We start from the raw sequence: 72089 nt of genomic DNA, 5'->3' as shown, positions 1-72089 counted from the left end.
AAGACAAAGTGTATTTGACTAGTTAGTCAATGTTAAGCCTCCGCAATTGGTGATGATAGATAAAGTAGTGTCTCATGTGTATGAATCTCTTTCTGTGTGTTCTCTATATTTGTATAGCACTAACCGATGCCCAAGATCCCATTGAGATGGTGAGATACATCATGCATACATCAAACATTCTTCCAAACAACCCATGCATGTGCAGCAAAGCCATGTCCCATGAGGACAAGCAAGGAACAATGATGTTACCAATGTGCACTCTTTGCTGTAATCTATGATGCTGGATATGGACATTTTCCAGAACCATCTAAGACGATTTCAAATAGATCAGCCTCAGACTCCTCGTCGAAATCCAATGTTCCATTATTATTATGGTTATTATTATTATTGTGACTTCCTTTGGTTGTGGAGCGATTGAGCCACTGAGAATCGATCCTTCCCATTGAGAATAGCTCCTTGCTGTCATCATAGCCCAAGGTAGCAGCAGGGGAATTTACAAGTGGGGCTATGAAGCATGGATTTGGTGTTCTCTGGGCATTGGCAGGTGCATATTTGAATGCACTCTGTCCAAAATTAACTAACACCATAATGTCTATATTTGCAGCCATGATTGGAAAAAGTGGTGTGCCAAACTCCTCTGTCTGGCAGTGAATTACATGCATTAGATCAGAGTCTACTGTGAAGAAAACCTTCTTCTGCCTTGGATCAAATCCACAACCAATCACTTTATCAGTTCCCACCCACTCTGCCTTCTCCGATTCGCTTACAAGTTTCATTCCTGTAACCAATATTCATACTTAGATGTCTCCCAAGATACAAAACAATAAAATTGCCATTTGTAAGTAAGAACATCTTTGATACCCTTCACAGTTTTCTTTGTTCTAATAATTCTTTTCTAAAAATCTTAAGACAATCAATTCCTCATCCAAAAGTTATTAACTTTTATTTGTTTTTAAAATAATTTTTTTTTTTCAAAACTAAAAAACAAAAACAGATCATTTTGTTCTTGCAACTCTATCGCCTGCACCCTCCATCAGTTGTGTAAACAACCTTGTTTAATTATCACATTCTGAAAACTACAAATAGTTTTTTAAGACACCCTGAGTATATATGTATTGTTTTCTGCTCTCTGTTTTAAGACCAATAGATAAAACAAAAGAACAAAACGAAAAAAGACATAGCTGTTACAAACTACAACTTTACCTAATTTGGTCAAATGGTAGCAAATAAATGAATGTGAATCAGTAATCTAATCCTCGGGAAATGATTTATGAGTTAATAATAGTTACCATCAAGATAGAGAGAACCGTTGGAGTTGAAGCCAATGCTTCCAGGATAGCTACCGGGAACTCTCAAAGGAACAGAACCCCCTGCTGTTAACCCCAACGAGAACATCAAAGATTCACCCTTCCCACCCTCTCCTTCAACATTGTTGATTTTATTACTTCCATTCCCACTGATAACATGAACCAAAGCTTCAGAATTTCCTTTACCATTGGAGTTCCCTTGAACCAAAAGCTTGGTTTTCTCGCCTTCCCCACTCTTTCCAACAGATTCACACTCGTCACCACGTGAGTACAAAATGGTAATCTCAAAATATGCTTCTTGTGGGAACGCACAATTCCCCAGAGGAGGCCCAGGCAGAGGCAAAGCCCCTCTAATGATAGAAGCAACGTCCAGAGAAGCATGATTGTTGTTGCTTTGCTGAGATTTTTTTATACCAGGATTCAACCTCACCTTCTGCATAAACTCAGCAGATCCACGTGACACTTCCCAGCTTATCTCGGCCTCTGATTCTCTCCCAAAATCACTTCCTCCCGGTGCAGCACACGCTCCCAAAAGTGACGATCTTTTCGAAGGAGACGGCGTGTAACTCTTGTACCCCGTGAAGGCAAATCGTGACCATCCATTTTCAACAGCATCAGCGGCCATGGACGGGTGATCACCCCAGTTGAAGAAGCTTTTCTTCCCCGACACCCCACCACCGCGAAAAATATAGTAATTGTAATTACCCTTGTTGCTGTTCTTGCTCCCCTGATCCAACTGAAAAGGTTGCGGATGAAGCCTGGAAACAGAAATCCCTCCCTGCACACTCTCCACCCTGGTCAAACTAGCCGGTTCAACGAAATTCGTGCCGTTTTTTTTGTGACACCAACGCCAGAGAAAGACCAAGATAAGGGTGGAGACGCATCCCACGGCGGATGCGGCCAGCGCCACGTGTATCCACTGCTTCATCTGTTTCTTCTTGCGTTGGATTTGAATAGGGTTTGTTTGGTTTGCGGGTTTGTATGCATAGATTTGGTGTGGTGAAAATAAAAATAAAAGAAAAGGTGGAGTGATTGGTAAGGGAGAAAAGAATGAGTGAAAGAGGGGAAATTGAAATTATGAAGTGGGTGGGGTGGCGTGGCGGGCGTGGACCAAGACTGGTTCAATCAAAGAAGGCATGCAGGGAAGGGAAGGGAAGGAAAGGGAAGGGGCAGAGAGAAGAGATGTAGCATTGCTACTAGAAGGGACACACACGACAAGGTAAGGGTAAGGTAGCGTTTTTGTTTGATTAAGAATTCTTTGGCAGTTCCCAATAATTTAATACTGTGGGAACCGACAAACTCTCCTCGTTAAGCAAACAACGCGTTTGACGATTTATTGTGTCTTCTGATTTCAAAGGAGAGAGAGAAGACTAGTAGGAACTGTGGTTGAGCTGCTTCTGCTTTCCATTACCATGCACTCCAGAAACTCAAATCATTATCTCACAGGCCAGTTAAAAAAACTATTCTTTTCCATTTTAATCTTATTTATTACACAATATTTGGGTCTTCTTCTTCAAAACAATTATACTTAAAACACAATAAACGTAATACAACTCTAACAATCTTCAGCTCCCACTCTATCTCTACATTGGAGATCGAATCCCATATTTTAATTAAACAACTTAAGCGTCGATTAAACTGGAATAATCCATGTGTACTCCATTTTAAACTGGAATAAAGATTTAATAAATCGTTTAATTATTCACATAATTTATTAAAATACTTTGATATTCATTCTCTATAAATAATTTTTAAGTATTCTAATATAAATATTATTAATTTGGGGGGTAAAATTGAAATTTAATATTTCATTAAAGATTTAAAAAATGTACTGATATGACTTTTAAATGATAGAAAGCTAAACAAATAAAAGTAGAAGAAGAAAAAATAATGAAAAATGGAAACAAAAAAATAAATGAATGTGAAGAAGAACTGAGTTGTTCTAAAATAAGCAGCAGGACAATAATAAATAGAGGGATAAAAGTTACTATTACCTGAAGAGGAGAGAGATATGCTGTTAATAATAATAAAACTGAGATGATTAAAGAAGAAAGGTGTAATAATGAAGAAGTAAAAAGAGTAGAAAAATAACAATGTAAGAAAATAATTATAATTATTAACAGAGATAGCGGCTTTGAACTGTAAAAAAAACGAAATTTATGAAAGAAAATGGTGATTTCCTTGTTATATATTGTCGAAGAAAAGAGAATCTGGCCTTCGGAGGAGAGAGCAAAAAGTTTGAAATGTTAATGGTTATTTTTTCTGAGTTCAGATTCGTCTGTGAAGGACATTTTGATTGGGTTATCTTGTTCTTGTGCTACCTTCTTTGATCAAATACTTCTGTTCTTTGGGTCTACTGGTCCCATACTCTTGTACTACCAAAATAATTTCGACAATAAAAGAAAAAAAAAACAGATTTTCAAAGTAAAAGTTTGTGACCCATTAGGATGCCAGAAAAGCGATGCTAATAAAAAGTGAATAAAAAAACAGAAGAACGTACATGGAAAGACAACATAACATGAAAGGAGAATGATACATGAGATTCATATATCACAAACACTATTTTTTAACCAATATAGTGTAATTTCATTTTTTTTATTAAAATAGACAGTGTTTTAAAAAAAATCATATAACAAAAAGACTTCTTCATATAAATAATTTTGTTTAAAAAACTGTCTATTCTAAATTTTTTTTATAAAATTACAGGTATTAGAATTAATAAATGACGTAATTTATAGTTTTCGTATATTTTCATTTGGAAGAATAATATATAGTTTAATCAATCTCTTCTAGAATATGATAGTTGATTTGAAAAAATCAATAATAAATATCGAATATAAGATTTATTTCTGAAATTGAATTTCTTAATGATTCCAAGAACTGAATTGAGTTCCAACATTCCATTTGAATATAGTGGGAGTTTTTTGCGAGTGAATGCACTCTGCCACTGAAGCACCAGACATCATAATCCATTGTTATATGTTTAATACTAAGTAATTAAGGTTTGAGAGAAAACAATTTCACGTGTAGAATTTGTCTCATTCCATGAATAATGGTTCTCTCTTCCAGATGGCAAACTCATTGTAAGGGACCGTCCTTAAAATATGGCCATGCATGGACACTTCTGGACCCAAATCTGAAGCAGCCAAATAAATATACCAGTATGACTTTATTAATAAAGCAAAATTACATTTTCATAACTTGATAGTGAGAGATCATTTTTTAATAATAAAATTATATAATAAAGGATTATGAGAAAAATAAACTATCAACAATATTTTTTTCAGTTAAAAAATTGTTTCTATAAAGTGATTTTTTATGTCGATAGTTCAGTGCTCTTACATTAATGTAAGCAATGGTATTTTTCACCTTTTCACGTCATTTTGGGGAATGGACAGAGAGATATGATTTGTATTATGAAGGTGGGACAGATAGGTATGGCTACTGTGGTCGGTGCAAAATGCAGAAAAAATATCTTTAAAAAATATAATTTATATTTGCTATTAAATAAAGAAAAAATAGTTAGAAATAGGTAATTAATAAAGTGAGTTTTGTATTTTTATAATTTTTCTAAATTAAATAACTAATATTTTTTTTACTTTCTTTTTCTCTTCTCCTAACAAAAAGTAGGATTAGTGAAAATTTTGGAACGTGAAAAATAGTGTGCTGCATCAATCACTAAAAAAACATTAAATAAAAATTAATTATAGAAATCTAAAATAATTAATTATTTTATTAACTAGTATTTTAAAAAATTTAAAAATTTTATTTTAAAATTAATTTATATTATTGTTAAATAATTTTTAAATTAAGTACAAACTTTTTTTACTAAATTTAGAATCTAAATAATTAATAGTTAAAACTTTGGTTATAACAATTTAAAAATTATTTAATAATTAAAAAATTAATTTAAATTTTTTTAAAGTAGTTTTTAATTTAATTAATATAAATAAATAATTATTTTTTTATTTCATGTTATTGAATGATTTTGTTGTAATAGTAGTGAGTATTTTTATATATACTTTTATGAGACTGCAAAACAGTAACAGGGGTTATCCTGTTTACTTATGATTTTGTGTTCCAATTTTAATGAAGACCTTTCAAAACAAAATCTTTTGGAGGAAATATTCAACATGGAACGCAATGTTACTGTCATATTTTAATATAAAAAAATGCGTTTAGATCTTCTGATGTTGATATCAAGCTTTACCACAGTTTATTAATGTCATAGGTTGAAGTATTCTATTTTGCTCGACATTTAAAAAAAAAAGTTGTTCTGGATAATTTTTTAACAAGTATATATAAGAGAAAAAATAAATAAATCAAAGAAATGAAAATTATTTTTATCTATTATTTGAAACTAAATCTTATACCTCACGTTCTAAAAAAGTTTTCATAATATTTTTACTTCTCATGTCCATTTGTAAACTATTATACCACAGTTTTCAGAACAATTCATAAACTACAAAGTAATCAAACTTGGCCAAAATATAGCTTCATATTGGTTTTATTAAAAAAATAAAAAATAAAGGATGAATCTGATGATAATAGATATTGCTTTTTTCAGATTAATGCAGCTGTGAAAAGTGGGCATCATTATAGGAGGCTTAAATATGTTACTCCTGAGCGTTTTCTTATTTCTTTTATTTTAATTTTTGTTAAATACTTTTATGTTTTTAATTTTTTAATTTTATATGTAATTTTTGTGTGTATTGAATGAAAAGTCAAAAGATCATTTTAAGTAATATACATAATTTAAGTACATGATAATATTTCTAAAAAATTAAAATTTATAAAATATGTGTTCTTTATCTACTCCTTAATAATAGATGTTAGAGAAAATTAATGATTTAAATTTTTAAAAGATTGAAAAAATATATTTTATAGAAATTAAAAATAAAATTAATTTATTTTATAACTTAAATTAACAAATTTTTAAAGAGATTATTAAAATTTTTAAAGACTAAAATAAATATACATTTTTAGTTTATTGAGAATAAAAACCTATTGAGTATTATTTAAATTATAAATAACAATTTTATGGTGTTATTTCTATTTCGTAAGATAGTGTGATCTATCTTAAAGGCTTGGCTAATAAGAATTACTTGCATGTTTATGTGTTTAATTTTCAATGCATACATAACTTTAAGAAAAATACTTTCTCTCTTCTTAATTTAATCATGCCACATGTGATTAAAGTTTAGAGTTTAAAATTTAATATTTAAATTTAAAATTTAAAATTTTAAAAAAATATTATATTTTATTAGAATTTTGTGAGACATACATCTGTAATCAGCCGTTCTATTTATTTATTTATTTTTTAATAAAAACTTTTTATATTAAACATTATTATATAACTTAATATCTTACTTATGAAACTAAACAAAAATCATATTAATAAAATCGATATATAAATAAATTATACTTATTTATAAAAAATTATTTTATTTTATTTTAAATTTTTCTTATAATATATTTTTTATTTTATGTTTTTTTTTCCATTTCTGCATCATAATAATATATGTGTAATTTGGATAAATATTAAATAAAAAATATAATTGATAAAATTATAAACAATACTATCTCACACTTTAAAATTTGTAAATAAAAGATAAATATAATATTGTTTTTCTTTTACATATTGGAGAAGTAGAACTAGTAAAAGGGAAAGAATTGAAAAAAACTGATATAGATGGATGGATGGGTAGAGGTAGCCATTGCAATCTTTTGAGATGCCATTAAGTCAAAAGTAGTTGTCATAAACGGTTAGACGTTGCTATTTCTCAATTAAATTTAAATTATTTGATTTTCGTTAAAAGGTAAAATCATGATTATAATATCATCTTATCTTTAAACAAGTTGTTTTTATAAGATAAAAAAATTTAAGTATGAAATAGAAAAAAAATTAAACTTTTCACCTATGATACATACAAAAATCATCATAGTTTAAATAATGTATTACTTTCTTTTAAAATTAAAATTCAAAGATTTATGACATTTAATATAATCAATATATTGTTATATTTATATTTAAAGTATACAATTTTTTTATTTATTTCAAGACTAAATGTTGGAGACAATTAATTTTTTTTAAAGGATATTTATTCAGACAATAATTTTTTAAGATAATATTATTAAATTCGATCACTATATTTAATTATTTTCATTTTTAATTTAAATTTTTAAAATCTATAAATTAAGACAATATAAAACCTACAACAATATATAATAAGATTTTCCAGTTTAGTATACCTAACTTGTTTCCTTTCCTATTATTAATAATATAAATTTTAGAATGGCATGAATTTAAAAAAGGAAAAAAACAGTAAAATATAGTGAAAAAACTAATTAATGAGGAGAACTTCGCACATATATTGAAAAGAAAATAACTGTTAATATTTGAGGTACAATTAAATTGTGAGTTTTTAATAATTGATGGTTTATAATTAATATTTTTTTATTACAACATAACTTGAATATAATATAAATAAATAAATTATTTTATTATTTTATTTTCATAAATAAAATCACATAAAATAAAAATAATACAAATAAAAGATAATATATATTAAATAATGATTTTTTTTGCAAATCTACATGATCGTGTAAGCTTCAATGAAGAATGATATGTTGAATTTCAAAATTTTAACGTGATTAAGTTTTTTGGTATTAATACTCGTAGTGATAAAAATTTTCGTCATCTTCTTGTTAGATAGATGAGAGTTTCCTTCACCAGGCTGAGTTAAAATTAACACACTATGGGGCTATTAGGATATCATGGTCTTGCTACTTATGGAGGTATTTTTCGTCGGAGTATGAGAGAATTTATTGATGTTTTCTTTGTGTTTCTTTAAGTTCAGATGACTATGATGGTTGAGTTTTATGGAGTTATTAATGTTATAGATGAAACTCAAAAGACGGGACTTACTAATGTCTAGATTGAATGTGATTTTGACTTAGTTTGTACTGCATTTACTGTTAAGATTAATGTTTTGTGGATGTTTCTTAATCGTTAAAATATTTATCTTACTGTGAGAAAATCAGATTTAGATTTATGCGTGCGCACATAAATGGACTCATTTATAATTTATTTAAATGTACTATGTTACCATGTTTATATTAAGTTAAACAATCTTTAGCAGTTAAATTCGTTCTTCTAATAATTGGGATTGAATACAGCTTTTACTATCATGGAGTGGTCAGTTTTTGTTGAGAACTTTAGGGTGTTATTATACGGAAAGAGATTCAATATAAAAAAAAAACTATTAACAAAGTATATAGGGTAAATCGTTTATCCCAAAAAAAAATAGTGTAAATCAACAAAGCATATAAATTGCAAAATAAATTCTTGAAAGGAGTAGTTAGAAACATGTATTTCAGTGTGGATATGAATCATGAATGTACACTTAAAATCTCTTCTCTCATACTTAAGCGACTTTTTGAACTTTAATTTCTTGATTTTATTTTATTTTTTCTTTTGACTTGAATCTTCAATTTGATTTATTCATATGTATGTTTAAAATATAATTTTCTAGAAATAACTAATGATGATTTTTCGAGTCTATAGTGTAGAACATAATTATTTTAGTTTAATCAGTGGTCTGAAAGTTAAATATTTATTAATTTGTATTATGTTTTTATTTGACTCAAACGGAATTGTTTCTTTGAATATATCATACATGTGATCTAAAAAAAATGCTAATATAACTATGTGATTGAGCGAGTCAAAAGTCAAAGATACTAATCTTATTCTATTACCCATTTTTTTAATGTTCTCTCTTCATCTTTATTTATATTGAAAGATACAATATCTAATTATATAAATGTAAAGACTCTTTTTACAAACTTATAGATAACTGCCAAAAGAAATCAACATCATAGGAGGGTGCAGTCTCCCAAATATTTGAAGACCGGATTCTGACTAATAAAAGTGTAAAGAAAGATGAAACGCAGTCACATGCAAGGAAGACAATGAAAAGTATGAAACAAAAGACTCTTTTTGTAATAAAGCAAAAGGGAAATTGATGATAATGATCAGCAGCATATGGAAAAAGGGCTATTCCTAGCAAAATTAAAATGTTAGAGAACATCTTTTATAGGTATAAATTATAAACTATTTGGTGAAATTATGAGTTGTGCAGTAAGAAGGTTCATAATTTAAAAAAAAAATTATGTTAACCATTATTATTATTATCCTACTTAATATATCAGTTAGGCTAACCTCTCAAATAACAACAATCATTTGTCATCTTATAAAAAAATATTATTAAAAAAATACAAAAATATGAGAGAATAAATCAAAATTCATATGTTAACAAAAACAATATATAAGTAGACTATACTTATTAATAAATAATTGTAAGAAGAGATTAGATGGAAGTCTATTATACCAATTAAATAATTATCTATGAATAAATCTTAAATTAGCCAACTTATCATCACACACATTCCCTCACGAAAAATATGAGTAACCCTAAACATGAATTTTCCACAATAATTAAGATAAGTATTTAATTGATTATGAAGCATCTAAGGAACATTTGTCTTAACAGTAAACACAACACAAACCAAAACAGAGATACATTCCAGTCAGACATTAGTAAATTCCAACTTTTAAGTTTTCTCCAAAACATATATAACTTCATAAAATTCAATAAAAAAAAAAAAAAAGCAGATGCACAAGTTCATAATTTGCAATGCAGATAATTTCTTTTCTCCATTGTCCTTTCTGGAGTCATTTGATAAAGGAAGAAAATGTAACACCATTTGAAGAGCTCATAATCTCCTTCGTGTCCCTTTCTTGCAGACCAAAAGTTTCTGCAATGGATATATAGTAAATTACAGCAGCTGAAGTTGGTTGCAGAAAAGATGGGTTTCCAATTCCAAACATTAATTAAGAAAAGAAAAGAAGATGGCATGTTAATGAATGTGATGTATGCGTGAGCAGAAGAGTTAATTAACGAGCATGAGTACCTGATGCACTCCCTGTCTGCATAAATATGTATAATGCGAGTGCAAGTTTTGAACACCTAACAGCACTATATACAGTACAAGCTAGTTGTCTATCAGCTAATTCATCAAACACACAATCTGCAATGAGTACAGAAACACTGTTATGGATTTTTGTGCTATCTAGTCTAAGATTACATAATTATCTTATCTACTCTTTCTTTCTCTTCTATATTTAAATATCATTTATACACGTGAATTTATAAATAAAGATATTTTATATATATACAAAGACATGTAAATCTATTGAATTAGACTTAAAATTTATTTATTAATAAAAAATTAATAAATTAGATTCTTTGAACTAATTAAAATTGAACATGTCTTCAAATTAAAAAACTCTTCCAAGTCCAAGTCCACCAACAAAATTCTTAGATTAGCGTTTATATAATATACCAAACTTGACCAACCTTCATTAGTCAATTAATAGATTTATTCTTATAGTTTTGTTTTTAGTTTTAACAAGTATGCAGTACAACAAATATTGAACATAAAATGCATTAGGATAGGAAAGAATTTTTTTTTGTTTAAGTTACTAAGTAATTTCCTCAAAATTTAAAACTAAATTTTAAAGGATTAAAAAGTGAATAATAATAATAATAATAATAATTTCTTTACAAAAGGACAATTTATTAAATCAATTAGTTTATGATGAGATTGATAAGCAAGAAATTTAAAGTTGTTTATGTCTTTTTTTATTAATAAATAAATAAAGATATTTAAGGAATATTCTAATTCTTATAAAAAAAACTCCCTTACATAATTATCTAAGATAAAGAACTCTTCCCAAAAATTTGTCTCTGTCCTATTATGCTTAAACATAAGTTGTTTTCTCATGTTTGCATTAGTGTAAAATTTTGTGATTATTATTATTAAGATGGAAAAAGAAAAATATACAAACTACATTAAAAATATTGTATACAATAAAGTATTTAATAAATAGTTTCAATGAATTAAAATAGGTGACATGTTTTATTTTAATGGTAAAGTTATTAAAAGGTTAACAATTAATACTATTAATCCTAATAATAAATATCAATATTATCTGCACTGAGTCATTTTGTAAATGGCAATAAACTACAAACACCTAAAAGTTTCATTTTGTAAATATTAATTATTTTCATTCAAATACACCTGTTCAATTCAATTAATTATATTTAATACTTTGCAGACTGCTGCATGTTTAAAAATTTATCGTTTTTTAAATTTGGGTAAATTATACTTTCCTACAACACTATTATTGATTTTTTATTTTCATAAATGTCACATGTGTTAGTTTGTTTACAAGTGATAACTGTCACAGCCAAAGCTGTAAGGGCATTTTTAATATTAAGTTTTTAGATGAGTTTCTTAAATATTTGTTGGGTTCTAGCTAGTAATACTTTTTATCGTTCCCATGATCTTATTATTTTTAAGAAACACAGGTTCAGTTATGTTTCAATGACAAAAAAAAATCAGAAAATTTAAAAAAATATACTCAATATATTTTAAATAAAATTTATTTATTTTATGTAAGATTTTTTATGCAAGAATTTTTTCAAGTGAAAGAAAATAAATGTATCACATAAAATTCTAATAATAAACTTCTTCATATATCAATTCCTTAGCGAAATCAATTTTAAAGACAAAAAATAATTAGTTGTTATAAGAATTAAATTATAGATCATTTTAAAGACTAAAAAAAATTTAGTTTCTAAATTAGTTTATATTATTGTTAAATGGTTTCCAAATTGGTAGCAATCAAGATTTTTGCTACCAAATTTAGAATATAAATAATTGGTAGTTAAGATATTGATAGTTAATTAGATACCAATTTAGAAACTATTTAACAATGATAGGAACTAATTTAGAAACTAAATATATTTTTTTTATTTTTTGAAATGGTATCTAATTTAGTTACTATAACAATTAATTATTTGTATATCTAAAATTAGTTTCTATTTCATGATTTTATTGTAGTATTAAAAAAAATCACTATCTAAAACATTATTTTGATACTTGTTTTTAGTGTTCAACTCCATCTTTTTCCCATCCTAAAATTCGTCAGTAATATTATATTTTATGATAAAATAGTATTTAATTAATCATTAAATTGGTTTTTAAATCTGTTTTAATTTTTTTATGCTAAGCTTTGAGAAAAAAAAAAGGATCAGCTAGGCACTGGCTTATTTTTCCAACTTCTTCCAACACAAATATATCTTCTTCCTTTGATAACTTAAAAACAGTTAATTGTAATAATATTTACCTTCCATTGATAACTGAAAAACAGTTAAATAAAATAATACTTACCTTTATTAAATTATATATTGAAATATAAAAAAAAAATCTAGACAGTGAGAAAATTAAGAAATTGTTTGACACATTTATAGAGTAGTGGAAAAGGTAAATAAAATTATTAAAAACATACATATTATATTTAAAATATGTTTTTTTTTTGTCGAAAAGAGTTTTATGAATCTAAACGCATTCTTTGAAAATAATGTATAATCGAAGATGAACTGACGATGGAAAAGTTATGAAAATAATGTCTGACATTTCTTTTATAAAAAAAAATACCGGCCCATCACACTGCTAACACGTGCTGGGAGAAAGGCCAATATAAAAAAAAAATAAGAATTTTGCTTCCTACATTCAATCAATTTCTTAAATTCCAGAATTGAATTGAAAACTATATTTCAGAAAAAGAAATTCAGAAATAAATTTATAGTGTGTTAGAAATGAAATTTTAAAATAAAATTAGAAAATCCAAAATCTCATATTTTTAAAAAGACAAATCCAAAATACAACTAATATATTCTGTAAAAGATATTACAGAAAATAAAATTTAGAAACATTAAAAAGAAAATTATCAAAAACAAGAATCCAAAAACATATTTCGGAAAAGTTATTTTGAGAAGCTGTTCTATAAAGTATAATTTGAAAAAGTGTTTTAAAAATAAAAAATTCAAAATTATATTCAAAAATATCAAATCTAAAATACATTTTGATCTACACTCTCTATTTTTATTTAAAAATTAAAGAGAATATTTTTATCATTTCACATCGATAATAAAGTGAGATTCACATTTATTGGATGCATAAAAAAAACCAAAAAATACACGGAAGCCCCACATTTTAAGCGGGCCCATTAGTAAGAGCGTCTACAAACAAATATAAAGTTTTTCTTCCTACATTTTTTAAAATATCGATTTTTTTTTAATTTTGGAATAAAACTTTTATAAATAAAAGGTGTTTATGGAATAGGAATTTCATAGGTAAAGGTTTTCAGAATAGAAAATTCAATAAAAAAAAATTCTAGAATATTCTTTTCAAAATATATTTTTTTGATTTCCATAGTAAATTCAAAATTTATAAAATGTGTTTCGAAAAGTATGTTCAGAAAGAAGAATCCAAAAGTCATTTTTAAAAGGGGTAAAAATGTCTTTTTAATAAATGATGGGGGTGTAGGCAGACATTTGTTGGGTTGCCGTAAGAAACACACACAAATCCTTCCAAATCTTATTTTTTAAATGGTTTTATGCATTTCAGAAACTAACTTCTTCAATATAAAAGGAAAAAAACTTGAATATACTTTTCATTCTACTATTTTACTCAATTCAAAATTTTAGTTTTTTTATTTTAAAACAAAAACATTTGATCTCTGATTTTAGAAAGTTCATCATTGTGTCTAATACTTAATTTTTTTATTTAATCAAAATCTTAATCTAACATATTCATTTATAGCTCTACAGTGCACGTGCTTAAATGTATTTCTTTCTATATTATTTTTTTAGGTTTAATGATACCAGATAGATTTAAGTAGACAAACAAAATCACTCTAAAATTAAAAGTGAATATTTGAATTAGTTTTTGTAAGCTCTACAATTGATTCATAATTGTACAATTGATCCCTAATTGTACAATTGATTCCTAATTGAACTGTTATTGCTAGGAATTGAAGTAACCGTGGATCGATTGAAGAGTTGGGTCTAAGCTGTTATTTAGTAACTAAGGAATTTTATGAAAAACTCTCTAATTAATCATCATTACAGAATTTTAAAAATCAAAACATTAAATATCTCTATTTTAAAATGAAAAGATAAAAAATACCATGAAAAATAATAATTTAATTCACTAAAAAATAAAAATAATGAGTGATCTGTATGCAATAATATAATTATGAGTGATCTTAGACTAGTTAATATTGCTTAGATTGGTCCACAAGTTACAAAGATTGCGTATAATTTATGTGCAAACTACGAAAAGCTCATTCTGAAAAGCTTTTTCTAAAACATATTTTATGTGTTATGAAAAATTTATAAAAAGTCCATTCTGAAAGATATTATATGTATTATAAATTTTTATTTTAGAAAGCTTATTCTAAAATGTATTTATGCAATCGAAGAATTTCATTTTTTAAATTTCATTTTAAAAAATTTATTTGAAAAATCCTAATTTTAAAAATCACATTCTAGAAATCTCTTTTCAGAAATTTTGCAAAGTGTCTTCCAAACAAAATTCAGAACGCATATTTCAGAAATCACTTTAAAGAAGGTTAAAATGATCACTGTGGGGGTGCAGTAAGAAAAAGTCGTTAGTTGAATGCAGTTTTCGGGCCAAGGACAGTATCTTATTAGCCCACTAGTTTTAAAAAATTGAATCCAAAACGAAAATTAGTTATATAAACAACAAAATACCAACATGTTTTAACTTTAATTATTAAAAAAAAAAACAGTGAAATTTTCAGCATTATTTTCAACTCTGAAGAATAGTTGCCTGAGCTGTTTTAACACAATTTCATTGTCTTACAAACTTATTATAAAAAACTGACAACTTTATTCTTTATCCTTTTGAAAAATCATTTAAATTTCTTTTTCCTCTTCTTTCCAACCCTATTTCCATTTCCTTTTTCCTCAGCCTTTTCATGCACTGTAATTTGGTCATAATTTCAATAATTATTAATAGTCAAAAACATTAATTTATATCACAAAAATTGTGATGGAAAAAAAAAACCATTTTGTATGGCATTCAAAATATTAAACATTAAATTTATTTATTTTTAATCAAGAAAACCAAAAAAAATTAAAAAAATTGAAAGTAGAAATCAATCTCAATTTTAAAGCAAAACTTATCCATATCTTTATTTTCTTAAAACCTGTTAGTTTTTGTAATTTTAAAAGATTAATAAAACAGCCGGCTTGCTGACTTTGACCTCTGTTTTTTCTATTGGCTCTTTGACCACTTTGACCACTGTTATATTTTGATTTTATTTTCCATGATAGTTTGGTTCGGTGAAAATATAGAAGTGTTACTCATTAAGGGGCCACATGTTATGAGGATATAGCTGGTGAGATTTAAAAAAATCATATATAAATATATTTAAAAGTAAATTGTTTGAAATAATATTAAATATTCAATTGTCTAATAAATTTGTTTTCGTGATAATAATCAATATAATTTATGTATTTTAGTTATGAGCTTTTTAGACCATACTATATAATCTTGATATTTCGTTTTTCAGTGTTATTTTTTTTTGAAATACTATATCGTTTAACCGATTTTAGTTGTTCAAGTTTAATTTAAATTGAGTTCTGTAACATTCCTATTTTTTTTTCTTTTGTTAATATATTATGCATACCATCTCTAATTAACATGTAAACATATATTAGATTATCATATTTGTATCTCAACAAGATATCCCTCTTCCTAGGGAATTAATATATACATCAAAAGTTTAAAAAAAAAAAACAAAAGAAACAAAGCATTCAAAGGTAAATCTATCCAATACTCCAGCTGCTCACTGAGGAGCTCTATTACCTGCAATCTCATCTGCTCCCGTGTAAAACACGATCATCACAGATAAAGAAACAAACACAAACAATAACAGGGTAAGCTAGCTATATAAAAAATTTCTATATAAATTCATGTCAAATTAATCAATTCTCATACAATTTCTCAAATCATCGAGTGTCTATTAAATTTCATAATTCATCTTTTCACATGTCAGACTTCTACTGACTCATAACACATAGACACTTGACTCTACTTCCGGAAGACTCGTGCGTTGACTTAGACTCAGTGATCTGCACCTGTCATACTACATCACTGTGAAATCCACACAGCTATGCGCATAATGAATCTCAATATCATCTCTGTCCTAGTATGACAGGGTTAATTCATATAACAGGTCAAGTTAATTATCTTTCAAACAACTTACCCATTCATATGAACCTCCTTCGACTCTCACCACCTGAATAACTTCATCTATATGATTCCATTATCTCAGGAGAGTCAGGATATCTCCTTCTAGACGAATCCCTAGTCAATGCACATCCTAAACAATCTCAACACGGTATTTTCTTTCCTGAGAATACTATGTCTCGATCAGAATTCATATTTTGAACCTCATAATATCCACCATCAAACAATCAAATCATACCAATGTTTAGAATTTCCCAAAATACACAACAGTTCATTGACTAATCATATAAATGTCTAATTAAAGAGATTTTCAATTAACTATACATGAAATATAAGTTTACATACTTTATAAGAAAAACTATATAGAAATAAATAAATCAATCTCTTAAAAGCAAATAAAAAATATAAAAAAAAGTTTAATATATATATATATATATATTTTTTTTTATCTTTTATTTTATTTTTACTTTAGCTTGAGCTAGAATTTGCTAGCTTGAGCTAAAATCCTCCATAGAGCACCCAGAATTTTAGCTGGAGCTAAAATTCGCTAGCTTGGGCTAAAATCCTCCAGAGAGCAACCAGAATTTTTAGCTTGAGCTAGAAGTCGCTAGCTTGGGCTAAAATCCTCCAGAGAGCACCCAAATTTTTTTAGCTTGAGCTAGTACTTGCTAGCTTGAGCGAAATATGCAGAAAATTCTGCAGAAAATTATGCATAACTTAATATACCTATTAGATTATAAGTCAATATCTCATTCAATTCCTAAACTATAAATCAACACATTACATTGACAGTTTATGTTCAGCATGATACAATCACTCTCAGTGAATCATTGAGTTATTATGTCCATTTATACATATATATGATTTCTAATTCCAAAACCATTTAAATCAAACAACCAATTCTCAATCACAACACTTTCAATTTCAATCAAACTACAATCCACTCAGAACAATAAATCTTGCAACAAAATCTGGAATTGTTGACCCCGTCATACTCACATTCAAATTTTCTAACCTATGGTTCTATTGAAGATTTTAAACTAGCATCCCTTACCTTTACTTGAGCATATGCTCACGAAGAGCTCTAAACCTACCAAAATCTTCAAAAGTAGCTTAACCTGCACCACATAGTCCTGATAAAAAATCTACCTATATCTCTAGGACTCTGATCTACTAAAGACTAATCCTAAAACTAAAAGAGGCACATGCATACACTTAGATTGAGATTGATCTACAAGTTCAAAACTTTGACTCAGAGAAGGGTAAAAATTGAACTTACTCTATAAGAGATTCTGATCGAGCAATCTTATAGGATTCATTGCCAGGAGTCCAATGGCAGACTCCGATCGTCAAACTGATAAGCAAGGAGATCAGAATCTTAGAGAGAATGGAGAGAAAAGAAAAAAGAGGAACAAAACTGAACTTACTCTATAAGAGATTCTGATTGGGCAGTCTTGTAGTCTTCGCTGCCAGGAGTCCAACGACAGACTCCGATGGCCAAACTGATAAGCGAGGAGATCAGAATCTTAGAGAGAAGGGAGAGGAAAGGAAAAGGAAACTTTTAGAGAGATGGTGGTTCTTTTAAAATGAAACCTGAATAACTGAATTTTCTATTTATATGTCATTTCATTTTAATAATAAAATATTCAGGTATCATTTAAAATATACCACTTCTACTCTAAGGTTATTTTTTTAGACCCTTACATTCTCCCCAACAAGAAAAATTTTCGTCCCCGAAAATTGACTTACTAGAAAAGAGATATGGATAGGTTTCTCTAATGGTTTCTTCTAATTCCCAAGTTGAATCACCAGATTTATCATCCCACACCACCTTCACCATATTGATGGTCTTGCCTCTGAGCTGTTTACTCTGATGGTCTTCAATCCTAACTGGTTTTGCTTCAAAAGACAAGTTATCCTTGATTTGCACATTATCCACTTCCAACACGTGACTAGGGTCTGGGATGTACTTCCTTAGCTGTGATACGTGAAATACATTATGCAGGTTTGCTAATTGGGGAGGTAGAGCAATCTCATAAGCCACTGGACCTATCTTCCTTAAGATTTGATATGGTCCAATAAACTTAGGAGATAACTTCCTTGATCTGATAGCTCGTCCTACACCCTTGGTTGGTGTCACTCTCATGAACACATGATCTCCAACTGCAAATTCCAAAGGCTTTCTCCTCTGATCTGCATATGATTTCTGCCTACTTTGAGAAGCTTTCATTTTGTCTTGTATCTGCTTCACCTTCTCAGTAGTTTGTTGAAGTAACTCTGGCCCAACCAATACTTTCTCACCATCCTGATACCAACATAAAGGAGTTCTGCACTTCCTCCCATACAAAGCTTCATATGGTGCCATTCCAATACTGGAATGATAACTATTGTTATAAGTGAACTCCGCCAGAGGCAACATCTCATCCCAACCTCCCAGATGATCCAATACACATGTCCTCAAAAGATCTTCTAAGGATTGGATCGTTCTCTCGGACTGCCCATCTGTTTGAAGATGATATGCAGAGCTCATTCTCAATCTAGTTCCCAATGAATCTTGTAGAGTCTGCCAAAACCTTGAAGTAAACCTGGGATCTCTATCTGAAACAATACTAGAAGGCACTCCATGTAATCTCACAATCTCTTTGATGTACAACTGTGCCAACTTGGCCATAGATATCCTCAAATTAACTGGGAGAAAGTGAGCACTCTTTGTCAGTCGATCAACTATTACCCAGACTGCATCATGACCCCTTACCGATCTTGGTAAATGAGTAACAAAATCCATAGCAACGCTATCCCATTTCCACTCAGGAATATCTAACTGCTGCAACAAACCACCAGGTCTCTGATGCTCTACCTTTGCCTTCTGACATGTTAAGCAAACAACAACATATTGAGCTATTTCTTTCTTCATGCCTGACCACCAGAAGGACTCCTTCAAATCTTGGTACATCTTATTCATACCAGGATGTAGACTAAGATGACTCTTATGACCCTCATCTAGAATCATTCTCTTCAGCTCTTCATTTGCAGGTATGCAAATTCTACCATTAAATCTCAAAATCCCATCTTCTCCCATCACAAAGTCCTTAGCTTGAGTACCTAGTAATTCCACAGTACGCTTCAGACTAGGATCCTCTAACTGCCTTTCCTTTATCAATCCAAGAAAATCATTAGTTATAGTTAACTTACTACAACTAATGTGATCAACATGAACTTTCACTCCCAAATTTAGATCTCTGAATTGCTCAATCAACTTTTGTTCTTCAATCATCATGGCTGACACTTGTACTGACTTTCTACTCAAAGCATCTGCAACAACATTAGCCTTCCCTGGATGATACATCAGTTGGAAATCATAATCCTTCAAAAACTCCATCCATCTTCTTTGTCTCATATTCAACTCTTTTTGATCAAATAAGTATTTCAGGCTTTTATGATCACTAAATACTTGAAACTGAGCTCCATACAAATAATGCCTCCAAATCTTCAAAGCAAACACCACAACTGCCAACTCTAAGTCATGAGTAGGATAGTTTCTCTCATGAACTTTAAGTTGCCTTGAAGCATATGCAACTGCTCTTTTCTCTTGCATTAAGACACATCCTAATCCCTGAAGTGAAGCATCACAATAAACCTCAAAAGGTTTTCCTGTATCAGGAATCACTAACACCGGAGCACTAGTTAACCTTTTCTTCAGCTCTATGAAACATTGCTCACATTTGTCTGTCCAAGCAAAAGGTTGATCTTTGCGAGTTAACTGTGTCAAAGGAGCTACTACTCTGGAAAAATCTTCAATGAACCTCCGATAGTAGCCAGCTAGACCCACAAAACTCCTTATTTCAGTCACTGTCTTTGGGCGTTCCCATTGAAGCACTGCCTCCACTTTGGTTGGATCCACAGAGATCCCCTGAGCTGATATTACATGCCCTAAGAAGTTGACTTCCTTTAGCCAAAACTCACACTTAGAGAATTTAGCATATAATTGCTTCTCCCTCAGAATCTCCAACACTGTCTTCAGATGTTTTTCATGTTCTTCATCGGTCCTTGAATAAATAAGTATGTCGTCTATAAAGACTACAACAAACTTATCCAAGAAAGGACGGAAAAATTCTATTCATGTAGTCCATGAACAGAGCTGGAGCATTTGTTACTCCAAATGGCATCACCACATACTCATAGTGTCCATAACGAGACCTAAAAGCTGTCTTCTGAACATCTTCAGCCTTTACCAAAATCTGATGGTATCCAGATCTCAAATCAATCTTTGAGAACACTGAGGCTCCATGTAATTGATCCATCAAATCATCAATTCTGGGCAGAGGATACTTGTTCTTGATGGTCAACTTATTCAACTGCCTGTAATCTACACACAACCGAGTCCCTCCATCTTTCTTTTTAACTAGAAGCACCGGAGCCCCCCATGGAGATACACTTGGCCTGATGAATTGTTTTTCCAACAAATCTTCAATTTGTTTCTTTAGTTCTATCAACTCAGCTGGAGCCATTCTGTAAGGTCCCATTGACACTGGTCCAGCTCCAGGTACCAAATCAATAGAGAATTCCACTTCTCTCTTAGGAGGTAATCCAGGTATTTCTTCTGGAAATACATCTATGAAATCCTTCACCACATGTATACTACTCATTTCTTCTTCATTCTTAACTTCCATCTGAGTTAAGATTACAAAACATCTTAATCCTTCTTTCAATTCCGACCACACATGTTGAGCAGACATCATATCTAACTCCTTGGAATCTGAAAACACTATTTTCTGTTGACCACAATCTATGAGAATGTGATTGGCAGATAGCCAATCCATTCCTAGGATAACATCCAGATCCTGAAGAGGTAGACAAATCAAATTCATTTTGAACCTGCGTCCCTCTACTATTACTGGACATTCAGAACAAACTATAGAGGTCAATACTTTTCCTGATGTAGGTGTAGAGACCAGCAGTTCAAACGACAATTCCTTAACTGGAAGACCCAACTCAGCTACACACAGACTTGACACAAAGGAGTGTGTCGCTCCAGAATCAAACAAAGCTTTTACACATTTACCAGCTATATAACAAACACCTTGTACCAAGTTACCTGACTGAGATGCTTCAGCTCCTGTCATAGCAAAAACTCTCCTTGCTGCCTGAGGTCTATTGCCTTCACTTCTAAACTGTTGAGAACCGCCTGATAGAGTCATCCTATTCTTGTTAGGACAATCTCTAGCAAAATGTCCCATCTTTTGGCATGTAAAACATCTTTTCTCTGGAGTCCCCTTGGGGCATGTATTGGTGGTATGTGGTCCACTACAATAGAAACATCTAGGTTTCCATGGTTGTTGTTGTTGAAACTGAGGCGGAAATGCTCTTGCCTTATGTTGTGGAGGTCTAGCATAAGGCTTGTGTTGTTGATGTTGTACCTTGGCCTTCCCACTGAAAGACCCTCCTGGGTGTGATCTAATCACCATAGAATCACCCCTTTCCAGGGTCTCCACCATCTTCACTTTCTCCACTGAGGCATGAAACTCCCTAATGCACATAGGTGCTATGGTCTTCTTCAGTTCATGCTTTAAACCTTCTTCAAACTTCCTACACCTCCAAGCCTCAGAGGTAGCTTGGGTGTAGAATCTGGCTAGGTACTCAAACCTAGCAGCATATGCATTTACTGACATCTCTCCTTGCTCCAACCTGAGAAATTCAGCTTCCTTTGCAAATCTGGCACTATCTGGAAAATATTTCTCCAGAAATCTCACTTTGAAACTCTCCCAGCCCAAAACTTCAGCTCTGGCTTCCATCATTTGTTGAGCTCCCATCCACCAGAACTCTGCTTCTCCAGACAATAAATATGTAGCAAAAACCAATTTCTTATCCTCGGGGCAGGAGGTTGCCCTAAAGATCTTCTCTAACTCTCTGATCCATTGGTCTGCTTGGTCAGGAGTGGCATTCCCACTAAACTTGGGCGGGTTGTGCCTCATGAACTCTGTCAGCCCCATCTGCTCCTGCGATTGACTGACATGGGAAGCTGCTGCAGCAAATCTAGCATTCTCCCAATGATGCATTGTTGCCTGGTGATTCTGAGCCATTGTCATATTCTGTTGTTGGATAGCATTTGCCATCATCTCAAAAGCCCTGACAATCTGGTTCATCTCAGAAGAAGGTTGTGGAGGGGTAGGAGGTCTAGGAGCCATTTCTATAAAACACAAAGTAAAGATTTAGGATAAATCTTTAGAATTTTAAATTATTTAGTTTTACTAACAAACCAAATAAACCACACACAAACAAGTCCATAACCCTTAGGTCTCCTAAGGTTCGAACAGCTCTGATACCAAAATGTAACATCCCTATTTTTTTTTTCTTTTGTTAATATATTATGCATACAATCTCTAATTAACATGTAAACATATATTAGGTTATCATATTTGTATCTCAAAAAGATGTCCCTCTTCATAGGGAATTAATATATACATTAAAAGTTTTTTTAAAAAAAACAAAAGAAACAAAGCATTCAAAGGTAAATCTATCCAATACTCCAGCTGTTCACTGAGGAGCTCTATTACCTGCAATCTCATCTGCTCCCGTGTAAAACACGATCATCACAGATAAAGAAACAAACACAAACAATAACAGGGTAAGCTAGCTATATAAAAAATTTCTATATAAATTCATGTCAAATTAATCAATTCTCATACAATTTCTCAAATCATCGAGTGTCTATTAAATTTCATAATTCATCTTTTCACATGTCAGACTTCTACTGACTCATAACACATAGACACTTGACTCTACTTCCGGAAGACTCGTGCGTTGACTTAGACTCAGAGATCTGCACCTGTCATACTACATCACTGTGAAATCCACACAGCTATGCGCATAATTAATCTCAATATCATCTCTGTCCTAGTATGACAGGGTTAATTCATATAACAGGTCAAGTTAATTATCTTTCAAACAACTTACCCATTCATATGAACCTCCTTCGACTCTCACCACCTGAATAACTTCATCTATATGATTCCATTATCTCAGGAGAGTCAGGATATCTCCTTCTAGACGAATCCCTAGTCAATGCACATCCTAAACAATCTTAACACGGTATTTTCTTTCCTGAGAATACTATGTCTCGATCAGAATTCATATTTTGAACCTCATAATATCCACCATCAAACAATCAAATCATACCAATGTTTAGAATTTCCCAAAATACACAACAGTTCATTGACTAATCATATAAATGTCTAATTAAAGAGATTTTCAATTAACTATACATGAAATATAAGTTTACATACTTTATAAGAAAAACTATATAGAAATAAATAAATCAATCTCTTAAAAGCAAATAAAAAATATAAAAAAAAGTTTAATATATATATATATATATATATTTTTTTTTATCTTTTATTTTATTTTTACTTTAGCTTGAGCTAGAATTCGCTAGCTTGAGCTAAAATCCTCCAGAGAGCACCCAGAATTTTAGCTTGAGCTAAAATTCGCTAGCTTGGGCTAAAATCCTCCAGAGAGCACCCAGAATTTTTAGCTTGAGCTAGAAGTCGCTAGTTTGGGCTAAAATCCTCCAGAGAGCACCCAAATTTTTTTAGCTTGAGCTAGTACTTGCTAGCTTGAGCGAAATATGCAGAAAATTCTGCAGAAAATTATGCATAACTTAATATACCTATTAGATTATAAGTCAATATCTCATTCAATTCCTAAACTATAAATCAACACATTACATTGACAGTTTATGTTCAGCATGATACAATCACTCTCAGTGAATCATTGAGTTATTATGTCCATTTATATATATCATATATATGATTTCTAATTCCAAAACCATTTAAATCAAACAACCAATTCTCAATCACAACACTTTCAATTTCAATCAAACTACAATCCACTCAGAACAAGAAATCTTGCAACAAAATCTGGAATTGTTGACCCCGTCATACTCACATTCAAATCTTCTAACCTATGGTTCTATTGAAGATTTTAAACTAGCATCCCTTACCTTTACTTGAGCATATGCTCACGAAGAGCCCCAAACCTACCAAAATCTTCAAAAGTAGCTTAACCTGCACCACAGAGTCCTGATAAAAAATCTAACTATATCTCTAGGACTCTGATCTACTAAAGACTAATCCTAAAACTAAAAGAGGCACATGCATACACTTAGATTCAGATTGATCTACAAGTTCAAAACTTTGACTCAGAGAAGGGTAAAAATTGAACTTACTCTATAAGAGATTCTGATCGGGCAATCTTATAGGATTCACTGCCAGGAGTCCAATGGCAGACTCCGATCGTCAAACTGATAAGCAAGAAGATCAGAATCTTAGAGAGAATGGAGAGAAAAGAAAAAAGAGGAACAAAACTGAACTTACTCTATAAGAGACTCTGATCGGGCAGTCTTGTAGTCTTCGCTGCCAGGAGTCCAACGACAGACTCCGATGGCCAAACTGATAAGCGAGGAGATCAGAATCTTAGAGAGAAGGGAGAGGAAAGGAAAAAGGAAACTTTTAGAGAGATGGTGGTTCTTTTAAAATGAAACCTGAATAACTGAATTTTCTATTTATATGTCATTTCATTTTAATAATAAAATATTCAGGTATCATTTAAAATATACCACTTCTACTCTAAGGTTATTTTTTTTAGACCCTTACAAGTTCTTTCATAATAGACACGTGAGGGATTTTTTTAAGTTGTCATAGTTAATAAACATAAAAATTTGATTTCCAATAATTATAATGTACATATTAAGAAGTGGACTTTAAGTCTAACTCAACCCATAAAACCGGCTCAACTCGTGTGTGACACTATATATTATGGGTGGTCCAATAGCGGCCTGATAACGGGTGGCACGATAGACCCAACACAAACAATCGCTAGAATAGACTCGAAATGACTCTGATACCATATTAAGAAGTGGACTTTAAGCCTAACTCAACCCCATAAAACCGACTCATAGAGTTGAGGTTTGCACCCACTTATATACAATGAAATGCTTTAATCTCAGTACATATATAATATGTTTCGTAACTAACTATAAATATGTAATTTTATGTCCTACAACAAATATAACTATCATGTTTTTTCAACAATATTTAATACATGTATTTTGAAATGGTGTGATAATACTTTATGAGTTATAAAGGGATTGGTCATAAAAAAAGACATCTGAGACTTTTTTTAATTGATTTAATTTTGAATGAATTCGTCGTAAAAAGAAAAAGATGGTGGTAACAATTTTATAATTAATTTAAGGTAAATATAATAAATTTTTATGATGGTTTTAAGATAATCGCTATCGTTTGTTCATTAAATTTTCAATCTATTTTTTTTTCAACTTTACTTAGTTATTTTTTTTTCATATGCAATTACGAAATTTTTTATAGTCACCACTCATTATTTCTAATACAACACAATTATAGTCTCTTTTCTAAAAAAGAAAAATAAATAATTGTGTCCGTAGTCTTATGGGTTGAGTCCGATCAAGCACATTAAGTGATCGTTTTTTATATTGTTAATAAAAAATATTAAGGCTCGATATTATTAGTAGAGAGAATTGATTGTTGTAGTGGCGCAAATCTAGGGATATTAAATAAATAGTCCTTATGAATGAACTTAGGTCAATAACACGATCAGATATAGGAAAGATAGGGGAAAACTCCAGTATATATAAGAGGAAGGGCAAGAAAGGAAGACGGGTCACACACTCGGCTAAGTTAATACACTTATTCTTAACTTCCGAATGTTTTAGTTTTAGAGATCGTTCATACTCTTGTCCGAACGTGTTATTGTTGTGTTACCACGGTTATCTTCAGTCTTTTACCACTAAATTAATATATATTAAAATATTATTTTTTTTATCAACAAAGCAATTAGAAATAATTCAACCGACTATTTTGGAGTATAGTTTTGTTCCAACAAATTGTATCTTTTAATTCAATATAATTATCATAATTCAGCTTATTTTCTTGAAATATTATAAATAAAATTACAGAAAAGAAGAAAAGAAAAGAAAAAAAATGAGGTGCAAAAGTCGATGGAAGAAAAATAAATGCTATTGATAACTCTTCCCGTGACTTTAAAAAGCACAGACATGGTGGGCTTTAACAAAATGTTAGACTTTAAAAAGAAAAAAACTAGCACCACTATTGATTTTTTTTCAATTTAGACAATAAAATGTTTCCTTTTTCATTTTCTAACTGTATTTTTTAGGCGTGCATGGAAAAAGATAAGAAAAAACAAATATAGAAAGAATACATGCAGTAAAGTGTAATGCATGTGCGAATTCATTGAAGTAAAATATAATACATGTGGCATTTGAGTAAAGTGTAACATCAGCTTACTATTAAATCTGATAAATTAGTTGCATACCTACATTATTTCATCGGCTATAGTGTTTGTCTCTTTTGCTTCAAGACAACAATATTGTTCTTTTACTTTAATCTCCATTAATCGAATGTCGGCATTCACTTATCTAAACTCTTTCTTTTTTTTTTTATTTCCTTCCATACACAACAACAAAGGATTAATTATTTTTTAATTGATTTTACCGACGTTAGGGAAATAACCTGGCTTAATTAATGTGTAAATAAAAGGAACACCCCTTCTGATTTTTATTATATTTTTTTTTTCAGAAATAACCTTACAAATTACATTTAAAAGGAAAGTTGGGCAGCAAATAGGCACGTGGATAGTATTAATTAGTGAATTAGACAACGAGCATGTGGAGGGCTTTAATTTTTGTATTAATTCGAAAAATAGTGTAAAAAGAAAGGATATATATATATTCTCACTGAAAAAATCCACCATATAATATTTTATGTATATTCATCAATTAATATTCATATAACGAATAAATAAAAAAACTTTAAAATATTGACTTAGTTATAGAAAATAACAAAAAAGTAAAACTCGCTTCCTCATCAAAATAATATCGAACTAAATTTTATTAATTTTCTAATTAATTAAATTAATTATTTATCTGGTTTAAATCATATTGGTCTCTTAACCGATGAAATCCAGAAAGTACAATATAAATATATATTTATTTATTTATTTATTGATGCAGTGATGTGGGGACTACCCATGTTCAAGTCCTGTCCTGAAACCAATATGGGATTTGCTGATTGTCTCGTCGCCGCAAAACATGCGTTTTCATGTATTTATGAGTGTTGGATTGTTCCGTTGTGGTTAATCCATATTCATTTTCTGAATGCTTCAACTTGGCACGCTTCTTCACACTTACTTTCTAATTCATGCATCTTTCTTCAGTGGTGCTGCAAATCCTGAATATCAAATTAGGGAGAAGCCAAGTTAGGCTTTCCTTTATTGGATTGGAGGCGTTTAGCACACTGGATAATAATGTCAAATCACTCATGATTTTCTAGGTTAAATAATTTGGGAATTCTTATTACAATAATGTCATTAATTAGTGGACAACTTGGACTGCCGACTAGTTAACTTCCTCCATGTTGGGCAGTTAGGTGGACCCCACGTTTTCTTCTTCACCTCATTTTCCACCGTTCCTTCTTACTGTTACATGATACATTGAATTCAATCTATCAATATCCTTATAGAAATACAAGGATGAAAAATACAAACTACCTGGTTAGGGCTTTATTTTATCAATTTCTGTATAAGCTCTCGGTTCTTTTGTGAGGGTCGACAAACCTAGGCTAAAATTTGTTTCTCTTTCTTCTTCTTTTCCTTCGAAAGTGTTTTTGCAAGTTCTATACGGGAGAAAAAGAAAGATCCAGAAACCAAACTAGATCATGTATTCACTTGTGTTCTAAGTGGAGTTAAAAAGGGATGTCAGATATTTGGTGATGATTATGATGAATCTTTATCTCGATGATAAGGACCCAACATCTCATACACATTACCAATTCAGCCGATTCATAATAATTTATGCTTGAACTTCATACTCACATTAAGCTTATTTATCGATTATCACTATCTCGTTCCAAACTAGCCAACATACAAATGCATACCATACAATACAACAGTATGATCAATGTACTCACAAAAGAATGGTTTCTTAAATCATGAAATATATATCGAATGAACAGATTTTGTCAATCGAGTTATTTTTATTTGATCTGTTAAGGAATTTGTTTCTACCTACTGGCTTGTACCTACCCATGTTAAGGAATTTATCCTTGATGGATGTACCTGCAGGATTTTCATATTGTTGTTAGTGTAACGTTCAATTATAAATCGATCATCTCGTCGTCCTTATCCTTTTGGATCAATTTGAGCTCATTAATCATTGCATGCCGTCGGAGGAAAAGTAACCACCGTCTTTCAGAAAAAGAAAGAAAAATCCTTCGTTAACCTTTATTGGTTTTGCTTAGTATTTGGATTGTTGCAGGTTTAATGACTGATAAATTGTTATCAGTCTCTTATTGATTATATATATATATATATATATATATTTGAGATGATTTTTTTATTGGTATTTATAGAAGAAAATCATTGAATATATGCACAATATAGTTATTTGTGACTAAGTAGTTTACATAAAAGAATTATAAAGATAATTTTTTATAAGTGTTAATTAAAGTTAAAATCAAATTTAAATCAAATAAAAATTATTATAAAATTTTAATAAATGAAAAAAATAAATTTCACAACAAAAATACCTTAAAATAATTTATTAAAATTTATATTAATTCATTTTTCATTTTTTATTTAAATTATTTATTCATTTTAATATAAAAAAATAGATTAAAAAATTGAATTTATTTAATTAATTGTTTTAATATTTTATTTCATTATTCATTTTATTATAATAATAAAATATATTTAGAAATATTTAATTATTATTATTATATATTACATACCAAGTTATAAAATATTTAATAAAAATTAATTTAAATTTTGATTGATTAAATTTATTTATTTATTTTCTTACGAGATTAATTATTAAATATTAAAATAGTTTATTTTACAGAAATGTTAAAATTGAAAATATTATATTATTTATTTTAATTTTTTATTATATTAAAATAGAAAAAATTAAATATGTTATTATTTAGTTTACTCAAACTACACAAACCTCTTCTGGTTTTTTTTGCTGAACCTATGGTGCCGTACACTGATGTTTTTGAAGTCATTTTCAAATCTGTTAATATGCATTTGGTGGCTACGTCTCCTATTGTTAATAAAGCTGCTAAGCTTTGGTGTTTGTCGGTTCCTAATTTGGTTCGAAATTTCTTGGTAAATGAACAATTTATTTCTGTAACTTGTCATTTGCATGATAAATGTTTTAGTTTTGCAGGTGTTTATGGTGCTACCACATACGTGGCTAGACGGGTTTTGTGGAGGGATCTTAGTTCCTTCATAGGGTCTTGGTGTATTATGGGTGATTTTAATGCTGTGCTCTCAGCCGATGACTGTAAAGGAGGGGTGGCTCCTAATCAAGTTTCTTGCAATGAATTCCTTGATTGGATTAATACTAATGATCTTTCTTGTATGCCTTTTACCGGTACTTGCTATACTTGGTGTAATGGAAGGAGAGGGCTCCATAGAATTCATAGAAAATTGGATAGGGCGTTATGTAACGAAGTGTGTTTGGATGAATGGGATTCTTGTACTTATCAGGTTCTTGTTATAAATTGTTCTGATCATTCCCCTATTCTTACTAGTCTTGCTAGTAATTCTTTGAAGAAGGTTAGCAATTTTCGTTTCTTTTCTATGTGGCTTCAAGACGCTTCATGTATGAAGCTTATTCATGATTCTTGGGCTAATAAGGTTGTTGGTTGTCCTATGTTTATTTTACATCATAAGTTAAAAAGGTTGAAAGTTGAGCTACGTGACTGGAATAAAAATTTCTTTTGGTAATGTTCACAATGCAGTTCTTCTTAAACAGGGTCTTCTGCTTGGTATTCAACAAAATTTAGAGACTGCTAGTATGTCTGATATTGATGGACTTCTCTGTCAAGAAAGGATCGCTAAAGAGGAGCTTGATCAGGCTCTTCACTGTCAATATTTGTTTTGGAAAGAAAGGGCTAAAATGCTTTGGTTTAAAGATGGGGATAGAAATACTGCTTTTTTCCATGCTGTGGTCAAGAGGAGGAATAATTTTAGTGGGATTCATCGTCTACGAATTGATAATGTTGTTACTGAGGATCCTACACTCATTGAGGAACATATTTTGGACTTTTATAAAACTCTTTATGCCGAGTCTATTTCTCATGATCAGGATGCAAACAATATGGAAGATTTTATTGGTACTTATATTCCTGAGCTGGTTTCCTCTGAGGAGAATATGATGTTGCTTAAATGTCCTGATTTTTTGGAGATCAAGAATGTTGTTTTTAACCTTAATGGTAATAATGCTCCAGGTCCTGATGGCTTTGGTGGTGTTTTTTATCATTCTTGTTGGGCTATTATTGGGACAAATGTTTGTAATGCAGTCCAACAGTTTTTTAAACAAAACTGGGTTCTCCCTGGAATGAACAGTAATGTGGTATCTCTTATTCCTAAGATTCAGGGTGCTGAATCTATTAAAGATTACAGGCCGATTGCTGTTGCTAATTTTAAATTTAAGATTATTTTCAAGATTTTGGCAGATCGACTTGCTCTTGTGGCTGCCAGAATTATTTCTCCTAATCAGTATGGGTTTGTGCAGGGCAGACAGATTCAAGATTGTATTAGTATTGCTTCTGAAGCTATTAACTTGCTTCCTAAAAAGGTTCACGGAGGCAATGTGGCTTACAAAGTTGATATTCACAAAGCTTTTGACACTCTAAGTTGGAAATTTTTACTATCAGTTTTGTCACGCTTTGGTTTTCACCCCTCGTTTGTCGGTTGGATTAGTACTATTCTCCGTTCAGCTATGCTTTCTATCAGAATAAATGGTAGTTTGGTGGGTTATTTTCCTTGTAGTAGAGGTGTTAGACAAGGTGATCCTTTGTCTCCTATACTTTTTTGTCTTGCAGAGGAAGTTCTTAGTAGAGGTCTCTCAAAGCTTGTGAATGATAAGAAGATTCTACATATGGCTAGTCCACAAGGTTTTCTCACTCCCTCTCATATTTTATATGTGGATGACATTTTTATTTTTTGTAGGGCGGATACTAAGTCTCTTAGAAATTTGAGAAATTTTCTAAAAACATATGGTGATTTCTCTGGTCAATATGTTAATAATTCTAAGAGTAGTTTTTTCACCATGGATAATTCTACAAGATTTGTCACCAAAATTCAGCGTATTCTTTCTTGTAGTCATGGTTGTTTGCCTTTCACTTATTTAGGAGTGCCTATCTTTGTTGGTGCTCCAAGGGGTCGTTTTCTTCAACCTTTGGCTGATAAAGTCAAATTGAAGCTAGCTTCTTGGAAAGGTAAATCTCTTAGCATGATGGGTCGAGTTCAGTTGGTCAATACGGTGATTACGGGTCTTCTAGCTTATAGTTTTAATTTGTATAAATGGCCTGTTTCTCTTCTTAAGCAAGTTGAACAGTGGTGTCGAAATTTTATCTGGACTGGTGATATTCTGAAAAAAGGTATAGCTACTGTTAAATGGGATACGATTTGTTCTCCCCTTGAGAATGGAGGTTTGAAAATTATTAACCTTCACCATGAAAATAATGCTTATCTTCTTAAGCTTGCTTGGAACTTTGCTTATAGCAACAAGCCTTGGTCTCTGCTCTTGAAAGCTAGGGTCCTTAAATCAAAATATGAGTTTCGAATGGTTTATAGATCGTCATCTCTTTGGCCTGGAATTAAGCAGTTTTATTCTACTATACTTGATTATACTTCTTGGACTGTTGGTACAGGTTCTCTTATTAATTTTTGGAATGATAAATGGTGTGCTACTTCTTCTTTAGCAAATATTGCAGGATTATCTGATGGTGCTAGTATTCCGGATACAGTCTCTCAGTTTTGGACAGGTAGTGATTGGAGTATTCCATTGTCTTTACAGCAGATGCCTCATCTTTTTAGTCATATCATGGTTAGGGCGGTACAGGATATTCCTAATTGGATTCTAGATGAGTCTGGTCGTTTCACTCTTAAATCAGCTAGGACTTTTTTTCTTGGATCCAGGGGTTTCTTGTGGTTGGGGTAAATTTATTTGGTCTTCATATATTCCGCCTTCCAAAACTCTTGTCCTTTGGAAAGTTTTTCATGGGCGGCTTCCTACAGATCAGCATATTCAAAATAAAGGTTTGCATATTTGTTCTATGTGTACGCTTTGTGAAAAGCACGAGGAATCTATTCAACATTTATTTTTTGAATGTGCTAATGCTTTGCGTATTTGGAGTTGGGTTCAACACATTTTTCCTACTTATCATTTCTCTAATAAGGATGATCTTCTTTCTTTTATTAAGAGTGATGGTAGTCCGTTGGTTAAATTAATTAAGCTAGCTGTGATAACTTTTTCTATTTGGATGATATGGCGTATGAGGAATTATGCTCGTTTTCAGGATAAGATTGAGGTTTCTGGGGCTATTTTGGTTATTAAAGACTTAACTTGTCTAGTGGGTAATTCGTCTAAAGCTTCAATGAAGAATGATATGTTTGATTTCAATGTGCTAAAGTTTTTTGGTATTAACACTCGTACTGGTAAAGTTCTACGTCCTCTTCCTGTTAGATGGGAGTTTCCTTCACCAGGCTGGGTAAAAATTAACACTGATGGGGCTGCTAGGGGATATCCTGGTCTTGCTACTTGCGGAGGTATTTTTCGTGGGAGTATGGGGGAATTTATTGGAGCTTTTTCTGCGTTTCTTGAAGTTCAGACTGCTCTGGTTGCTGAGTTTTATGGGGTTATACATGCTATGGAGGAAGCTCAAAAGATGGGGCTTACTAATGTCTGGCTGGAATGTGATTCTGCTTTGGTTTGTGCTGCGTTTACTGCTAGGACAAATGTTCCTTGGATGCTTCGTAATCGATGGAATGCTTGTCTTAATTACTGTGGGAAAATTAGGTTTACAGTTACTCATATTTTTCGTGAAGGAAATGCGTGTGCTGATAAGTTGGCTAATTTAGGATTTTTTCATAGAGAACCTTTTCTTTGGTATAATAGGCTTCCACCTTGTCTGTTCTTAGAATTCTTTATGAATAGGTATAGTCTACCTATGTATCGTTTTTGTTAACATATGGATTTTGGTCTAGTCCCCCGTATTTTTGTATTTTTTTTTCTTTTTTCTTTTGTTTAATAATATTTTTTTTTCATGTGATGGTAAATGATTGTTGTTACTTGAGGTGTCAGCGCCTAACTGAGATCTTAAGTGGCATAGTGATACCTAACATGAAAGCTTTTATTTAAAAAAATATGTTATTATATTTATCTATTCGTAATCGATTATTTTGTACAAATGATTGATTATCAAACCTTTAAAAGAAAATCGGATATAAAAAATTTAACTCGATTTTTGTGATTAGAAATCGAGTTTTTCATCATTTTTTATGTTTCTGACGTCAAACAAAAGGTTAAAGAATATCAATAAACGAGAGATATCAAAATAAAAGTTTTATAAAACTAAAATGGTAAAAAACTTATTGAAGACAAAAACAAAATCTAAAAATTACTTAGATGAAAAGAAAAAAAAATTACATGTGAGAGTCTTCTGATATCCAATACATTTTTTAGAGGCAGAATTATTTTAAATATGGTTTGTGTATGAAATTTTCTCCGTATTTTTTCAGGCAAACAATTTTTTTTAAAACAAATAACGGAAATAAACATATTCAAACTCATAAATACACTATAAATATTTTATTGTTATATTATTAATGCAAAATATTTACGGACTTCATTAGTCTTTGATTAGTGGTGATTAAATGCTGATCAACACTCTTAAGGAAGTTTCTCTACCCAATTATATCATTTTCAAAATATTCGATTTTATGATTTGTTTTAAAATACCAGCCTAATTTTACTCACTAATGTTTTGATGATTAATTATTTGCACGGCATTAAAAAGCCCCAAGTCTATGGTCGGTTAGGGTTTATCATTAAAAAATATTTTGACAAGTCATAGACTATCTAGAAATAGTTGCTAAATAAACTTAAAAGTTGTGAAAACATTTTCTTATGAAATCATTATAATAATTATGTACTTAAAAAATATAAATATCTGTCTCAATCCCACGTCTTTCAGAAAAAAAAAAGTTATTTTTATCAAACATGTTAATATTTTAAATTTTTTAATAACACAAGTCTATACAACATGTCAGTAAATAAAACTTTATTAAAACCAAATTATTTAGTATATTTAAAAACTGTAACTGGATATTGATCCACGTCGATACAAAATGGTAGTTGTGTCTTTAGTTGTCCAATTCTTCAAGTTTCTATGCCTCTTCGTGTACTTCGATCGATCGGTGGAAATACCTGCGATTGCACTTCGACGCTCAAGTCAGCGATGGTGCTCAAGTGAGAGTTCTCTGATAGTATGAAAAACGTACCTTTTTCCCCTTTCAGAAATTTCTTTTTGTATGTTGACTTGGGTCTTGACTGTGTGGGCCAAGTAACAGATTGTTAGAGACATGCCTCATGGTCCCAGGGTCGTGTTTAGTGACTTCCTGATATCAAGAAAATGCTCCAGAAAATGTTTTTGACTTATTCAATAGAAGTTATAACTATTTATTTTCCACGTGTAACCATGTTTATTATTTATTTAAGTTATCTAATGTGCACACTTCAATCATTGGGTGCCGATCCGTAAAAAACCAAAGGTATATATTATTTATATTTTTAACTAATTAAGACGAGTACTAAATGCTGTATTGGTTCATTTTAACAGAATCCTAATTGAAAAAATTGTTGATTTTTAGAAAATTGAATGATAACATTTGTGTTATAATTTCCTTCACTATTCCTCATTTAATAACAGACAACATAAAATTAATTAATAAGTATTGAAAGGATTGATAACAAAATACGAGAATATATTAGTTATCCATTTAAAATTATTGAATGCCCTAAAATATTATATATTCCAATTATTAAATGGAAATATCATCTTCCATCCTTGTGTTTTATAATAGTTTAGTTAAAAGGTATTTTCCCTGGTTTTGTTGTTCTTGCTGCAAAGTATCTGCAGTGTTTATTTTAGTCGTTTAAGGTGGCGGCTGTTCAGAGATCCGAAGGTGTAGAAGTCAACATATTTATCAGCACGTCGGTGAGAAAATTGTGGTTCACCAGCAATCCATGCTCACCAAATTTAATGGCGCTGATGTCAGCAAGCCGTTAGTCAGTTAAGAAGCTCTCTATCTTTTGAGACCAATGCTGCAAAAACATTCAAGGATTTTATATATAATTTATTTATTTTTATTTCTCCTTTAAAATTTTATAAGCATCTTATAGTTTGTCTTTTCTCTATAGCTATAAAATATATTTATAAACATAAGCTAAAAACTAATACAATAATAATATGAATAATTTGCCAGCAATATAAAAAGGAATAAATTTAAAACGTGATAAAAAAATAAAATTTGAAACGAAAACTCGACATAACAGGAAACTTTCAAAACGATTAATTAAAATAAATTTAAAGCATTTAATAAATTAAAATTTTAAGATGTTTTTATATGTGTACTTAGATGGTGTGTTTAAGGTGGATTGCTGGTGCATGTGTGATGAATTAGTAATATGCCAAGTGGAGGAACAAAATGATGAGACGAATCTCTCAAAACTCAAACTTAAGTGGCTTTGTTGTATTGGATGGGTGATGATGATACATGCATCTTTAAGGTCGATCAAAACTTTAGTGTAACTGAAATATGATTAAAAAATTTGGTATAGCAGTAAAGTAACTTAAACTCCTTGTAAAAAATGTTTACTTCGATCATCAATTTAATTCCACAACATTTAAGTTTGGAGGAATTATCATGCAAATTTAGCAAAAACTCATTATTACAAGGATTTTTAATGCAAAATAATTTTGTTTTAAAAAATTGAACACATCATGTGCTTAAGACTTAAATTGTAAATATTAATTAATCTGTATAAGAAAATAAAAATAAAAGACAAGTTGACGTTAGAAACATTAATTTCAAATATAACTTTTACATGAAGGGGTTGTTGAAGATCCGAGCTTAATGATATATTAAAGAGTTCAAAATTGATTGATTGCTGCTTTTTATATTGTTCCATCGTTATTAAGTAAGAAATCATTTACGTTATTAATATAATCATAATTAAAAATTGGTGAATATTATGATGCAACAGAAATTCAGATACTAAATATTTTTTATGCTTTGGTTGAACCTGGAGTGATAATTGCATGCGATTTCTTAGTAATTAATAAAATTGTTGAACTAAGAAAAACTCAGACTATAGCTGTCAACCAAGAAACTTGAAGAATGCAATTATGCGACAGAGTTTTTTGTATTGCGTGGACGGAAAGTCTTCCTCTATTGGCACCCATCCGACCGTCCATTACCACCGACTATTATCGTTCTTTTCATTTCATCCGTTCGATTCTCGATTAAGTTAAGCGTCAACCCATCCACCAACATCATCTTGTAATAGTTATCATTCCGACAAACAAACGCTTAACTAATCCCTTATTTAATCATTCACAAATATTCTATTATTCTAAATGCCTTACTAATAAATAATTATCCAAATAAATATGTTTTATTTCTCTATAACTAATTACTTAAATATTGTTGGAGATATAAAAATTCTAAAGTAATTAATTATCGTAAAAAATTAGCAGTTTTAACATACACATCACTTTATAATTTATAGTTTAATGAAAATTTAACTTTTATATTGTAATTTTATTTTAAATGAAATTTACATATTTAGTATTTGTTATCAACAAACTAATATATTAGTTTTCTTTAAAAGAGGGATTCTAAAACCCGTATACTTGTCCATCCTCCATCTACTTTTACCTGCAAACCAGTATTATATCTTCATCATATAATTATGATATATTTGATATTTTCAAAACATATATGTATTTAATATTTTATATTCAGGAATTTAAAAATTAATTAAAAAATGTATAAGACTATCCAAATCATAATTACAACGCTTTCAATCAAAAGTAATTTTCTCGTTTTACTCTTGATTTAATTTTAAAATTTCGTATTTGACCTAAATTTTAATGTTCAAATACTTTTTCATATATACATTTTCAAATTCTAACCAATCAAAAAAATCTTTCAGGGGGGCGATATATTCTTGAATGCTCAATTCTTTGCGTAGTTAACTGTTTAGCAAGGTAGCTACCCCTTTCCAAGAAATATGAACATTCGCAATATTTTTGTGTGAAGAAATCATAATCATTCTTTGAAAATTAAAGAAAATTTATCTTCTTAAAAAAATATCTGCAATGTTTTTAAAAACCAAGAAAGGAGATAAATATAATGGCAAGGAATGAAAAAGAAATAAGCTTAAAATATGTTTTCATTTTTTTTATAAAATTCGAATTTGGTTTTTAATATTTTTTCTGTTGTCTAGTCTTTAAAATATTAACAGATCTAAAATATTTATTATATGATAAAACATCATTTCAATAAAAATAATATAATGACAATATGATATTAAATTTTGATTTTTTTAAGGAATGAACATATTTAAATTATTAGTTGATTTATGAATACATTTATTTTCTTTAAAATATGTAAGTATTTAGATGAAAATATAATAATTAAATTATTTACATTTTGATAAAATATTAAGAAATGAAGATATGGAGTATTGAAGAAGAAAAAGTGTGTTGAAATGAAGTAAAATGTGAGAAGGGATAAGTGATGGGATAGAGTGAGAGACAGTAGTATGTATAGAGAGGCGTAACCCGTCCACGTCGGCGATGGATGACATTGGGCAGAGGAGGCTACGTGGAATGTATGAAATAGGAACAAAAAACGGAGTTTTGAAATGAAGAAGGAGAGAGAGAGAGAGAGATAGGGTGATGGATTGTGTCGGCCATCTTTGGATTTATCTTAAAGAAAGCTCAACGTGGCGGCCGTAACAGACGACAGACTAGAAGCCAAGTGGGAAACTCATTCCCTTCCCTTCTCCCTTTTCTCTCCCATTCATCCATTCAATAATATAATATAATACTATTATTCCTTTCCACACAAACTATTTCCCATTTTCCTTTTCCAACCTCAGTATAAATACAAACCAATACAACAGCAACATCGTTTCAGTTTCTTCAGGGACCTATCAGCACAATTTCCTTGCACTTCCCAACTGCACACAAAAACTATCATAGAGAAACATGGTTTTGAATAGGTAGGTGTAGTAGCTGGAGAGGGCTCCTCGATCGTAGCAGATATGGAAGGAGAAGGTTTAGGAGATTGCTGTTCGTCCAACTCCACCACCACCAGGAACAGCCAGAAACGGAAGCAACAGCAACAGGACCAAGACAAACCATACAGAGGAATAAGGATGAGGAAGTGGGGGAAGTGGGTGGCGGAGATTAGAGAGCCCAACAAGAGGTCCAGAATCTGGTTGGGTTCTTACGCAACCCCCGTCGCCGCAGCACGCGCCTACGACACCGCCGTCTTCTACCTCAGAGGCCCTTCCGCTCGCCTCAACTTCCCCGAACTGCTCTCCCAAGACGACGACGTTTCGACCCAACAGGGCAACATGTCCGCCGATTCTATACGCAAGAAAGCGACCCAAGTCGGCGCGAGAGTCGACGCGCTCCAAACCGCGCTTCAACCCTCGTCGTCCCACTCCGCTAATTCCAGCCACGTCAGCTCTGACAAACCAGACTTGAACGAGTATCCTAAACCCGAAGACTAGTTTCCACCGACCATGGGTTGTGACATGATATAGGGCTTCAACCTCCTCCTTTATGTTCCAAAATCATTATTCTCATGTCATTTATCTGGGTACATATTTCATATTTTCTTCCACTTTACTTAAAATTAGAACCTCTAGGAAGAAATACACACACCAGAGACGAGGCTAACTTATTCATGAGGTGAGTAACTAAAATTATATATATATTTTCTCTCTTTACCACACACCAAGGGGTTACTTGTATCACTAGTTGCTCACCTCACCAAGAACAAAGTTTAGCTTTTAACCAATCGAATGAGATCGTGTAACAAAGATTTTTTCCTTTTTTTTTTCACTATGCGTATGCTGAGGTCGTAGACTGGTACGCAGCTATGTTGTGGGTTCTCTTTGACGGGGCATATGATGTGGTCTTTTCTCAGGTCGGTGGTGTGTTGTAAACTTGTAATTTGTAACGAGATATATATATCTGTTGGCTGGAGTAGACACAATCGAATCAAATTAACCGTATTTTATTGTTTCGGATTTTCTTTATGCAAATATATACATATGTTGTGATGAATTCGATAGTTTGTGATTTCAAATGTAGTGTTTGGAAGGTGTATAAGGGTTGAGTGTGTGTGAACTATATTCTCCCCTGCGTGTGTTATCTTGATGAGAAGTCAAAAAACGAGGAAATGATGGAATTGATGAGTGTGAAAGAAGGAGGAGGGGTGAATGAAGAGATAAAGATAGGAACAGCAGTGGCCCAACAAAGCCGAATTAATTTGAAACAAAAAACAAACACTAATGTTTCAGTTGTGGAACAGTGGTAACAAGTGGATTGGGAGATAAGGAAGAATTGAGCACCCAAAGCAGCAGCTGATGAGGGCACCCCACAAAAAAAAAATGATTTAATTTTGTTCTTAAAAGAATATGCGAGATAGGCGGAGAACAGTGTGGCTCTATCTCAAAGTGAGGTTGTCAGTTGTCAGAGTCATGGGAAAGTTGGAGTTTAGGATAGTTGCGTTTGATACACATTCAAACCGTAGGGCCTCACCCACCTCTCATCTCTCTTTACTTTTTAATAATATACTTTCGTCTTTCTTTTGTTTTCCCCTTACTCTTCCACATCACATTTCCTTAAAAAAAACTCTGCACCAACTGTCAAAACATTTTTTTCCATTTTATAACTTCATGTTTTAACCACCAGTACAGTCTGAGAAGTTTCTTATTTCCTCTTAAATTTAGAAATTATTATGTGTGTTCTTCATCTTCCTCCTTAAAATGTAACCAAGTAGCAGTATGTTGTAGTGTTTTTGTTGAGTGTTAACGTTTGTGATGGTAGGTCTCATCTGCACCTTTGACGTGTTGGATAAATTATCTTGAGCTTTGGGTGCGCGATGCCTCTGTGCGACTATGTGAGACTGTCCCTTTCCAATCATTGATTCCCCTTCGTCGGACTTCAAACTCCACTATGAACCGATGCCAAATACTTTTCAACATTCCTATAAAACCACCACAAATACTTCTACTCCATCGCTTCAACCCACTCGTGTACAAGAGTAAAAAAAATCAAATAAACCCACCACACATCAATGATATCTTCAAGTTTTATAACTTTATTATTTCTTACATATAGAATCATTTTTAATCATTTTATAACCAAAATGAATCTTCTTAAAAGAGTTCTACAGTTAATTATAAAAATGAGTTTCACAAATTTATGTAATATTATATCACTTATTAACATACAAATAATATATTTGACGATTCAAATATGTTGAATTGAGTATAATTTTAAACCTAACTTGATTAAATTTTATTGCGTTGGATTAAGTTTTTTTATTTATTTAGTAATCAAATCCAAATATAATTGGGTTGGGTCAGTGAAAAATTAAAATAAACTGTCTTTAACTTTTAAAAAACTTCAAAATCAATACATATTTTCAATATTTATTAATATTAATAATATAATGATAAAACTTAAAACATAATATTAACATTAATTTTTAAATACAGAAATATCAAACAATAATTATAAATCTATTTTTACACCCAATTGAATGTAATCCAAAAGTAAATATAAAAAACAAAGTATTTACTCTAATTAATAGCATGAATATTATAAAACAATAATTCATAATATTCATTAAAGGTATTTATATTATGAACTTTAATTTTTTTCTTTTATTATAAAATTATTAGACAAATAATATTTTATTATAGGCGAGAATCCATTTATATCAAGGTAAAAGTTAATTAACTTACATCTTTCATAAAAAAAATTAAAAATTAAAAATTTAATTAATCCAACTGATAAATTTATATTTAAAAATAATTTAGATAATTATTACATTATACGTGAAACGTGACTTTTAAAAATATGTAAATATTTATTACAAGATAATATTATTAAAAAATTATGTAAATTAATTTTATAATATGATTAATATGAAATAGACGTGGGTTTTAGACCTGAATATAATTTAATAAAATAAAAGATACATTGGTTACTTTAAGAAATTATATATATATATATATATATATATATTATTACCTAATCAAAAGCTAATATGATAAAGATTCAAAAATAATAAAAATAGAGTTTTGTCTTTACAAAGAAGGTTGTCTCACGGTTGACCATCAATAAAGGATGTGACAAAAACAAAATTTTCCAAGAGATAGATTGTGAAAAGAAGATTAAAAAAACTACTCACATAAAGACTCTCGTGAATCAAAATAAGTGTTTATCTATATTATAACTGATGTATGGAATGTGACAACTGTATATTTTTTATTTTAAAAACATATCTATATAATTTTAAGGTTTAAATAACTTCTTTTATCCTCGTAAATTTGTGAATCTTGTATATGTTCTTTAGTAAAAAAATATTTTCCGTTTGATTTCTATCATTTAGTAATATTCGTAAGTGAGTACCTATTTATTAATTGAGACATCGATGCTGGAATATGACTGACATTTTTTTTTAGTTTCATAGAAAGTTTTACATTTTATTTTTAGTCTTTAATAAAATAAAAAACTTTCTAGTCCCATAAAATTTGTATTTATATTTGGTTCCTGTGATTTATTGACATATTTTAAGTGATGAGTGATCATGTTATTTTCAGTGGTTTATTGACATCCTATTTAATGATGAAACTAAAGATTAAAAATATATATAGAAACAAATTTCTTATACCTATCCATCGTTATCTTCTATGGGATTTCAATGTGAAAAGGAAGAAACAAAAATGAACTAAACTCTCACGAAGAGAAACAACATCACCTTGATTAATTTCTTTCCTTGAAACAAAATTATTTTAAAAAATTTATGTCATTCTACTCAATTACTAACATGACCTCTTAACATACAACCCATCAAGAATGTTAGCAATTATTGGGTATTCAAAACAAAATGTAGTTATATATTATAAGGATCTAAAACTTATTTAAACTTTATTTTTATATAAAAAATACAATTATTTTATAATGAAAAAAAGAAATATGCATTAAAATAAAGTTATTTAGTGAAATACATAAAATTGTATACACTTAATAATGTGAACCATCTATGATATATAGTGTTGCTAAACTCAATGCACATACAAAATTATATTAAATGAACTAAATTTAGTGATACTAAATATTAAATAATCAAAATGAAAAAATTATAAGAACTTAATTGATGTTAACCCGTATTGATAATTGCTGAAAAGAAAAGAAAAACAAGGTAAAGGGCCAATGGATTTTCCTTTATAGAAAGGGTGGAGACTAGTGAGGATGGACTTGAAAAAAAAACAAAGACCTTCATGCGTGTTAAAAGTTAGCAAGATGATTAGCATATTCTAAACTATATTTTAAATAAAAAAAATATATTAAAAAATATACACAAAACTTCAAAATATGTTTTGAATTGTGAAATTCAAAATATCAAATTATGCAATCTAGAACCTTTCTGAATTATCACCCAATCCAAAATAAACTTGTTTTATAAATTTAATCCAGGAGTACTTTAGGCATTTCACTACCCCCTAAGGAATGCAACTTCGAAACATGGGGTGCAGAATGAAATGACCTTCTATTTGAAGTAGATGGCTATGCTGATCTGGCTGGACAAAATTTCTCCGGCTGTTTCTTCCTGCACCTCCATATATTTTTCTCTTACCTTCATAAATTTTCATATTTCCAAAAATACTTTTCTGTTACCAAATTCGTTTTAATTTCCGGATTACATAAATCGGAAGCCTTTTTTCATATGCATAATTAGTTTCCAAATTATGTAATCCGAATTTTTTTTTGAAATGTGTGTCTAGATTATATAATCTGAAAGCTACTCTATGGGGTGGTACAATAAGGATAAAAATATATTTTCACATTTTGTATGCGGATAGCAGAAGAACCTATGGAGGTGCAGGAAGAAACAGTCAATTTCTCGCCACCCTCCCAGTCCATCTCAAGAATTAGCAAGCCCATCACTGGACTCTTTTGTTTCTAGGCAAATTCTTCCTACACCCAATACTTTTGAACCTGCACCAACATATTTTAAAATTCCAAAAATACTCTTTATTCCAGATATGAAAATTTAGAATTAAAAATAACACATTCTAAAAAAACTTGATCCGGAAGAGCTTTCTGTGTTCCGAACATAAAAATCCAGAAACAAAAATAAAAAGCTCATTCAGGATAAAAAATTCTCAATAAAAAAATAATACATTAACATTTTCCTTTTTTCCACTGGAATTGGGTGCAATTATATGGTGTATGAAGCAATTGCCTTGTTTTTTTTTTAATAAAAGCCCATCCCTAGAGTTTAATAATTTTGGTCATTTCCATTTTTAGAAATTTTAAACTATTTTATTTTTTGGAAATTATTCTGGTTACTTTTAAAGATAGTATATCATATATTTAGATATAACAATGTTTATTGTTATGAGGAAAAATGGTTTCGGATTTCTTAATGTCCTAAATTCTGTGAAGAAAATAATCTCAGTGAACAACGAGATCAATTAATTTTCTTAATCATAAGTAAAATTGGTACACACTCCACACCAATGTCATGTATATCATAATGTTAAAAACGTTAAATCATCTATCAATGCAAAGTGACATGCCAATAACATATTATACAAATTTTATACCAAACTAAACAGTGAAAGAATTTATTTTAAAAAATTTAAGAAGCAAAGTTATAAAAAAAGAAAAATGTAAATGAAAAAAAAAACAAATTTAATTACATTTACAAACATAAAAAATATGTTTTATTTTAAAAATATTCTTATTTATATTAAAATAAATAATATATTTTTAACTATGTAAATTTTCTAATAAAATTATTAAATACTTATTATTTTTGTACATTTTTTTTTCAAAAGTGTAACAATTGATATATTAAAGCAAGATATATGCTATAAGAAAAAAGAGTTTTAACGAAGGTTAATATAATTCTAAGAATTGATTTAATTAACAGATGTTTTTTTTAACCTTTCCAAATTTATTTTTAAACCTCGGCAAAATAATAAAGGTTTTTTTAACCTTTGTTAAATTTCAAAGGTTTATTTTAAAATTTTAACAAAATAACGAAAGTTTTTTTAACATTAATTAAATTTCAAAGGTTTATTTTAAAACCTCATTAAAATAACGGAGGTTTTTTTAACCTTCGTTAAATTTCAAAGATTTATTGTTGAACCTTAATAAAATACTACAAAATTTTCAAACTTCAACAAATAAATATAATTAAATCTATTTATAAATAAATAATTAAAACTATATAGTTTTAATATATTTTATAACTAAATTCTATAAAATTTTGAAAGTGTAATTTTACATTACAAATAAGTTTTCTAGAGTTTCAAAAATTTATTCTAAAACTCAACAAAATAACTTTGGATAATAAGTATTTAAACAACTAAACTTGGGTAATAAGTATTTCAACACTATTTGCATACTTCTTATGATTGATGGTAGTTGGTTTATATAATTCATAGTTTATTTTGTTACAAGTTCATACTTCAAAAAATTTGGCTTATTTTGTTTTAACTTTCAATGTACGTATATTTTATGTGCAATTTTACTTTTAGTTATAATTGTTAATATTTAATTCTTGTAATTTTGAAATATTTTAAATTAAGACTTTTTTTTAAAATGCATCTAATAATTAATACTGTGAAAGTGAGAAGTAATAAAGTTAATTTCTCCTCCCAATATGTTCTTACGATCTTTAGCTAAGAACACACATGACTTTAAAACCCACATATGATAGATAATGCAATTATTTAGGATATGTAAATAAGTTGTTCTCGAGCTAGGTAATGGTGGCTTGTGACCAAAGTTAGGATATCAAGGTGATGGAAGAAACAATATTGGAGTAAGAAGAAGATAGTTCCTTATTTATTTTTTCTCCTTAGATATAATTGACATAAGTGTGGATGAATTGTGATTCCTTGTTACGTCTGTCGTAGACGGCTAATGAGCCAATGTCAGGGAGCAGTGTGCTTACGGTGGAAGAGAGAAGTTAGGAGGATCATTAGAAATGGTGGAAAATAGGGTTGAAGGTTATTTCAAACAAGTCATTTTATGAAAATTTTGAAACTCATGGTATTTTATGGAGTTTCTTATACCCATATTAATTTATTGAGATTTTTAAACTCATGATATTTAACGAAAGTTTTGAAATCCATGATATTTATGGAGGTTTTGAAACCTATGGTATTTTACGGGGGTTCTTAAATTCATTGTATTTAACAAGAGTTTTAAAACTTCGGGAAACACGTTTCCCAAATATGATTTAACGAAAAAAACTACAACTCTAAGTAAATGACTTAATAAAGGTTTTAACCTGAATAATATAAAAATAAACCCGTGAAAATCATATTATAATGTTATTTAAGAAATAATTAAATATTGTTAGTGTATATGTCGGTAATTATAAGAAAACATGAAGTATTCATATAACTATCTACCACTTTTTCTATACACGAAGAATAAACAAAAACAAAAGAACCTACCTTCTTAGGTGTGTCATACACATTTCATCAAATAACAGTCTCATTGATTCCAATGTAGAGTCTATCCAGCATATGGATTTTCCTCTCTAACACCATGTTTACTTTTTTGCTATCAATGACCACATATCTGTGCAGATTCAACTCCTTTTTAGAATATAGCAAGAACAAGTGGTGAACATTTAAAAAATAAATAAAGTTAGGGATGAAAATGCGAGCTCATCCATTTCATATTATAAATTAAATAAATTTAAAATAAATAATTTTAAAAAAATTTAAATATTTTATATAACATTTACAAAATTTAAATACCTATTTTTTTACTCAATTTTTTTTTCCATTTCTTAATTATTTATAAACTTTTGAGATAATTTCTTTAAATAATTTTAAAATCAAATATTTAACCAATTTAATAAATTTAATTTAACTAACTTATATAAAAAATTTAAAATTTAATTATAATATTAAAAAAATTAAATTTGAAATAAATACAATAAATAATTTAAAATTAAAATATCTATTATAATATTATACATTAAATAAATTTAGAATAAATAATATTTAAAAAATTAAAATATAACAATACGTTGACAATGTAACATATTTATTTCTAAAAGTATCTCGACGCACAACTTAAATTAGACTTTAAAATTATGATTGACACAAAATTATTATTTTTTTCGAAATCTTTTCGTGCTTCTGTTAATTTTACATCGATTTTGTGAAATCAATGAAAATCACGTCCACACTAAACACAAATATCTGATAGCTAATATCACGTTTTTTTTAGTATTTAAAAAAAATTAGAAAACATTAACTCGGTACAATAAATATGCAATTTTGGGACCGACAGATTTATGGATTGTAACAAATGATGAGTGTTTCTTTGGATATATGTCCACCTTTTCAAATTAAAATTTTATATTTATTGTTATATTTTTTTTAAGTAATAAAAAATCTTATTTATTACCATCTCCAATATTTAAATTCTGTTTGTACTTTTTTAAATATTTATTAAATCATATATTATAGAATATAAAAATTAAACTAAATGAAATGTAAAATTATTAAAAATTAAATGTTAAAAAATACACATTTTTCTTCTTTTCAATCTAATAGCACTAAAAAAAAAAATTTAAAATAAATTAAATTTTTTTAATAGTTAAAATAAATATAAGTATGAGGACAAAAGTAAGGTAAATATACACAAATTAAAAATATGTTAGCTGTAAAACAAACAAAAAAATGAAAATAGGAAGAGAATAATGAAAGGCTTACGTATGTGTAAATAGGGGCAGCATTGGTTGATTGGCATGGAATGAGAGGGAAAATCTTTTGTTGTCGTGATTGAAGGGAATTGTGATAAATGTGGTGCAATCAGATACGAGATCTGTGTAATGTGAGACAAAAAACATTGCCTCAAGCTCATAGTCTATTATTTGTCAACCTTGCTATCATCATCCCACGATTTCGATGTTCCCATAAACTCACATCTGTCTAATGGGATAATTAAAGATTAAAAAAGCCACCTTTTAAACCAAACTTTTCAACTTAATTTGAATAATGGCCAAGGTTATGAAGAATCAAAACAACTGGCCAACTTTCAACATGAACCCAATTTAAGCAATTTTTTTCTCGTTCAAAGTTTTCAGTAACAATTTGACAAAAATTATTGAAAATTAAATTCCAAATGGCTTTTCGTGATAACAATTCTTTCAATTAAAGTAGAAACTTCACGTGGGACACTTTAAGTACTCTTATGCACTCTATCATTGAATAAAAAAAAAAAACAAAATCGACAGTGAAAAAAATACTGAAAATTGCTGGTACCCTTAAAATCATTTTAAAGTACAAATGAGCTGGTAGATAACACAATACAACTCACCAAGGATTAGGGTTACGTTTTTGGAGGGAATTTGCATAACGAAATTCGGGGTCACGTCAGACTAAGGAGCCAGCAGTATTGAATGTTTGTATGGTGTGAATTAAATATTAATATATTATCGATTAGCTTAGCTTTTTTCATATAAGTAGTAAAAGTTAATTAGAGTGTACTTACACTATTTAATTATAGTATATATATATATATATATGTTAAAAATTTAATTTTAATAATAATGTATTGTATAACATGTTCAACTTATGAATTTGTTGTCAATTTGTCTCTATACATGTACATTATATAATTATTATTATTATTAAATAATGAATTCATTATATTATATTTACATCAAGCTTTCTGAAGTTCCCTTTTGTTTTCTTCACATTTTTGCTTTAAAAGTGATTTACTCCTATGTTGAAAGGGAGCCATTGATCACACTTTCTAACAAAGCAAGCTTGCAATGATATTTACTGGCCCTATCTCATGTCCTCTCAAACAGATGATGGGTAAATCTTAAAGTTAGTGGTAGTTATATATTTTTTTTCTTAATCCATTTTCCTTCCTCGAATAAGGAGTCTGATATACTATTTATATATAATCTTATGTAAATTACTTTTTTCTAATAAAAAATGAAATAATAATTAAAGGAAATATTTAAGGAGTATTCCAAGTACAAAAGTCACAACCACATCACCTCATACTCTATTCCATATGATTTTACAATCTTAATTTTTTTTATATCAAAACCAAATAAATCTATAATAAATTTATCTAAGCTTCAAAATAATAGCCACCTATTACAAATTTAACAAAATTATGCATCAAAACCTACTTATGAAATATACCAAAATTAACCTTGATGATCTAGATAATTCTATGTTAACTTTTGCAAGTCTTATAATAATCATGTAACTTTCATCATTATCTTTCTATAATGTTTTTTTTTATGATAAATTTTAATTTTATTGTTCCAATGTTACGTTCTGATGACTTCTTTACAGCAAAATATTTCTCATTCATACATATCAGTATTTTAAAACTCAATCTTCCACAAAGATAACCAGAACTCTACAACTTAATCACATAAACACCGAACAGTAAAAACAAATGTTAATTACTGTACAACACTTTAACACGTTAGAATTGTTTTTGTGACATTTCAGATATGAAATTGTATCTTTTCCCTCGTTAATGACACTGATACATTACCATTTATTCGCCACCGAATGTCCTTTTAAGTAACTTTTATCTTTCTCCAATGATAGGTAAAATTGAATTGTTATGTGAAAATTGAGGTCATTGATGACATAGAGGTTATTTTGATAGCGCAAATGCTGTAATCGTATTTGGCAGAGAATGGTTTATTGGTGGCATAATTAGCCGTAAGAGGAAAGTTAGCGTATGGAAAAGGTGTTGATGGGGCATAAAGGGTTCGATAATGATATCCAAAGGAGTGAAACAGGAAAACTCACGCGCAGCTTGGAGGTGCATGATTGTGATGTGATGATTGGCCATCATGTATTTTGACTGAGACACGTGTGCAGAAGTAAATAGAGAGTGGAATTACATGGAAAAAAAAATGTTTAGTGACGTGCCCAGCTGGGTTGGTGAAAGAACAGTGATCAGTTATCCGACCAGTTGCCAGCTGCACTCAACACTCAATCATATGGATTATTTGCAAACCCCACTTCTCACAGGTTTTCTTGGTTCACTTGATGATGATCCCTTTTGGGGTTATAAAATGTTTATAGAAATAGAGTGGAGTGAATTTGGATATAGTAGAAGTGGAGTTGGGAAATTGAAGTAGAGTGAGTTCCCGAAAGAGTGGGAAATTGGGGTGGAGCGAGTGTTGGACATTCTCTGGCAGTGGAAAAGGACAATCCCATTCATCCTTTTATTCATCCTTTTGGATATAAAAATCCGTATCCTGAAAAGCAGATCGAAGGGCTTCCGTTTTCAAGTTTTGGGATTGGAGGAATCTTTTTGCATTCCTCACATCACTTTATTGATGACCAAAAGCTTTGAAAGAGAGAGAGAGGGAAAGAGGCCACCGAAAAGCATCGATACCTTATCATCAAAGCAAGAAAATAACTCCTCGTTTGACGGGCCAACACACACCCCTTCTCCACACGCGCTCATTAACATCTTTATTTAACCTCTTTTCTATTTTATACCTTTTATTCATATCATAATAAATGCAGAATAAATATTATCTCCTTATTCTTATTTATCAATATTCAATAGAAAAACCACATCTTTTAAATATAAATAAATTTGAACTAATTTTACTTTATTTACTCATATTTTCCTAACATATCTTAATTTTAATTAAAATTTAACCTTTAGTTTCACCACCATAATATTTTTTTGTTTTTTGTTTTTAAGGAGAGGCATTTTGAAAAGAAATTAATAGATTCGTAAAATTTAATGTGGATATATAACTGATTTTTTCTTAATCTGTAGTAAACTAAAAACACACATTTTTAACATATATTTTTAATGCACGTTATTCCTTAGTTTAGGGATTCAAATAATGAATTCTTCTAAAACTCATACATTGATCATTTTTTATTTGCATTTCAATTTTTAGAACTTTAAAACATTAAATTAATATTTTTAATTAAATATTAGTTGAAATGTAATTGTAATTATATGACAAATAGCATAATAATTAAATGAAAAAAAAAGATTATGAGATTATACAGTTAAGTTATTCATTACAATTAATTTTTACTGTAGTATTATTAAACACAACTAATAATATTTTCAGATGAAAAGCAAATATTTTTTTTGTTAATCATGGTTCTTGTTCTTAAATATTGTGTCAATGCCACACTTTAAACAGTTATTTTTTTTTCCCTTTTTCGATGTTGAAAAAATATTTTTTTAAATTCTTAAGACCCTTGATTGAATATTTTAATATGATTTAGCTGTGCATGCCAATTAAGAGAATATTATATTTGTATAATGTGATAACTATGTAAATTTTAATCTTTGGATATAAGTAGTCTCTTGTCTTTTTTATATATTTTTTCCATAACTTTTACATTTAAGTTATCGGTTAAGATTTTTATTATCAGAAAAAAAATAATAAATATGAATTACTTTAGGGGTGATCCAACCCTTATACATGAAACTCGACCTTTAACCTCCCACTCTTATTTAAATCCGGGAAAAAATCACCTAAAACTTCCACTCATACATTTAAAAAGGTAAATCATGAGATCATCCGAATTCAAACCAAAGAATCAAGTCACCAATCAGAGAAGGAAAAATGCGTAGAATGTGACTTAGATGTAACCTAAGACCAAACCTTCAGTTGAACCAAACCAAACACTTCCAATACATCTACTACTCCCTTTAAAAATTATATTATTTGTATGCTTTCAAAAATCGTTGGATGTCTTATTAAGTGTTGACTTTATCTTATTACCTGGTTAACACTTTAAATTTGAGATTAATTAAATAAGTATAACACTTTAAATTTGAGATTAATTAAATAAGTATAACTTATAATTATGTTTTAAATTATTATTGTTACATCTAATTTATACTTTTATTTTTTATTAGATGATGTAGCATTATGATGTTGGATTGCATAATCTATTTTATTTTTTAATATTATAACTTTTTCTTATTATAATCTTTATTATTATAATTTTTTTTTTTTTTATAGAATACATGCACGGGTGCAGGACTAGTAGTATAAACAAAAGACGTTTCAAATGTTATGCTAAATTTAATTATTGATACAGAACTCAAAAGAGAAAGTATTAGGAATATGTGACTGGAATTTTTCAATAATGACTGCCTATGGTAATAATTTACTGTGTACGGTGGAATTGTGCTTTTCCTTTAAAATATATTTTAGTTTTACTTTAGATTGGGTGAGTTGCATTGCCTTTTACTTTAATTTATAGGTGGAAATTCTTAAGTCAACTACATCTCATCATTTGGTCTTGGTTTTTGTAGGCAACACCTCATTTCCCACTTTCTCCACTTTACTAAAGTCTCATCTAATCCTCTTCTATATCATCTTCTATCATCCTCTCTTCTCTTCACCATGACCACCAGCATGAAGGTGCATCACTTCACACGTGCATTCTGGGAGCACGAACCTTTCCTCACCCTTGGCTGCAACCGATTACGCCCTCTTGCTCCCAAGCTTCCCAGCCTCCACACCACCACCACCCCTTCTCTTCCTTTCGATCTCAAGAGCTTCATCAGACCAGAAAGTGGTCCCAGAAAACTAGTTTCCTTAATCCACAATAACAAGGATCCACCTTCACCCCAAGCCCAGGTCTGCATATTATTATCTAATTATCACTATTATTACTATCATATCCCTTCACCTCTCTTCTTTTTTCTTTAATTAATTTAATTTCCCTCTCTGCCCATCATATCCTTGCATTAGTACTATAATTCACGTGCACGTATGCACGTACAGCATACTACTATATGCGACGATGCACATGCAGTTAATTAATTAAAGTTTATTTTGAGAAAGGAAGGAACCGATCACAAAGTTTATTTTTTGTTAAATGTTTGTTGGTATGATTAATGCAGGTTGAAACGCTTCCAGGAGGGACGCGGTGGAATCCGACGCAAGAACAGATAGGTATATTGGAGATGCTGTACAAAGGAGGGACGAGAACTCCAAATGCTCAGCAGATAGAGCAAATCACGGTTCAGCTAGGAAAGTACGGAAAGATTGAAGGGAAGAATGTGTTCTATTGGTTTCAGAATCACAAAGCACGCGAGAGACAAAAGCAGAAGCGTAACAGCCTTGCCTTTTCTCATAGTCCTCGAACTCCCACAATTCATACTGTTGTTACTTTAGAGACAGCAAGGGTATGTATATGCACTAACCTAGTAATGATGATACATAGTAATGTATTGTGTACGAGAATTTTGTTTTTAAAACAAAAGAAAAGTGGAATTAATTTAATGAATTATTGCAGGGGGAAGTAGTGGACAGAGATGAGGAGGAAGGTAGTCCGTGTAAAAAGAAGTGTAGGAGATGGGTATTTGATTGTTTGGAAGAGCAAAGCATGTCATCATCATCACTGTGTGAAGAGGAGGAACATAGAACTCTGGAGCTTTTTCCATTGCAGCCGGAAGGAAGATTAAGGGGTTTGAGAAACTGACCATTAATTATCCAACCAAGCTGATTGAATGAATGTGGTTTAATTTGCTTTACTTTTCTTTTTCCTTTGTATTGGGAAAGAAGAAAGACAAAGTGTCTCTGATCTGTACTCTTCCACTTAATGCTATTCCTGACTTTGGAACCGAACCAAAGCGATTTGTCTCCCTTTATTTGTTGATTTCAGCTACATGTGTGTGACTTTGAAAATGATGGATCCTTTTGACTACAGGAACAAAATACATCAAACGAAGCTTCTAGGTTAAAAGGAGAAGCTACGGACGCACAAGTCCACGCACCTACTCCTTCTTAATTCTTCTTCTTCTTCTTAAGTTTATACTTTTACTCTTCTAGTTTCAAAATCGAAAAAAGCATTAGTGTCCTGTAGCTGAAATCTTCTAAAATTATCACGTTAGATACTCCACTCACCCGTCATAAATCAGACTTTCATAAAGGAGGGCACATCAAGTATTAAAGGGTACATTCATATATTTTTTTTTTTCACCATTATGCCAATTTCTTTTACTACATAGTGCCTCGTAGGGCCATGAGAACCAGACTAAGGAGGAAGAGGTAAACCAGTAATTTGAATGTACAACTCCGACCAGTTCCATCACGTGGACTGTGTATGCATATTGATAAAAAGGAATAACCTTATCCTCGTAGGAATTGCGATCACATTCACCATCATATATTTTTACAATTTAGAGACAGATTAAAAAATGTGTGGTCTAAAGGGGTGATACTGAAACAGACTGTAAATGAAAGACCAATGAGATAGTTGCCTTAAATGATTTAAGACTTACAAAAAAATGTTTGTCGAGAAATTTAAATTAGTTATCATATGATAAATTTTATTTTATTACCTGATATTTTAATTAATAAGTAGTTTTCAACTTGTTCATTTTTTAAAAGCTAAAAATAAACATTTTTGTATCTATGTATTGATTACCTCTACCCTAATTTTTTTATTAAACCTATGGCTACATGGATTTCATTGAAAACGAATTCAAATAAATTATATTAATAATCAAAAAGTTAAAGTACCAGATTATTAGAATGTACACTACAAGAAAAACATGAAATAGAAATCAATTTAAAAATAAAATAGTTGTTATAATAACTAAATTAGAGACAATTTTAGAAACTAAACTAAAATATTTTTGGTTTCTAAATTAGTTTCTATTATTGTTAAATGATTTCTAAATTGGTATCTAATTAGCAACCAAGGTTTTAACTACCAATTATTTAGTTTCTAAATTTGGTAGCAAAAACTTTGGTGGCTAATTAGATACAAATTTAGAAATTATTTAACAATAATAAAAACTAATTTAGAAACCAAAAATATTTTAGTATCTAAAATACTCTCTAATTTAGTCACTATAACAACTAATTATTTTTTGTCACTAAAAATTAATTTTTATTTCATGTTTTTGTTACTTCAAATATTCTTAAAAGTTATATAAAAATATCACATATTTTCTGAATTGCTTAATTAACACTATCTGAGTCTCTCAAAATTAATTAATTTAGTTCTCAACTATAAATTTTCATACAACAACAATTCCTAAATTTATATTAAATAATAATTTTTAAATGTTTGAGCTTTAAAATTGAATTGACACACGCTATTATTTAAATTCATGATATATTTTCTTAAATTAATTAATAAATTTATAAGTATATATATATATATATACATATATATATATATATATGTATATATATATATATATATATATATATGAGAAGAAAATTGCTTGGATTAGTTGGGGGAATATTTGTAAACCGAAAAATGAGGTGGGCTCGGTATCAAGCGCATTGATCTGTTTAATAAGGTATTCTTGGCAAAATATTATGAAAATTGGACTCTCCCGAGTATGGCATTTGGAAGGATGTACTAGAATCGAAATATGGGTCGTGGGGGATGGCAAATTCAGTTACATCGACTCGAAATGGGTATAAATCTATATGGTGAAATGATTTATCGAAAGTAAGCTTTAAGATTAAGGAAGCAGATGGTTATTTTGAAATTTGGTTTGGCAAGTAGGATCGAGGGAGAAGTTCAAATTTTGGGAAGACGAATGACTTGCTAATTCTCAGCTGAAAGAGAGATACCCCAAAATTTAAAATAACTCCCTACTTAATAAACCTATTGGGAGATTCAGAAGTTGGTCTACAGAGGGGTGAAAGTGGGCTTTTAGTAGAGAAGGAAATGGTTCAAGTGGGAAAAACCTATGGCTGAAGATTTTATGGCAAGTATATCACAGGTTCCTCTACATCAAGATAAGGAGGATTTATGGGTATGGAACGATCCTCCCTCATATAGTTTCTTAGTAAAATCCGCCTATAAAATGCTAACAAATCATGGAACAAGGAGTGGACAAGAGATTGCATATCTTTGGAATCTAAAGGTTATGTCATCGACACAGTTTTATGTTTGGAGAGCCTTATCAGATAGGATAACAACAAAACTAAATCTGTATAAAAGGGGTGTGATGTTGACAGATACATTGTGTGTCTTATGCGGGAGGGAAGAGGAATTTATCTCACACATTCTTGTTTCATGTAAGGTTTCAACCACAGTTTGGAATATGTGCAATAGGTGACTTGGGATTAGCTCAGTGAATCGTAATGAGGTGGTTAAACATTTTGAACAATTTTCCACCATTTGCTTTAATAATGAAGGCAATAAATTGTGGAAAGGCCTATGAGTTTTTGTGATATGGTGTATTTGGAAGCATAGAAATAAAGCTATTTTTAATCAAGCAAAGATAGATGCTGAGAAATTTCTTACCATGGCACAAGTCCAATCATGGACATGGATGAAACATAAAATAAGGAAAGTCAACTTCTCCTTTTCTTATTAGATTTTATCACCCTTAATCTGCATTAACATGATAATAAAATAATTTGGTGATGATGATACACAGATGATGGTGCTCTTTGGTGCAATTTGGTGCAGAGTACGTGAATGACAGAAGAGCATCAACATCAACATCTTTAATCACATATAGGGGTTGTCTTTGTAGAGAAGGTGATGTCTTGGTGGAGTCAACACTGTTAATTCTAGAAGATGTGAAAAATTTAGATAGAGTCATTGTAATCATGCTGCTAGTTTTGGAAAGTAGTCTTGGAATATAGGTTTAGGTTTATGCAATGGCCAGTGTTGTGGTAGTTATATTAAAAAGGAAAAGAATGATCAAGAAGTTTGACCTTAATTTGTCGTTCTATGTAATACTTTTGGTATGTGACTTTGGAGTAAGATATTCTTACTTTTTTTTATAAGGGTTAAGACAATTCTGAAATGTTATTTTTTAATAAATTTTTTTGAACCCTCGTTTAGTAAGAGTGTGCCCAAAAAAGTTAAATTATATTTCTTTGTAATATAATATTACTTTAATTATTTTTCAAATTAAAAATATATATTTTTTCGTATATTTCCTTATTTAGAATAATGAAAATTCAACGAAAATGAATAAATAAATCCACGAGTTCAACATAAAATTATCGTACAAAGTTAGTGATTACAATGTTCTCTCTAAAAAAAAATTATAATTTCATTTTCTGTTAAATAGACTAATAATTGTCTAATTTATTAATTCGTGTGTATATATTCAGAATTGACACTCACCATTTACTGGCTAGTTCAGATATAGAAGTCACAGGGTTCCTTATAAATACTTGCTCGGGGCATAACTTTTCCATTACATTGATCCATTTCAAGTTGTTCTTGAATTGAAGCTATTACCGCATTCAGTTTTTCAGTTTTCAAGAAAAAAAGAAAGAAAGAGAGATAATGGCGCAAATTCCTGACCAACATAGGAGTGAACCCACGTTGACCAACATGTCGTTGTTCGTCGGGGATCTTGACCAGAACATCAACGAACAGCAGCTCCATGATCTCTTCAATGACGTTGGCCAAGTTGTTTCCGTTCGAATTTGCAAGGACTATCAAACTAAGACCTCCCTTGGTTACGGCTACGTCAATTTCAGTAGTGCTCAGCATGGTTGGTTTCTTCTTGCATTCATAGGATTAGTCGTTTATGTTCTTGGTTTGATAGGATTAGTGGCGTTTGTTCTTGCATGGATAGGATTGGTGGTTTTGTTCTTGCATTAATAGTATTGTTTTTGCTTAGGATTAATCTTTTTCTTTCTTGCATTGAAAGGTGTAGCAGCTTTTGTTCTTGCATTAATATGACTAATGGTGAATTCTGTTTTTATGACTGTTCTAACCTTCATTGCAAATCTTAACTACCATGCAGCCGCAAAAGCATTGGATGTGCTAAATTTCACTCCGTTGAACGGGAAACCCATTAGGGTAATGTACTCTATTCGGGACCCCAGTTTTCGTAATAGTGGTATAGCTAACGTTTATATAAAGGTGCCTTTTACTGATTCTTCTCTTTGATGATTATTATTGAATATTTTTCTGCTTGCTTATTAAGTCTTGTAATTTCTTGATTGATGGCGCAGAATTTGGATAAGTCAATCGATGACAAGTGTCTATTCGATGTCTTTTCGTCTTTTGGGAATATTCTATCTCAAAGAGTTGCGAGGGATGCTTCTGGCGAGTCTAGAGGCTATGGTTTTGTGCAGTTTGAGACGGAAGCATCTGCAAAAGAAGCGATTCAAAAGTTAAACGGCATGCTGCTCAATAATAAACAGCTCTATGTGGGTCCTTTCGTGCGAAAGGAGGATAGAGAGAGTTTTCATGGTACTGACGCGAAGTTTAATAATGTTTATGTAAGTAACCTGTCAAAGACATTAACGGATGCTGACCTGCAGATAATTTTTGGAGAATATGGGACTATTACTAGTGCTGTAGTGATGAAAGATGTAGTTGGTGAATCAAAAGGTTTTGGTTTTGTCAATTTTGCAAACGCAGACGATGCTGCTAAAGCTCGGGACAGTCTTGATGGCATTTTTGTTTGTGGTCAGAAGTGGTACGTTGGAAGAGCCATGAGAAAATCTGAAAGGGAGCTTGATGTGAAAGGGGTACTGAATAGGAAGCCTTACTTTCCTAAGGAAGATACAAACTTGTATATAAAGAACTTGGACGATAGTATTGGTGATGAAGAACTCAAAGAATATTTCTCTGAGTTTGGTGCAATAACCTCAGCGTGTGTAAGTATGTTTCTCCATTTTTGTTCGTATCTGCATTTCTGAAATCTTCATCGCCGTGAAGCGTGTTTGTTTTCGCCTGACATGCACAGGTTATGAGAGATGCAAATGGATTTAGTAAAGGATCTGGATTTGTTGCATATACAGATAAGGAGGCAGCAAATCGGGCTGTAAGTAAATATTAGGGACTATCCTTTAATAACTGACTAGGAGGTTGTTGCTCTTACAAAATCTGTTGATACTTGTAGCTTGAATCGATGAATGGTCGAATGGTTGCTGGCAAACCTCTCTATGTTGCCATTGCACAGACAAAGGAAGAGAGAAAAGCAAGGTTACAGGTAATATACAAAGCAACTACAGGTCGGCAGTTAAATATATGCTTTATAACTATGTTGTGGTCATCTTTAGGAATAAAATTTCCTAAATCCCATTCAGGTAATATTATTTACGTATGTTATGCAGGCAGTGTTTTCAGAATTTAGGGCTTCTCCACCAGTCCGTTTTCTTGCACCTATGCAGGCATTATTTTCAGAACCTAGGGCTTCTCCAACAGTCCCTAATCTTGCACCTCAGCATCCAATGTACACTATACGGGCTCCTGGGCTAGAACCACCATTTTTGCATAGGCAAACACATCCAGACTTCATAACTCAAGTAATTAAGCTGATTTTTTATTTCAGTTTCACCTTCTAAGCTTGTAATGCTCCACAGTTCAGTTGGTCTTAGGTTTTTACTCGTGCATAATTAAATATTAATATATTATCGATTAGCTTAGCTTTTTTTATATAAGTAGTAAAAGTTAATTAGAGTGTACTTACACTATTTAATTATAGTATATATATGTTAAAAATTGAATTTTAATAATCATGTATTGTATAACATGTTCAACTTATGAATTTGTTGTCAATATGTCTCTATATATGTACATTATATAATTGTTATTATTACTATTATTAAATAATGAATTCATTATATTATATTTACATCAAGCTTTCTGAAGTTCCCTTTTGTTTTCTTCACATTTTTGCTTTAAAAGTGATTTACTCCTATGTTGAAAGGGAGCCATTGATCACACTTTCTAACAAAGCAAGCTTGCAATGATATTTACTGGCCCTATCTCATGTCATCTTACAAACAGATGATGGGTAAATCTTAAAGTTAGTGGTAGTTATATATATTCACAAGTGTTTACATGATGTCATTTGAAGCAACTGCTGGCACTCCATTTATTGAAGAGTTTGTTTCATAAAAGATCAGTTAAAGGATCTCCCTAACAACAATTGAAGCTATTTCACAGCAAATGATATTTGTTATCTTATTTGAATATCAATCCTATCTTATTAAGTATATTCTGTATTTCTGTCCCTCCTGCATTGCCTTTGTGTTGCAATATTAAATGAACATTTGATCTCCATTACAGGCTTCAATTAATTTGCAGCAGCATCTTGCTCGCGGATTGACGCCAACTGGTCCTCCAATAACAAACTTCTATGCAGTTCATGGGCACCCGCAGCCAGGAGGATACCTACAAGAAGCTCCTGTGCAACCGCTCATGTTACACCCACAGGTCTTATTCAGTATTCCTTTTGGTGATTCCATTGTATTTGCCATTCTCTATTTCTGATGTGGATACTTGTTGCTGTGGCTTTCAGATGCTTCCAACTGGCAATTTCTATCAAGGTCCTCCTGGCCCCAACATGCAAAATATTCATCCCGCAGGAGTACCGGGAGAAATGATCCTTTTTGGCTGTGTTCCGCCGGTACCACTTCAGGCCTTGGCATCAGCCGTTGCCAATGCTAATCCTGAACTCAAGAGGATTGTAAGTTTTTTTTTTGCGTTGATTTCAACAAATTTGGGTTGAGTTGTAATTTTGTCATGCGCACTAAGTGCCATTCCAACTCTCTTGTGAATGGTTTTTGCAGCTGCTTGGTGAAAGTTTATACCCTTTAGTAGAAAAGCTGGAGCCTGATGCGGCATCAAGGGTTACTGGTATGCTTTTAGAGATGGACCACCCTGAGGTGTTACATCTGATTGAGTCGCCACGTGCTCTCTCGGCAAAAGTTGCGGAGGCCATGGCTTCATTGATACAAGTAGAAGAACAACAACCAAGCTGCCCAGCTGATGAACTTGGTTTTGTCTCTCTCGATGACGATCCATGGTTTTAGAGTCTGTATATCAGTTTACAGGAATACCCTTATTCAAATACTCACAGTTTTGTGCTTCTGGCTTTTTGTAGTAGGATTAGGAAACTCTCATTGTTGCTGCTTATACATTGCATTTTGCTTTTGTTCTCCTCAATACTAATTAGCTTGATATGACCCTCCTATTTTTCCCCAACTTTTCTTTAAAATATCAAGAGTGGATATCAGCTTTTAGATGTCTTGCATGCTAGATCTTTAATTTACCATCTTTCGTTTGTTTTAGGTTAACTGAAACTTCAGGAAAAAAAGAAAGAGAGGGGAACAAAGCAGTTTTGAAGCCAAACTATTTTATCAAAAAAGACTCCGTATAAATGCAAAAGTGTAAGAGTGCAAGGCTTTAACTTTTGAGTGCTGCTGCTCAGCGGTCTCGTCGGAGGTAGGCGCTGCTCCTTCTTTGTTGTTTAGTGCTCAACCTCATTGAATCATATATTATACCGATTAGATAGTTTAACAGGTGTAATATGAGTCATATATTACACCCATGATAGAACTGGACACCCACCTATCAGAGCTAGTTATCCAACTACAAGTTTCTCCATATATGTACTGGCACATGCAAAACTGGTTACTGTGTACCTGTGTTACTTATGTGACGTTTATGGTCACCCACTCCTCAATACGGATCAATATGAATTTTTTGTGAATGTGGAGGATTTGTTATTATGAATAGTGAATTTGATTGGGGATATGTTATTCGGATTCTTAGAGGTAAAAATAGCTAGAACACAAAATAGATTTTTTTAAATCATTAGTGCATTTGGCCAAGTTCACGCAAAGAATTTTTAATTTTTTTCGCTTCCATTTATGCGTTGGTCAAACTCACGCAATTTTTCTAAAAGAAAGTTTTGTGTCTTGGCCCATGCATAGGCCTACGATATTACGTTGTTTTTATGTAGAAATGGCCATTAACATTTGTGTTCGTTTTTAGTCGGCTGACCCTCGCAAAATGCGTTGCTCGTGTTGGCTGATGAAAAAATGACTTTGCTTCCACGCTTTTTCGTCTGATGCTTAGCCGACACAAATCCAACATCATCGTTTCGATTGTTTTGCCTCTGTTTTTAACCTATGAAATGCAGTTTTTTTTTTTTTGTAGTGATATGAAGAAATAATTAAACACAACATTAATTCTAAATTAACTTAATAAAGTGGTTCTATTTATTTATTTATATTTATACTATCTATTTTATCTTTAGTTACATATTGCTCCTATTTTATCTATTTTTTTTTTAAGCTTTCATGTTAGGTATCACTATGCAACTTGACATCTCAGCTAGGCTGACATCTCAAGTAACAACAATCATCTGCTATCTCATGAAAAAAATATTATTAAAAAAAAGGAAAAAGAAAGAAAATACAAAAATATGGGGGACTAGACCAAAACCCACATGTTAACAAAAACGATACATAGGTAGACTATACCTATTCATAAAGAATTCTAAGAACAGACTAACAAAAACTATACATATTACTCCTATTTATTATTTATATAATTCTTTTATCTTTAGTTTGCACTGTTTTATTTTATTTATTTATATTTATGTCATTTATTTTACTCAAGTTATACACTTGTTCTAATTTTTTATTTATTTATATTTATATAATTTATTTTATCTCTAGTTACACCTCTAATGCACTGATCTATTTATTTTTTCTTCGTAGCGTAGGTTAATTCTATTTATTTATTTACTTTTACCTTCAATTACACATTAATCATATTCATTTATTTATATTTATATTATTTAACTTATCTCTAGTCACACACTTATGATATTTGTTATATTTATTTATATTCATATTATTTAATTTATATATATATATATATACGCATTGGTTCTCACTACAAGAAAAAAAAGTTTTAATAGAGGTTATTTAGTGGAGGTTAATATAACCTTAGGAATTGATTTAATTAATGAAGGTTTTTTCTAAAACCTCAACAAAATAACGGAGGTTTTTTAACCTTAGCTAAATTCTAAAGGTTTATTCTAAAACCTCCACAAAATAACGAAGATTTTTTTAACCTTTGTTAATTTACAAAGGTTTATTTTAAAACCTCCGCAAAATAACAGAGGTTTTTTTAACCTTCGTTAATTTTCAAAGGTTTATTTTAAAACCTCCACAAAATAACGAAGGTTTTTTAACCTCTGTTAATTTACAAAGGTTTATTTTAAAACCTCCATAAAATAACGAAGATTTTTTAACCTTCGTTAATTTCCGAAGGTTTATTTTAAAACCTTCGTTAAATTCTAAATATTTATTCTAAAATATCATCAAAATAATAGAGTTTTTTAATTTTTTTTAAGTGTCAAAATTTTATTGTAAAACATCAATAAAATATTTTATATTTTCTCAATTCTTAATAAATAGATGTAATTAAATTTTTTAGTGACTTTAGCCTAAATTGGTATACATATTTAAATATGCTTTGAACTTAGGTCTTAGAGGTTGATTCATTAATTGAAGTTAGAAGGCACTTCATTAATTGAAATTATTATTCAATTCTTAAAGATTGTTTTTATGAATTTCAATAAGTAAAAATAAGTTGTGTGTGAAGTGACATTAACTTATCACATATATACACACTACAAGAAAAAAAGGTTTTAGTGGAGGTTATTTAGCGGAGGTTAACATAACCTTAGGAATTGATTTAATTAATGAAGGTTTTTTTCTAAAACCTCAACAAAATAACGGAGGTTTTTTAACCTTATTTAAATTCCAAAGGTTTATTATAAAACCTTGGCAAAATGACGGAGGTTTTTTTAACCTTCATTAATTTCCGAAGGTTTATTTTAAAATCTCCGCAAAATAACTGAGGTTTTTTTAACCTTCATTAATTTTCATAGGTTTATTTCAAAACCTCCGCAAAATAACGGAGGTTTTTTAACCTTAGTTAATTTTCAAAGGTTTACTTTAAAACCTCTGCAAAATAGTTGAGGTTTTTTAACCTTTGTTAAGTTTCATTAATTTATTCTAAAATCTCTTAAAAAAATAATTTAAAAAATAATTTTAATATATTTGATAACTAAATTCTTAAAGTTTTTGAAAATGTAACTTTAAACATATAATTTTTTAAAAAAATATTATTGATTTTAAATATTTATTTAATTAAAATTAATTATTTTTTATTTATTTTATATAAATATTTTTAATAAAAAAAAAATTATCTTTTTTTTTAACTTTTCCATGTATTTTCAAACCTCAGGAGAATACTCACACTTTTTACAACTTTGGACTAAAATGTTCATTCTCCTCTTCCACTTCCACAGTACTTCTCATCCTCTACCATAGCTTCTCATCCACCGGACCTGTTTCTCCTCCACCAGATCTGTTTCTCCTCCTCCACCGAATCTGTTTCTCCTCCTCCACCACGAACCTGCTTCTGCTGCTTCACCACGGACCTGCTTCTGCTGCTTCACCACGGTAATTTGTTTCTTCTTCTAAGGGAGTGCAGGGTTATGGTTCAGGGTGTTTCTGCTTCTAGGGTTATGGTTCATAGTTAAATCTGCTCCAGCTCAAAAAAGAAAAGAAAAAAGGATCCCAACCATTTGTTTTCATTCACTGTTTCTGATCCAGTTTTTCCAGTTATTATGTTTTCACATTTGTTTTCAATTCTGCTTTCGGTAGGTTGCTTGGGCATATCTATGCTTGCGGTCCATGGATGCATAGATTCCAAGATAAAGACAAAGGCTAATTAGAGAAAGGACTAGTTCAAATCAAACTGGTCCTTGAATCTTGGCTTTTTGTTGTTTGGTGATCCTGACGCTGATATGGCTTTTATTATTGGGACCTATCTTCCTTTGCGTTTTGATAATGCACATGGTTGTCCTGATTCTTGCAGATTATGCACTTTCATTAAAACTGAAAATGCCATGCTTAAATTGTGATACAAATTCCTAAGAGGAGATATTTTGTTGAGTTTAATGAACATGCAGTAGTATTATTCGTGTGTAATCATAAATAGTTTTATGCTCTGTCAACTAATCAGAAATAACCATGTACTCTTCTTTATTACCATGTACTCTTCTTTCTTCCCTTAGGCAATTGCTATCTATCCTTAGAAAGGGAAAAAAGTGGAATTTGTCCCTATGAAACACCAACTCCAGCATGGGACACCAGGACACGACTAGTGTCCTAAATAGGACATACTATGTGTCTGTTTAAGGATAGATTAAGCTGCTCAAAGCGTATTCTTCCAAAGCTCTTAATGTTTCAATCAATTGAATTTCTCAATCCATGGAAAATCAAGGTCCATGGACAAATGGACAAGTCACCTCCACTGTCTTATCTATGCTTTTGTTGTTTTCCTGTTGTTATTCTTGTCAAATCCTTGTTGTATATCTGCTGAAAGATATGTTTTATTTAAAAAAATTGAACTGCTGGCATTATGGAGTATTCTTGTCAAAATTAGTTTAATTTATTTTCAAGCTGTAGATTTAATATTCTTCTGTGTAAGATCTGATTTTATGTCTTGGCTTTCAGGTGCATCACACTTTTGCTACTGCCAAATCTGACGGTGCTTTTAATTTCTGGGACAAGGACAGTAAACAGAGGCTCAAGGTTCCTGCTTTGTTTAATACTCTATTCTTACTTGTCCTCTCATTCTTACAGTAAATTCATCTTTACTAATTTGATCAGAAACCTTATCACGGTTTTTAGATTGCTTACTGTTTCACTCCTTATATGCATTAAATAGAATGGCAGTGAGATAACTGTTATTTGGTTTGCATATCAGCCTTCCCCTGAATGTCTATCAACATGTTGCTGGCTTAAGCGGTTACTTGGCTGTTAAATGTTTGAGCTTCTTTAGAGACATTAAAATGCATTTCTTATGAGTTTTTTTTACTAGATTTGGATATTTGCACCACTTCTACTGGCCTAATTTTAATGTGATATAACTATCATTCGTGATTGGCCTCTTCACTATCTAGACATAAAAAAGGCCTTCTAGCACAGTTAGTTGCAATAAGAGGTTTTACTAGGTCTGGTGACACATGCCTTGTCTACATCTTTCATTTCTCTTTGTATGAGCAGAAACAGTTTCCCTGTGCTTTGAGATTAATCATTTTATCCTCTACCTCCATTCTCCATTTGGCCTATGCATTTATCTTGTTTATGCTAATGACATTGTCATTGCTGGAGATGACTCTGCGGTATCCACCACTAGCTCAAATCCCTCTGAAATATTTCTTAAGCATTGAGGTCGCTCAATCATGCTCTACCATTGCCATTTCTAAGTAGTCTATGAATATTTGTGGCCTTACATTCTTAAGAGAGTATCCTTTTCCTGAAATTTCTTACTGTTCTCTCTCTAAACCTTATCTCTTTCTATTAAACCCTTTTACCATTATTTAATTTTTAAAATGTTACTCAGTTTTAATTCTGGTAAGGGAAAGCTATTACAACAAACCAAAATAACAGGGATAAAAACAAAAAGAAAATGCAATAGTATAGAATAATACTACAATTAGAAGATACGTTACAATGAACCTTATCTCTCTAAACCTTATCTCTTTCTATTAAACCCTTTTACCATTATTTAATTATTAAAATGTTACTCAGTTTTAATTCTGGTAAGGGAAAGCTATTACAACAAACCAAAATAACAGGGATAAAAACAAAAAGAAAATGAAATAGTATAGAATAATACTACAATTAGAAGATACTAGTTCAAATGTTTCCAGTGGCCCCACTTTAAATTGCTTACGATTAGAATTCTACATATCTTGGGTTTAGCAATTAAAAAGTAAGAACAAGAAGATGCAAGACCGCTCCACTTGTTACCAAAATAAATCCTTCAAATAACATTTTTTTAACTAGTTGGAACTACGTAAAATTATGAATAGTACAATACGATACCGTTTTAGAAATAAAAAATATGTAAAATTTAAAAATCGTTATATAATAATCTAAAAATTGCAATAGAAAAGAAACAGAGAGGTTTGAGATGATTTTTGAATCTTTTATATTGGAGAATCTAGTATTCTTATGCATGAAAATAATGAATTCAATAGTTGTGGTCGGACTCTATTATAGATTTATGACCACATTTTCCACTTATTTTGTTATTTTCTTAATGTATCTGAAAAGTATAGTGATTAATTACTCTATCTTATTCACTCTTGCTGCATTTCACTTTATACACTTATTTCACTTCTATTCTTTTACGCATTCTAATACTCTTGTTGACACATGTGTTTTTTTTTTAACTTTCATGCTAGGTTTGCTTTATTTTTATCAAACAATTCCATTTAGATATGGATAAGTCTTGGATTAACATGCCTCGAAATACATGTCAGTACATGGATGGATTGAATAAATTTTTGGACTTTGCATTTGCTAATAAGAGCGTTGAGGGTAAGATAATTTGCCCATGTCCGAAATGCAATCTTAAAAAATGGCAAACTCGAGAAGCAACACATGAGCACTTGATTCTTCATCCTTTTCCAAAAGGTTATACATTCTGGCTTCTACATGGCGAGACAAGTTTTGTACAAAATACGACCGAAACACCTCCAGTTTTCCAATCAAATGAGCATAAAGTTTCTGGTAATGATCCCATGCGTGTCATGGTTAATGACGCATTCGGAAATTTTTTCTATGATGATAACGTGGAGGATGATGAGGATATGCGTCCTAGATTAAGCGAAATGATGCCTGATGAAATTGCTGAGTATCTGAAGTTTATGCATGATGGGCAACAAAGTTTGTATGAAGGATGTGGCAAGTATTCTAAACTTTCTTTCTTGCTCAAATTGTACCACATCAAATGTCTATGTAGAATGACTGACAAGGCAATGTCAATGATATTGGAGTTGTTAGCAGATGCCTTTGATTATGCTAAAATTCCATGTTCCTTCTATGAAGCTAAGAAAATCATTAATAAGCTTGGCCTTCATTACACCAAAATTGATGCTTGCCCAAATGATTGCATGTTGTACTATGGAGAAGACAAAGACAAAGAAGTTTGTAAGAAATGTAATGAATCTAGATGGAAAAGAAGAAAGAAGAACAAGACTATTGATGGTACTCTGAAAAAGCAAAAGAAAGTTCCTGCTAAAGTTTTAAGATATTTTCCATTGAAGCCACGCTTACAACGAATGTTTATGTCTTCTAAAATAGCCGAGCATATGCAATGGCATGCATTAGGAAGTACAAATGAAGGCATACTAAGGCATCCGAAGGATTCTGAAGCATGGAAGAACTTTGATCTAATAAATCCTCAATTTGCTTCAGATGCTCGAAATGTTTGACTTGGTTTGGCAGCTGATGGATTCAATCCATTCGGTGATTTGAGTACAAGTCATAGTACTTGGCCTATTGTACTCATACCCTACAATCTTCCTCCTTGGATGTGTATGAAGCAAAGTTCATTCATTCTTTCCATGATCATTCCCGGTAAAAGAGCACCAGGAAATGATATTGATGTATATTTAAGGCCATTAATTGAAGAATTAAAAGAGCTATGGAACAATAGACTTAAAACTTTTGATTCATATAGCAATGAAGTGTTTAATATGCATGCAGCTATATTGTGGACCATTAGTGATTTTCCTGGTCTTGGAACCTTATCTGGGTGGAATACACATACTGGGTTGGCTTGCCCTAGGTGTAATTTTGACACTACTCCTAAGAAGATTCAGGGTAAATTTTGTTTCATGAATCATCGACGTTGGTTAAATGCAAGACACAAATTCAGATTAGCCCGCATTCATTTTGATGGAAGTGTGGAAAATAGAAATCCTCCTTTGACAATATCAGGAACAAATGTCTTAAGACAAGTTGAGAATGTCAATATCATATTTGGGAAAGAACCAGAAGTTGAGGAACTGGGGAAACGACAACGCAGAGATCACCAAGCTATTGATGGCCCTCTACAATAGCGAAAAAAAAGTATATTTTTTGAACTTCATTATTGGGTAAACAATTTATTGCACCATAATCTAGATGTTATGCACATTGAAAAAAATGTATGTGATAATGTGGTGTATACATTATTGAACCAAGGAAAAAAATCAAAAGATAACCTAAAGGCACGAAAGGACTTAAAAGATTGGGGTGTTAGACCTGATCTTTGGCCTGATGAAAATAATAAATATCTTCCTGCTATATATACATTGACAAAAGAAAATAAGCATACATTTCTGACAACACTAAAGAACATCACTGTTCCAGATGGCTACTCAAGTAACATTAGTAGATGTGTTGATGTCAAACAATGTAAGCTTGGAGGATTGAAAAGTCATGATTCACATGTTTTGATGGAGCAACTTCTACCTTTAGCAATGAGAAAGACACTCCCTAAGGAAGTGTGCTATGTTTTGATTGATTTGTGTTCATTTTTTAGAAACTTATGCAGTAAAGTTTTAAAAGTGGATCAACTTAACCAACTGCAAAATAGAGTTGTTCTCACATTATGTCACATGGAGATATTATTTCCTCCTGCATTTTTTACAGTCATGGTTCATTTGATTGTGCATTTGGTGGAAGATGCCAAGCTTGGAGGACCTGTCCAGTATAGATGGATGTATCCCATTGAGAGATATTTAGGAAAGTTGAAATCTTATGTGCGTAACAAGGCACAACCAGAAGGCTCAATAGCTGAAGGCTACATGGCTGAAGAGTCTTTAACCTTTTGTTCAAGATATTTAAATGAAATTGAGACTGTATTTAATCGAATAAGGCGTGTTGATGATGAACCAGACACTGTATCATCTAGTGCAAGCACTTTGTTTCCACCTGTTGGAAAACCAATTGGGTCTTTTACTTACTTCTCTTTATCAGCAAAGGAAAAGTTACAAGCACATCGTCATATATTGACTAATTGTGCCCAAGTTGACCCTTTCCTTCAGTAAGTACTTTGACTTTATAACTTATTATGATTCATCTGCAATTGAACACTAACCATGTAATTATTATTTATTTAATTTAGAGAGTTTAGAGACATTATACGAAGACAATTAAGAAGTCGTACACGGTCATCCTCTGTGATAGATAAGAGAGTTCATAGAGAATTTGCAGAATGGTTTTCTCGTCGTGTATGTATAATTTATATTGTTGACTTTTGATTATATTGAATATATAGAATTGTTTTGATCATATTTTCCTCTTTTTTAGATAAGAAATGAGTTGAATGGACCTCACTCAAATGATTTAAAGTTCTTAGCTATGGGGCCAATTGATTGTGCAAAACGTTACAATGCTTACAATGTAAATGGCTTCAAGTTCCGTACATTGGAGAGAGATGAAGGACTTAAAACATAAAACAGTGGGATATTTGGTACTTTTGGGACAATGAGTTATGCAAGTAGCATCGACAATCAAATGCAATTTGGGGGTGTGCCTTATTATGGAAAATTGGTAGACATAATTGAGATAAACTATAATGGTCGATTTTCTGTTACTTTGTTCAAATGTATGTGGGCTAATACAACTACTTCTAGAGGGATTATGACAGATGATCTTGGATTTACACTAGTAAACTTTACACGTTTGATACACATTGGTGATAATGATGATGATGAACCATACATCGAAGCTAAAGAAGCACAAATGGTTTATTATGTAGTGGATGAATTAGCTAAAGATTGGAGCATTCCTGTGCATCTAAAGCCACGAGACTTATATGACATGGGAGAAGATAATGATGTCACTTTTCATGAATGTGAAGCATTTGTACAAAACAATTTTGAAACTTTATTTGTCAATGGAGAAGGGAGTATATCGTTAACAAGGTCCTATTTTTAATTGAACACTTGTATATTATTTTTGTTTAAATTATCATCCTTATTGCTTATACATTATTGTTTATGCATGCATTATATTATGATTTGTTGAATTTCTATTTTGACTTGTATTAATGTTATTATTTCAAGAATACCTGAAGATGAAGAAAATGTCCATCAAGAAGACTAGAGCAACAGAACATGATACTCTCAATAACACTTTTGACCAACTTGCAGCCCTTAATAACTCAAGTAAGTTCATACACAACTTCCATTTAGTGAGATGTTTGTACTTATATTTTAATTTGGCATTCTCTTTAAAAATATATTATTTTTCACATGTATTCATTTAATTATTATGCAGCACCTCATGTGAATTCTCATCCTATAGAGAATAATAATAAGAAGCCTCCTCCCCCACATGCACCTCATAGGTTGATTTCTATTACTAAGAACAATTCTGCACCTGAATTTCAATTTGATAATACAGATGAATCTGTCCATGAATCTACATCTGAACCTACACCAAGGTTACAATCTGATGAAGAAAGGGAAGAAAATGTGGGTATTGAGATGCAAACTGAACAATCAAAGCATGTATCACGTAAAAGATCATGGCTTGTTGATGTCATTGGTAAGCTTGAATCAATACATTGCAAACTCACATTGTATTTGTTTTTTATGTTCGTCCTCTTAAACTAACAATAATTTTGACAGATAGTGAAGGCGAAAAGGTTAGGAAACAATTAACAGCAAATGATGTTTGGTTTTTATCTGTTGGTGAGAGGATTCTTGTTAACTGGAATAACGAGAACCAACCAGTTGATGACAGTGGAGCATTGTTGAATAGGTTTTTAGGTCATGTTGCAAGAAATGTTAATGCATTTCCTATTAGCTATCAAAGTTGGAGGAAGATTCCCAAAGATTACAAAGAAGATATACTTAAGAAAACCATTCAAGTAATTATTTTTGGATTTTTCTGTGTTTTAATTGATATTATATTGAAATTATCTTAAATTTACTTGTGTAATAATTTTGAAGGCTAAGTTTGAAGTTGAATCTGATGCTCATGTAAGATATATCTTCAAATCACTTAACACAAAGTGGACTGAGTATAGGCAACAACTATGGCAACAAAGAAATGATGGAACACACAATAGAGATGAAATTATTGCAATGTGTCCAGAAGTAATGAATAAAGACCATTGGGCTTCTATTGTTGACTACCGTTTAAATTCAAGGACAAAGGTAATAAAAACTACTTTATTATTTAAAGTGTTGATTTATTTATATTTAGTTCTTTTACTACATGTATGCTTAGGAAATTGCCAAAAAGAACAAGGATAATAGAAAGAAGCAAACAGTTCCTCATACTGGTGGATCCAAGAGCATTGCACGGAAGAAAGATGAGATGGTAACTTGATTCTCCTATAATTTTTATTATATCATATATCATGATTCATATACTTTTATTACATTTTATAGGAGAAAGAGCTTGGTCGCAAAGTTAGTAGGGGAGAAGTATGGGTAGCAACACATAAACATGCTAACGGAGAATTTGTGAATGATGGGGCAAGAGAGATTGGGGTAAGTATCATTTTTGTAAAGATGAAAACTCAACCAAATTGGATGTGAGCTTCATTTATAACTTTTTTCATTATTTGTAGGAAAAGATTCAAGCATATGAGTCAAATACATCTTCCCTCTCACATGATATATCAATTGATGATTCACTAGCTCATGCCTTTGGAAGTGAAGAACATTGTGGTCGTGTTCGAGGGATGGGATTGGGACCTTGCCCTTCTCATGTGTTTGGATATACTAGAAATTCTCG

At 30.7% G+C, this 72089-nt stretch overlaps 6 protein-coding genes and 1 long non-coding RNA gene across 7 annotated transcripts in view; 6 read left to right on the top strand and 1 right to left on the bottom strand.

Annotated features, from left to right (window-relative positions):
- The window catches only part of LOC137820946 (uncharacterized), a 3003-nt gene extending 118 nt beyond the window's left edge, over positions 1 to 2885 (bottom strand). The window contains exons 1-2 of the mRNA XM_068625297.2: positions 1290 to 2885; positions 1 to 778 (exon numbers count right to left, since the gene is read on the bottom strand). The exon at positions 1 to 778 is cut by the window's left edge and continues 118 nt beyond it. Coding sequence (XP_068481398.1) covers positions 273 to 778; positions 1290 to 2235 — 1452 coding nt within the window. The 5' untranslated portion in view covers positions 2236 to 2885 and the 3' untranslated portion in view covers positions 1 to 272. The remainder of the gene's footprint in view (positions 779 to 1289) is intronic.
- Positions 2886 to 38491: 35606 nt separating this feature from the next.
- LOC137823170 (ethylene-responsive transcription factor RAP2-1) lies at positions 38492 to 39722 on the top strand. The gene has a single exon (XM_068628321.2). It carries the CDS (start codon positions 38731 to 38733, stop codon positions 39202 to 39204), a length of 474 nt encoding a protein of 157 aa, XP_068484422.1. The 5' UTR covers positions 38492 to 38730; the 3' UTR covers positions 39205 to 39722.
- A 9746-nt stretch (positions 39723 to 49468) lies between these two features.
- Positions 49469 to 60500, top strand: LOC137822226 (polyadenylate-binding protein 2). The gene is made up of 11 exons (XM_068627124.2): positions 49469 to 49585; positions 49682 to 49737; positions 57054 to 57220; positions 57476 to 57594; positions 57687 to 58337; positions 58427 to 58504; positions 58583 to 58672; positions 58854 to 58988; positions 59755 to 59901; positions 59987 to 60154; positions 60258 to 60500. Exons 1-11 carry the CDS (start codon positions 49469 to 49471, stop codon positions 60498 to 60500), a joined length of 1971 nt encoding a protein of 656 aa, XP_068483225.2.
- On the top strand, positions 52037 to 53382 carry LOC137822770 (WUSCHEL-related homeobox 4). Its single transcript, XM_068627766.2, has 3 exons — positions 52037 to 52367; positions 52634 to 52918; positions 53029 to 53382. Exons 1-3 carry the CDS (start codon positions 52131 to 52133, stop codon positions 53212 to 53214), a joined length of 708 nt encoding a protein of 235 aa, XP_068483867.1. The 5' UTR covers positions 52037 to 52130; the 3' UTR covers positions 53215 to 53382.
- Positions 60501 to 65040: 4540 nt separating the features above from the next.
- Positions 65041 to 70975, top strand: LOC150025179 (uncharacterized). The gene is made up of 3 exons (XR_016515750.1): positions 65041 to 65090; positions 70406 to 70507; positions 70746 to 70975. It is a non-coding gene; the product is annotated as an uncharacterized LOC150025179 (long non-coding RNA).
- LOC150025180 (uncharacterized) lies at positions 68468 to 69794 on the top strand. The gene is made up of 3 exons (XM_090295056.1): positions 68468 to 69381; positions 69463 to 69568; positions 69648 to 69794. The coding sequence occupies exons 1-3, from the start codon at positions 68483 to 68485 to the stop codon at positions 69792 to 69794; spliced, it is 1152 nt and encodes a 383-aa protein (XP_090151182.1). The 5' UTR covers positions 68468 to 68482.
- Positions 70976 to 70977: 2 nt separating the features above from the next.
- The window catches only part of LOC150025178 (uncharacterized), a gene marked incomplete at its 5' end in the record, with an annotated part of 1521 nt that continues 409 nt past the window's right edge, over positions 70978 to 72089 (top strand). Inside the window, 5 exons of the mRNA XM_090295656.1 lie at positions 70978 to 71214; positions 71297 to 71503; positions 71577 to 71669; positions 71741 to 71842; positions 71923 to 72089. The exon at positions 71923 to 72089 is cut by the window's right edge and continues 43 nt beyond it. Coding sequence (XP_090151782.1) covers positions 70978 to 71214; positions 71297 to 71503; positions 71577 to 71669; positions 71741 to 71842; positions 71923 to 72089 — 806 coding nt within the window. The remainder of the gene's footprint in view (positions 71215 to 71296; positions 71504 to 71576; positions 71670 to 71740; positions 71843 to 71922) is intronic.

The sequence above is a fragment of the Phaseolus vulgaris genome, chromosome 9 (assembly GCF_051622355.1).
Source record: "Phaseolus vulgaris cultivar YP4 chromosome 9, ASM5162235v1, whole genome shotgun sequence".
Lineage (NCBI taxonomy): Eukaryota > Viridiplantae > Streptophyta > Magnoliopsida > Fabales > Fabaceae > Phaseolus > Phaseolus vulgaris.
The sequence above is the reverse complement of the archived record's forward strand: the minus strand, read 5'-3'. Positions and strand labels throughout refer to the sequence as shown.

Excerpts from the sequence above, each read along its gene's own strand:
- LOC150025180 (XM_090295056.1), top strand. The coding sequence starts at position 68,483 with ATGCACATTGAAAAAAATGTATGTGATAATGTGGTGTATACATTATTG. Across the intron at positions 69,382-69,462 it reads CAAGTTGACCCTTTCCTTCA|AGAGTTTAGAGACATTATAC; the intron begins GTAAGTACTTTG and ends TATTTAATTTAG. Across the intron at positions 69,569-69,647 it reads CAGAATGGTTTTCTCGTCGT|ATAAGAAATGAGTTGAATGG; the intron begins GTATGTATAATT and ends CCTCTTTTTTAG.
- LOC137822226 (XM_068627124.2), top strand. The coding sequence starts at position 49,469 with ATGGAAAAGGTGTTGATGGGGCATAAAGGGTTCGATAATGATATCCAA. Across the intron at positions 58,338-58,426 it reads GTGCAATAACCTCAGCGTGT|GTTATGAGAGATGCAAATGG; the intron begins GTAAGTATGTTT and ends TGACATGCACAG. Across the intron at positions 59,902-59,986 it reads CGCTCATGTTACACCCACAG|ATGCTTCCAACTGGCAATTT; the intron begins GTCTTATTCAGT and ends TGTGGCTTTCAG.
- LOC137822770 (XM_068627766.2), top strand. The coding sequence starts at position 52,131 with ATGACCACCAGCATGAAGGTGCATCACTTCACACGTGCATTCTGGGAG. Across the intron at positions 52,368-52,633 it reads CACCTTCACCCCAAGCCCAG|GTTGAAACGCTTCCAGGAGG; the intron begins GTCTGCATATTA and ends TGATTAATGCAG. Across the intron at positions 52,919-53,028 it reads TTACTTTAGAGACAGCAAGG|GGGGAAGTAGTGGACAGAGA; the intron begins GTATGTATATGC and ends GAATTATTGCAG.
- LOC137823170 (XM_068628321.2), top strand. The coding sequence starts at position 38,731 with ATGGAAGGAGAAGGTTTAGGAGATTGCTGTTCGTCCAACTCCACCACC.